Source organism: Lithobates pipiens, unplaced genomic scaffold, assembly GCF_037356315.1.
Source record: "Lithobates pipiens isolate NorthernLeopardFrog02 unplaced genomic scaffold, aLitPip1_a1.2 Scaffold_18, whole genome shotgun sequence".
Classification (NCBI taxonomy): domain Eukaryota; kingdom Metazoa; phylum Chordata; class Amphibia; order Anura; family Ranidae; genus Lithobates; species Lithobates pipiens.
Window position 1 is genome coordinate 22,945,434 of NW_027507758.1, and position 68,674 is coordinate 23,014,107.

At 46.4% G+C, this 68,674-nt stretch overlaps 1 protein-coding gene across 5 annotated transcripts; it reads left to right on the top strand.

Moving 5' to 3' along the window:
• The first annotated feature begins 2,650 nt into the window (after positions 1 to 2,650).
• Positions 2,651 to 50,185, top strand: SRF (serum response factor). Of its 5 annotated transcripts, none has more exons than XM_077485471.1 (9): positions 2,654 to 2,856; positions 5,549 to 5,997; positions 18,006 to 18,272; positions 20,163 to 20,252; positions 37,936 to 38,164; positions 40,007 to 40,126; positions 40,611 to 40,790; positions 40,955 to 41,031; positions 48,146 to 50,185. In XM_077485471.1, exons 2-9 carry the CDS (start codon positions 5,563 to 5,565, stop codon positions 48,239 to 48,241), a joined length of 1,494 nt encoding a protein of 497 aa, XP_077341597.1. In that variant the 5' UTR covers positions 2,654 to 2,856; positions 5,549 to 5,562; the 3' UTR covers positions 48,242 to 50,185. The 5 variants fall into 5 exon arrangements, with proteins under 5 accessions (XP_077341600.1, XP_077341599.1, XP_077341597.1 ...); XM_077485470.1 differs by having other exon boundaries at positions 2,654 to 2,813; XM_077485473.1 differs by lacking the exon at positions 40,611 to 40,790 and having other exon boundaries at positions 2,652 to 2,813.
• Positions 50,186 to 68,674: the final 18,489 nt, after the last annotated feature.

Sequence of the window (68,674 nt, forward strand, 5' to 3'; positions counted from 1 at the left end):
CAATCAGTGGAGAAAGTAGATGGCTCAGTCAGTGGCAGTGGAGGAAGTAGATGGGCTTGGTTGGTTATGGAGGTAGATGGGCTCAGTCGGTAAAAGTGGAGGAGATAGATGGGCTTGGTTGGTTATGGAGGTAGATGGGCTCATTCGGTAGAAGTGGAGTAGATAGATGGGCTTGGTTGGTTATGGAAGTAGATGGGCTCAGTCGGTAGAAGTGGAGTAGATAGATGGGCTCAGTCGGTAGAAGTGGAGAAGGTAGATGGGCTTGGTTGGTTATGGAAGCAGATGGGCTCAGTTGGTGGAAGTGGAGGTAGATGGGCTCAGTTGGTTATGTAGGTAGATGAGAACAGTCAGTGGCAGTAGAGGAGGTAGGTGGGCTTGGTTAGTTATGGAGTTAGATAAGCCCAGTCAATGGAAGTGGGGGAGGTGGATAGACTTGGTTGGTTATGTAGGTTGGTGGCAGTGCAAGAGGTGGGTGGCTTTGGTTAGTTATGTAGGTACATGGGCTGAGTCGGTGGAAGTTATGGAAGTAGATGGGCTCAGTCAGTGGCAGTGGAGGAGGTAGATGGGCTTGGTTGGTTGTGGCGGTAGATGGGCACAGTTGGTAGAAGTGGAGGAGGTAGATGGGCTTGGTTGGTTATGGAAGTAGATGGGCACAATCAGTAGAAGTGGAGGAGGTAGATTACTGGGTTGGTTATGGAGGTAGATGGTCAGTCGTGGCAGTGGAGGAGGTAGATGGGCTCAGTAGGTGGAAATGGAGGCGGTAGATGGGCTTGTTTGGTTATGAAGGTAGAGGGGCTCTGTAGGTAGATGGGCACAGTTGGTGGAAGTGGAGGAGGTAGATGGTTGGGTGTGTTATGAAGGTAGATGGGCACAGTCGGTGGCAGTGGAGGAGGTTAATGGGTTTGGTTGGTTATGGAGGTAGATGGGCACAGTTGGTGGCAATGGAGGAGGTAGATTGGCTTGATTGGTTATTGAGGTAGATGGGCTCAGTTGGTGGCAGTGGAGGAGGTAGATGAGCTCAATTGGTGGTAGTGGAGGAGGTAAATGGGATCAGTTGGTGGCAGTGGAGGAGGTAAATGGGCTCAGTTGGTGGCAGTGGAGGAGGTAAATGGGCTCAGTTGGTGGCAGTGGATGAGGTAGATGGGCTCAGTTGGTGGCAATGGAGGAGATAGATGGGCTCAGTTGGTTATGTAGGTAGACGGCACAGTCGGTGGCAGTAGATGAGGTAGATAGGTTCAGTTAGTTATGGAGGTAGATGGGCACAGTCGGTGGCAGTGGAAGAGGTAAATTGGCTTGGTTAGGTATGAAAGTAGATGGGCTCAGTTGGGGACAGTGGAGGAGGTAGATTGGCTTGGTTGGTTATGGAAGTACTGTAGATAGGCTCAGTAGGTGGCAGTGGAAAAGGGTAGATTGGCTTGGTTGGTTATGGAGGTAGATAGGCTTGGTTGGTTATGGAGGTAGATGGGCAGGCGGCTGGGCCTGTGATTGGTTGCTGGGAAGCTGGGAGAGCCAGAGGCGCAGGGCGGTAAAGAGACACCACAGAGGAGGTGGAAATGGAGGAGATAGATGGGCTTGGTTGGTTATGGGGGTAGATGGGCTCAGTCGTGGCAGTGGAGGAGGTAGATGGGCTCAGTCGGTGGCAGTGGAGGAGGTAGATTGGCTCAGTCGGTTTATGTAGGTAGATGGGCCCAGTCGGTGGCAGACCATTAGAGAACTGACATTACAGCACCTTTACAAATGTTGTTGCAGTGCACTGTGTATGGGAAGTGCAGTGTTAGTATATCGGGTGCAGATTGCACTGTGTATGGGAAGTGCAGTGTTAGTATATCGGGTGCAGATTGTACTGTGTATGGGAAGTGCAGTGTTAGTATATCGGGTGCAGATTGCACTGTGTATGGGAAGAGCGGTGTTAGTATATCGGGTGCAGATTGCATTGTGTATGGGAAGCGCAGTGTGTGTATAATGGGTGCAGACTGCACTGTGTATGGGAAGTGCAGTGTGAGTATATCGGGTGCAGATTGCACTGTGTATGGGAAGTGCAGTGTTAGTATATCCGGTGCAGACTGCACTGTGTATGGGAAGTGCAGTGTGTGTATATCGGGTGCAGATTGCACTGTGTATGGGAAGTGCAGTGTTAGTATATTGGATGCAGATTGTACTGTGTATGGGAAGTGCGATGTTAGTATATTGGATGCAGATTGTACTGTGTATGGTAAGTGCAGTGTGTGTATAATGGGTGCAGCTATCACTATGACTGGTTCAGGCAGCACTGTCTGTGAATGGTAGGTGCAGGTATCAGTATAAGCAGCGCTGATCGCACTGTTTACAGCCGGTGCCAGTTGCACTATCTAGGGGGACTATTTACTTCTCGCTCGGTTCTGGGTTCAGTGTCAAGTCTCGTTGACGTCATACATGACATCCCCGGCCCGGCCCGGCCCCTCTTCTAGCCCTCCCCAATGGGCGCCTTGCTGTCTTCCAGGCCGCAGCCAATGAGCGCCCCGTGCGGTGACTCACCATATATGGACAGTCTTTTCCATATAAGGAAAGATCTCCTCGCTTTATATGGCTGAAAATAGTTCCAGCCGCCCTCTACAGTATTCCTCCGCGCCGCTCCGCTTGCACGGAGGGGGGAAGTAGTGCCGGGAGGCCGCGGAGGGGTTCTCTGTCATCGGCTGTACGCTGAGTGGGAGTGAGGCGGCTCGGTCTGTGATTGGTTGCTGGGAGGTGTGCGCGGGGAAGCCGGGAGAGCCAGAGGCGCAGGGCGGCCGAGAGACGCAACAGAGGAGGCCGCTACGGAGAACCGAGCGAGGAGGGTGAGGGCACCGGGGGACCGCGGAGGAGAACCGGGGAAGAAGGGTGAGGGGGCGTGCTGGGGTCTATGGAAGGGGCGGGCTGTAGGGGGTGAGGGGTACACCGGAAGGGGGAGAGAGAAGCCGGGTACGAGGGGGTGGTTTGGGGTATGTATATAGAGGGTGTATGGGGTGAGGGGCTATTTAGGGGGGGTTGCATAGGGTGAAGGGTATGTATAGAGGGGGTGGTGTGAGGGGTATGTATAGTGGAGGGGGTATGGGGTGGGGGGTTGTATAGGGTGAGGGCTATGTATAGTGGGGGGGTATAGGGTATGTGTAGATGGGGGGGGGGGGTTGTACGGGGTGAGGGGTAAGTGTATAGGGGGGGGGGTGTATGGGGTGAGGGGTATGTGTATAGTGGGGGGGTGTGGGGGTATGTGTATAGTGGGGGGGGTGTACGGGGTGAGGGGTACGTGTATAGTGGGGGGGGGTGTACGGGGTGAGGGGTACGTGTATAGTGGGGGGGGTGTACGGGGTGAGGGGTACGTGTATAGTGGGGGGGGGGTGTACGGGGTGAGGGGTACGTGTATAGTGGGGGGGTGTACGGGGTGAGGGGTATGTGTATAGTGGGGGGGTGTACGGGGTGAGGGGTACGTGTATAGTGGGGGGGTGTGGGGTACGTGTATAGTGGGGGGGGGTGAGGGGTACGTGTATAGTGGGGGGGGTGTACGGGCTGAGGGGTACGTGTATAGTGGGGGGGGGTGTACGGGCTGAGGGGTACGTGTATAGTGGGGGGGTGTACGGGGTGAGGGGTACGTGTATAGTGGGGGGGTGTGGGGTACGTGTATAGTGGGGGGGGTGTACGGGGTGAGGGGTACGTGTATAGTGGGGGGGTGTGGGGTACGTGTATAGTGGGGGGGTGTGGGGTACGTGTATAGTGGGGGGGTGTGGGGTACGTGTATAGTGGGGGGGGGGTGTGGGGTACGTGTATAGTGGGGGGGGGTGTGGGGTACGTGTATAGTGGGGGGGGGGTGTGGGGTACGTGTATAGTGGGGGGGGGTGTGGGGTACGTGTATAGTGGGGGGGGGGTGTGGGGTACGTGTATAGTGGGGGGGGGTGTGGGGTACGTGTATAGTGGGGGGGGGTGTGGGGTACGTGTATAGTGGGGGGGGTGTGGGGTACGTGTATAGTGGGGGGGGTGAGGGGTACGTGTATAGTGGGGGGGGTGTACGGGGTGAGGGGTACGTGTATAGTGGGGGGGGTGTACGGGGTGAGGGGTACGTGTATAGTGGGGGGGGGTGTACGGGGTGAGGGGTACGTGTATAGTGGGGGGGTGTGGGGTACGTGTATAGTGGGGGGGGGTGAGGGGTACGTGTATAGTGGGGGGGGGGTGAGGGGTACGTGTATAGTGGGGGGGGTGTACGGGCTGAGGGGTACGTGTATAGTGGGGGGGGTGTACGGGCTGCGGGGTACGTGTATAGTGGGGGGGGGTGTACGGGCTGAGGGGTACGTGTATAGTGGGGGGGTGTACGGGCTGAGGGGTACGTGTATAGTGGGGGGGTGTGGGGTACGTGTATAGTGGGGGGGTGTGGGGTACGTGTATAGTGGGGGGGTGTGGGGTACGTGTATAGTGGGGGGGTGTGGGGTACGTGTATAGTGGGGGGTGTGGGGTACGTGTATAGTGGGGGGGGGGTGTGGGGTACGTGTATAGTGGGGGGGGTGTGGGGTACGTGTATAGTGGGGGGGTGTGGGGTACGTGTATAGTGGGGGGGGGTGTGGGGTACGTGTATAGTGGGGGGGGGGTGTGGGGTACGTGTATAGTGGGGGGGGGGTGTGGGGTACGTGTATAGTGGGGGGGGTGTACGGGGTACGTGTATAGTGGGGGGGGGGTGTACGGGGTACCGGTGTATGGGGGGTATTTGAGATGTAGTAGTGTATATTAAGTATTGAGGGGGGTGTAGTAAAGTATTGTGGGTATACAGAGGTATGAGGTATATGTGGTGGGGGTGTAGTGTAAAGGATTAGGGGAGAGGGGTGTATATAAAGTAATGAGGGGGGTGTAGTGTAGAGGATTGGGGGAGAGGGGTGTATACAGAGGATTGGGGGAGAGGGTTGTATATAAAGTAATGAGGGGGCGGTGTAGAGGATTGGGGGAGAGGGGTATATATAAAGTAATGAGGGGGCGGTGTAGAGGATTGGGGGAGAGGGGGTGTATACAGAGGATTGGGGGGGGGGGGGTGTAGAGGATTGGGGGAGAGGGGTATATATATATAAAGTAATGAGGGGGGTGTAGTGTAGAGGATTGGGGGAGAGGGGGTGTATACAGAGGATTGGGGGGGGGAGGGTGTATATAAAGTAATGAGGGGGCGGTGTAGAGGATTGGGGGAGAGGGGTATATATAAAGTAATGAGGGGGCGGTGTAGAGGATTGGGGGAGAGGGGGTGTATACAGAGGATTGGGGGGGGGGGGTGTAGAGGATTGGGGGAGAGGGGTATATATATATATATAAAGTAATGAGGGGGGTGTAGTGTAGAGGATTGGGGGAGAGGGGGTGTATACAGAGGATTGGGGGGGGAGGGTGTATATAAAGTAATGAGGGGGCGGTGTAGAGGATTGGGGGAGAGGGGTGTATACAGAGCATTGGGTGGGTGGGTGTATACAGAGCATTGGGTGGGTGTCTACAGAGCTCTGGGTGGGGTGAGGATATAGGTGTGGTTCAGTAGTTGTATTAACATTGTCCGTTCTTTCTATACCCTTAGGGTGCCGGGTGGAGATGTTGCCCACCCAGGCCGGTTCCTCTCCCGGTAACGGTGTAGGACGCAACCCCGGATTATCGTTGTCCCGTAACCGGCCAGGGAACGGAAGCTCTCCAGGGAGGGGCAGTCGGCCTCGGTACGAGGTTTCTCCAGGAGTGGGATCAGCCATGTATAGCGGTAGCGAAGCCACCTCTGACTCCGCAGATGAGGACGAGACCCCAGCCCGCGGCATGAAGAGGGGACTAGCTGAGCTGGAGCTGCCTGATCCAGTGGGACCCGGAGGAGCGGGGGTAGCAACATCTGGAGGATACCCTGGGGTCAGCGGAGTGGTGTCGGGGGCCAAGCCTGGCAAGAAGACGCGGGGCAGAGTGAAGATCAAGATGGAGTTCATTGACAACAAGCTGAGGAGGTACACCACCTTCAGCAAGAGGAAGACCGGCATCATGAAGAAGGTGAGGGGTTTGGGGCTCTTGATTATGGAGCGTGAGAATTCTGTAGCTCTTGTATGTTGTACTTGGTGGTTCTCTGGGTGAAGATATAAGATGTTCGGTCAACTGAGGTCCTGGTTGTGAGTTTTGGAGCTTCTGCCTCCTCATGTCATATGACTTCCTATTGGAGGTGGGTTGTATATGGTGCTTATTTTGAGGTTTAGCACACTAGTCAGCCCAGCATGGAGGGCTGGTGCTGTTTACCCAGTGATGGGGGTGGGGGGTAAGTTGGGCATCAGACTTGTTGGAGGACAAAGAGTGATAAAGATGTGACCGCATTTGTCAGACATGCAGCGTGCCCTGGTTTGCTATGGTAACCCCAGGACAGAAGGCCGAGATCCATGAACTCTATCTTTCTGCTGTAGGCTAGCTTTATGCTCTGTAAGCCTTTTTATAGCTTGCCCCCATCCCTGGTGGGTCTGTGCCCTGGGCCCTGGTCTCCTATGACCTCCCCAGGACAGAAGGGTGAGATCCATGAAGGTGACCTTTTTTTGTTTGGTCTGCTGTAGGGTAGCTTTATGCTCTGTAAGCCTGTTCATAGCTTGACCCATCCCTGGTGGGTCTGTGGTCTGCTATGGTCACCCCAGGACAGAAGGCCGAGATCCGTAAAGGTGATCTTTGCTGGATCTTCTGTAGGCTAGCTTTATGCTCTGTAAGCCATACCTCCCCCCCATCCCTGGTGGGTCTGTTCCCTGGTCTCCTATGACCTCCCCAGGACAGAAGGCCGAGATCCATGAAGGTGACTTTTTTGCTTGGTCTGCTTTATGCTCTCTGTAATCCTGCGTGGAGTTTGCCCCAAATCTGGTGGATCTGTAGCCTTGTCTCCTATGAACCACCCCCTTCAGGACAGAAGACCAAACTCCATGAAGGTGACTTTTGCTTGGTCTGCTTTATAATCCTGTGTGGAGCTCGCCCCAAATCTGGCGGATCTGTACCCGGGTCTATCACTCCTCGGGCAGAGCACTGAGATCCGTGACTTCTACTCCGTCTTCTTCTAAAGCTCCTTTTCTGTTGGGGGGAAAAAGTCCTCCTGGTTCCTGTGAGGACAGTCGGTTGGCTTTGTCGGGTTGTTTGCTGTTTTTTGGCTTGTTTTGTCTGTGATCTGCTAGCGGCAACCCCTGCCGCCGCCTGCTGTACACTTTCTGCACCTGGTATGTTTCTGTAGAGGGATTATTCAGCTGTTTATTTCTCCTGCTTGGACTGGGGGGGGGGGGTTGGGAGCTGTAGCCAAAGGCGGCGGCCCTTTCCTTTTCTCTGGGGGGGTTGCAGAGACCCCCTTCAGTGGGCAGACAAGAAACAGATGTGTTTTAGGGCATGAAGGTGATAACAGCTGTGGGGGGGGTGGGGGGGTGGGGAGGGGGATGGGCCCTGCTAGCGCAGAGAACCTAAAACTCCAATTTGTGAAGTGCCATGTCTACATACAATTGTCACACTGCAGGACTCCCCTTTATAAATGGGGTACACAGAACTCTCCTATGAGTGCCATTCTGGGTACACAAGTTGATGGAGTTGCTAAAACATAGAAAAAAATGTTTAGTTGAAATCTGTTGGGCCAAAAGTGCTAAAAAAAAAAAAACCTTTTATTATTGCTCTCCACTCATGGCAGCGCTCAGATGTGCTTGTTTAACCACTTCCAGACCGCTGTATGCCGGTACACGTCCTAACTTTGAAGAGGAATACCGTTAAGGCAACAGCTAGCTGCCATAACCCCCGGTATCCTCTGCAGCCGGAGGTCCGCTTTTCCAATAAGAGTGGTCTCTAGGGGGTGCAAACGGAACGTCACCGATCCGTGATCCCAGCGGGTCAACCTGTTCGAATCGGCACACCACGCGGAGCGCTCCGCTGCCTTGGCCTAGCTCTGGAGTGGCGGCCATCTTGGTACACCCGGTGGTGGCCGCTGTCTCGTCGGCAAGTGATGTTTTGCTCCCGCCATCTTGCTACACCCCACGCTCCTGCACAGTAACGATAGTGAGAAGGGGGAAAGCGGATGTCTTGTTACACCCACCGGAGTTTTAGATTTCAGTTATTTTCAATACAAAATCGGAGCTTATATGCTTCAATGCAGTATTTGTGAATCTGACGGACTGTTTTTAGATGTTCAATTTTAAAAGCGGCAGCGAACCTGCTGACCTTACATGGCTGCTAATGTGACGGAACACCTCTGATTTTCACATTTAACTATTAGCAGCCATGTAAGGTCAGCAGGTTCGCTGCCGCTTTTAAAATGTAACATCTAAACAGTCCGTCAGATTTACAAATAATGTATTTAAAGTGGAAGTAAACTCCTCCTATTTTTAGCCAAGGAAGCTGCCATCTTGGCCTCTGCCTAATCTTTAACTGTCATGAAGCTGCACATGTGATCAGTTATGACCCCAGCCATTGGATGGTTTCTCAGTTTGGTTGAGAGCTCAACTAATGTGACAGTTAGCATTTCCGGCATGCCGGGAATTTAACTTTTTTTTTTTTTTTAAACTATTAAATCAATGGGTTTTCTTCCGTTTTAAGCATATAAGCTCAGTTTTTCAGTTGAAAATAATTTAAATGTAAAACTCTGGTGGGTGTAATAAGGTGTGTGTGTGTCTGTGTGTGTCTGTGTGTGTCTGTGTGTGTCTGTGTGTGTCTGTGTGTGTCTGTGTGTGTCTGTGTGTGTCTTTTTTTTTTTTTCTCTGATCCGAGGAATGATCCCATGCGTGATTTTTTTTTTTTTATTTTTTTTTTATCCGTTGCACCCCTAGTGGTCTCTGCGGTGGATTCGCTGCGAGATCAATTTTATGGGTGGCGGGAGAGGAGCCCCCTCCCAATGCCCTCTGCAGCTTACCGGATCTGTTGGCGGAGGCGATCGGACGTTGCTCCTTGTGCTGGGTATGGAGCTGAGTGAGGGGAAGATGGCCCCCACCCGTCTCCATAACATTGCAGGGCGGAAGCAAAAATGTCACTTCTGCCCATAGCTCTTAAATGGCCATTTAAAAAAAAAAAGCTTTTTTTTTTTTTTTTTTTTTATTGCATTTTAGTATAAATGAGATGTGAGGTCTTTTTGACCCCAGCTCTTGTATTTAAGAGGTCCTGTCATGTGTCCCCCCCCCCCCCCCCAATTACAAGGGATGTTTACGTTCCTTGTAATAGGAATAAAAGTGACACACGTTTATTTATTTATTTTCTTTCTTTTAGATTTACACTGGGTTTAAAAAAAAAAAATTATATATATATATATATATATATATATATATATATATATATATATATATATATATATATATATATATATATATATATATTTTTTAAACCCAGTGTAAATCTAAAAGAAGGAAAATAAAAATGGTGTCACTTTTATTCCTATTACAAGGAACGTAAACATCCCTTGTAATTGGGGGGGGGGGGAACACATGACAGGACCACACACACCACACACACACTTTTTGTGATGCTGCATAAAACAGAGTACACTTAGGAACAACACAAACTTGTACAAAGACCCAATACTAAAAAATATGCTCTTGGCCGCCATACCCATCAACCACCTATAGATGGGTTTTACCTGCGAACTGAAGCCAGTTGGGGGGAAAAAAGACACTAAAGCATTAAATCGCTCAGGTGCCCCACTGGTTACCACCTCCAAAATGCTAAGGTGTCTGGCTGTGTCAGAACACAAGTGAAGTTCCTGCTCTGTTTGTTTCAGGTGACTGATAAAGCCAGTAAATTAGTGATGGACGACCTACACTTTATTTTTTTGCGGATTCGATTTATATCACTAGTAAAAAGGCTTGATTTAACCACTTCAGCCTCGGACCATTTTCCTGGCCAAAGACCAGAGCAAAATTTACTTTATTTTTTATTTTTTTTGACTGCGACATTATGATGGACACTTTGGACATTTTTGACACATTTTTGGGACCATTGTCATTTATACAGCAATCAGTGCTATACAAATGCACTGATTCCTGTGTAAATGACACTGGCAGTGAAGGGTTAAGTGTTTCCTGGGGAGTCATTCTAACTGTGGGGGGCGTGGCTACGTGTGACACATCACTGATCACCGCTCCCGATCAGATCAGTGACACTGTCACCAGGCAGAACGGGGAGATACTTGTATACATTAGCATCTCCCCGTTCTTCCTCCCCGTGAGACGATCATGGGTTATTCGCTCAGCGATAGAAACCCACGACCCAATTCGCTGAGGTCCTGGCCGGCACGCATTACGATGTCACGGCGGCAAATTTAAAGGAACATACAGGTACGCCCGTTTGCCCAGCCGTGCCATTCTGCCGATGTACATCGGTGTGAGACGGTCGGGAACCGGTTAAATAGAGCAACCGTCATCTCTGTCCCGCAGCGGCTCCTCCTCTGACCCGCTGTTGACTCGCCAACAATCCCATTCACTTTAATGGGACGGCTGGTGATGGGACATTGACACAAGGTGAGGGACGTGGTGGCAGCAGGTGAGTGGATGCCCGCTAACGGGCACTGCCATGATGTATCTGAGATGACAGGTCCTCTTGTGAGGACTTATTCTTGGCGTTAGTATGTTTATTATTTGCGTACAAAAGGAAGGTTTCCCATTTAGACACCTTTCACACTGGGGAGCTAAAAATAGTGCCTGAAAAGCGCCTCTTATGGCTCCGCAGTGTGAAAGGCCAAGTACTTTCACACTGGGGCTGTGTGCTTGCAGGACGGGGAAAAAGTCCTGCAAGCAGCATCTTTTTGCCATTGAAATCAGTTGGCAGCTGCACTCATCAGGCACTTTTAACCCTTTCCGCAGCCAAAAAGCACTGCTAAAACTAGCAGCGCTTTACCGCTAACGCCCCCCCCCAGTGTGGAAGTAGCCTTAGAGTCATAAGGTTAGTAAAACGGCAATGGCCAAACCAATTCAATCATACAATTTGTAGTGTACATAGATTTGCAGAACAGTGGGGTAAAGGAATATTCCTGAACTTTACCTCATGGTTAGTGTGAATGCATCAATGCGGTGCATGTTATCTCAGCTTGCAGAGCTTGGATTCAGTGAATGAGTTTACCAAAAATTTTAATCTTGCGGAATATTCAGCCTCGTGCTACATAACTAACCTCCATTTCATGTTGAATAAACTAATGTATTAATGCATCTTAAATGGGAAAACTAGATAGATCATTTTTTTTATTTTTTTCTGATTTATATCCACCCTGAGCATATTTCAGTGGTGGGTTTCTCCCAGTATGGACTTCCTGTAACCTTGCTGGCTCTTGGATTGAACATATTGGCTCCTGAATCCTGTATTTTTACCATTCCTACTTTAACCATTTGCCTGCCAGGCACTTTCACTCCCTTCCTACCCAGGCCAATTTTCAGAGTTCATTTAGAATGACAATTGTGCAGTCATGCAACGCTGTACCCCATTAAAAAATTTTTTTTCACACAAATAGAGCTTTCTTTTGGTGTAACGACATATTCGGCCACCCATTGCAGTTTGCTACAGAATTGACATTCCGTCGCTGCCATGTTGCTACACCCCACACTCATCCATAGTAAGGATATGCGGATGAGGTTGCGCTGGTGGTGGTGGGGGCGGCGGATGAGGTGGTGGGGGGGGGGGGCGGCGGATGAGGTTGCGCTGGTGGTGGGGGCGGCGGATGAGGTTGCGCTGGTGGTGGTGTTTGGGGGCGGATGAGGTTGCGCTGGTGGTGGGGGGGCGGAGGATGAGGTTGCGGTGGGGGTGGTGGCGGATGAGGTTGCACTGGTGGGGGGGGGGGGGGGGGGTGACGGCGGATGAGGTTGTGCTGGTGGTGGTGGGGGGGTGGCAGATGAGGTTGTGCTGGTGGTGGGGGGGGGGGGCACGGATGAGGTTGTGCTGGGGGGGGGGGCGCGGATGAGGTTGCGGTGATGGGGCGGACATATGAGGTTGCGCTGGTAATCAGGATGCTGATAATCGGTGCCCTGATTATGAGATGCACCGAAATTTTGGCGGCCAAATTTATTGGCGTTCTGAGAGAAGATTACTCACAGCTGAGGACTTAGTAATATTACTTTTATAGCGCCGTCAATTTACACAGCGCTTTACATAAATACTGTACATTCACATTTGGTCCCTACCCTCAAGGAGCTTACAATCCAATGTCCTGGGGGAGGGCACATTCATATACTGGGGCCAATTTAGACAGAAGCCAATTAACCTACCAGCATGTCTTTGGAGCATCTCCTTAGATGGGGGTGGGGGAGGTGTTCTGAAGTCCTCCCCTAGGCTGGGAATGCTGTACCTTCAGTAGTGAGTTTTGTCACTCTAGGACAATAAGGGCTCATCCACGTTTGGTTTTTGGCTTTGGTCTCTGAAGAGCAATGCATGTTTGGATTGCTCTTCAGAGAATTTGACAGGGAAGTGTATCGCTTCCTCACTGACTGCTTTAAAGTGTTGGTAAACCCACAACAGTCAAATCTGTCTGTATGTGGAGTAAAGCATGCTTGTTATATGCACTGTTGAACCTCTGCATTGAGTAAAAAGGCTGTTTGGTCCTGTGTTCTCTGATCCTCCCTTTTACTGTCCCCAATCTGCTGATAGCAGAGAGCCATGGGGGCGCTCTATATATGCTCAGTGGTTATTGCTAGAGGGGGTTGTTTTTTTTTTATTTTTTTTTATTTTTTTTTATTTTATTTTTTGGGGGATGGTGCATGTGATCAGCACAGAACCAATAGGCACTGTCCAGACAATGTCAGGGGTCCTGCAGCCTCATAGGGCAGTCGGAGAAAAAAAAAATATGAAACCTTTATACAAGCTTTAACCAGACACTGATAGAAGTCACAAGACTGCCACATACTGCTGATGAGAAAAAGGTATTTAGCAGTTTACATTTACTAAAATAACTGCATTTACATGTTCTGTGGGAGACCAGATATTAAACCCAGGACTCTGCAGTCACTATATCTGGTCTCCCACAGTACACAGAACATGGAAATGCAATTATTTTAGTAAACAAACTGCTAAATATCTTAACAGTATGCAGCAGTCTTGTGACTTCTATCAGTGTCTGCTTAAAGCTTGTAGGAGTTAGTTTTCCTGACTGCCCTATGAGGCTGCAGGACCCCTGACCTTCTGTGTGGACAGTGCTGATTGGCCCTGTGCTGATCACATGAACACTCCCAAGAAAAACAAAACTCTAGGAATACTGTACACACCAAACTGAACATGTGCAGCTTGTGCCCCTAGACCAGTGATGGCGAACCTTGGCACCCCAGATGTTTTGGAACTACATTTCCCATGATGCTCAGCTACACTGCAGAGTGCATGAGGATCATGGGAAATGTAGTTCCAAAACATCTGGGGTGCCAAGGTTCGCCATCACTGCCCTAGACTCTGTTCTATCAGATGGGGGACAGTGGAAGGAGGGGAGGATCAGAGAAGACAGGTTCAAACAGCCTTTTTACTCAATGCGGAGGCTTAACCCCCCTTAGATTCCCCAGTGAGTATAATAAGCATGCTTTACTGCCTATACAGACTGATTTTACTGTTGTGGGTTTAGTAACACTTTAATCTACCCAAGGAAGTGACTGGCCTCTGATACTCGGTGTTGAAAACAAATCCTCCTATAGAAGTTGTACCTGTTTATCTACAGTCTTTAAATCTGTCAAGTCCAGAGTTGATAAAGATTTTCTGAGCGGTCAGAAAAATGGGGCGGAGAGCTGAAGTTTACTCTGTAAAGCTCTGAGAGCGGATTGGAGGGAAGGGGCACATACCTGTTCACACAGGAACAGAGCTGACACTGTCAATCACAGGTTGTATACTGGAGATCCTTCCCCCGTCAGTTTTTTTTTTTTTTTTGTTGGCAATAACACTTGGCGCTCTTAATTGAGAAAGCGATGGGGTATGTGTATAACACCCAGCTAATGCCTCTGCAGCTAAGAGGGGGGGGGGGGGCATAGAAATGTGGCTCTACTGTGTGTTTTTAACTGCCCCTCAACTGCTGGTGTGTTGCTGGCAGGATCACTGGGCACATACATGGGTAATGAAACCTGAAATTGACACTTCTAAAGATCTATAAGCTTGGAGATGAGAATGTGAAAACTGCAGTCTTGCTCAATGGGAGGTGGGATCAGCTGTGTTGGTGCAGGAGGTACAAAAGATCCAATATACACATGAAGGCCTATATAGCATCTCTCACAAAATTTAAGTACACCCCACACATTTTTGTAAATAATTTAGTACATCTTTTCATGTGACAACACTGAAGAAATGACACTTGTCTACAATGTAAAGTAGTGAGTGTACAGCTTGTATAACAGTGTAAATTTGCTGTCCCCTCAAAATAACTCAACACACAGCCATTAATGTCTAAACCGCTGGCAACAAAAGTGAGTACACCCCTAAGTGAAAATATCCAAATTGGGCCCAAAGTGCAATATTTTGTGTGGCCTCCATTATTTTCCAGCACTGCCTTAACCCTCTTGGGCACAGAGGTCACCAGAGCTTCACAGGTTGCCAATGGAGTCCTCTTCCCCTCCTCCATGCAGTGTTAATTTTAGTCTTAGGACTAAAATGGCATTTTAGTTTTTAGTCCCATTTTAGTCATATTTAGTCGACTAAATCTCCAGTACATTTCAGTAATTGCAGTTTAGTTGTAGTCTTTTGACTAAAAATGGCTTTTAGTTTGTCAACTAAAATAGTATTCATTGAGATAGATAGATAGATAGATATATATATATATAACACACACCACACACACACACCACACACACCACACACACACACACACACTCTTTTAGTCGACAAATTAACACTGCCTCTGTGATGACCTCACGGAGCTGGTGGATATTAGAGACCTTGCGCTCCTCCACCTTCCGTTTTGAGGATGTCCCACAGATGATCAAAAGGGTTTAGGTCTGGAGACATGCTTGGCCAGTCCATCACCTTTACCCTCAGCTTCTTTAGCAAGGCAGTGGTGGTGTTGGAGGTGTGTTTGGGGTCGTTATCATGATGGAATACTGCCCTGCGGCCCAGTCTCTGAAGGCAGGGGATCATGCTCTGCTTCAGCATGTCACAGTACATGTTGGCATTCATGGTTCCCTCAGTTAATTGTAGCTCCCCAGTGCCTGTGTTTCATCAGCTTAGGTGACACTTCAAAATTTGTAACAGAAGTGACTTTTCATCGCTGCCATCTTGCTACACCCCGCACTCCTCCACAGTGAGAAGGCGGCAAGCGGACATCTTGTTACACCCACTGGCATCATGCAGTTCTCACTTATTTTTAACAGTAAACCGAGCTTATATGGTGAATTAGTGTTTAGAAATCCGACGGGCTATTTCGATGTTGCATTTTAAAAGCGACAAGCCTGCTGATCTCGCAGGTTTGCTAATCTGACAGAACACTGCTACTTTTAATATAATTCAACATGTAAACAGTCTGGATTTCTAAATGCTGTATTTCACTATATAAGCTCCGTTTTACGGTTTAAAATAAGTGTGAAATGCAAGACTCTGGTGGGTGTAACAAGATGTCCGCTTGCCGCCTTCTCACTGTATACCTACTTTGGAGGAGTGCAGGGTGTGACAAGATGACTGCGACTTCAGTTTGATTAGGTGACCCATCAAACGCTGGCAGCACTCATGCAGCCCCAGACCATGACACTCCCACCACCATGCTTGACTGTAGGCAAGATGCATTTGTCTTGTACTCCTCACCTGGTTGCCGCCACACGCTTGTTACCATCTGAACCAAATAAGTTTATCTTGGTCTCATCAGACCACAGGACATGGTTCCAGTAATCCATGTCCTTAGTCTTCTTGTCTGCAGCAAACTGTGGGCTTTCTCGTGCATCATTTTTAGAAGAGGCTTTCTTCTGAGACGACAACCATGCAGACCAATTTGATGCAGTGTGCGGCGTATGGTCTGAGCAGCAAAGACAACCTCTGGATATGACGCTGAGCATGTGCAGTCTTTGGTCGACCATGGCGAGGCCTGTTCTGAGTGGAACCTGTCCTGTTATACTGCTGTATGGTCTTGGCCACCATGCTGCAGCTCAGTTTCAGGGTCTTGACAATCTTCTTATAGCCTAGGCCAGTGATGGCGAACCTTGGCACCCCAGATGTTTTGGAACTACATTTCCCATGATGCTCATGCACTCTGCAGTGTAGTGGAGCATCATGGGAAATGTAGTTCCAAAACATCTGGGGTGCCAAGGTTCGCCATCACTGGCCTAGGCCATCTTTATGTAGAGCAACAATTCTTTTTTTTTTTTTTCAGATCCTCAGAGTTCTTTGCCATGAGGTGCCATGTTGAACTTCCATTGCCCAGTATGAGAGAGAGAGAGCGATAACACCAAATTTAACACACCTGCTCCCCATTCACACCTGAGACCTTGTAACTCTAAGGAGTCACATGACACCGGGGAGGGAAAATGGCTAATTGGGCCCAATTTGGACCTTTTCACTTAGGGGTGTACTCACTTTTGTTGCCCGCAGTTTAGCTATTAATGGCTGTGTTATTTTGAGGGGACAGTAAATTTACACTCATACAAGCTGTACACTCACTAATTTTTACTTTTTTTATAATAAAAAAAATGCTTTTGGAGTAAAAATCTATCTAAAGTGTGTGTTTTAATTTTTTTTTTTTATTTTTTTTTTTATATATGTAGCATGAGGCTGTATATTCTGCAATATTTTCATTTTTGGTAAACTCATTCAATGAATACAAGCTGAGATGACATGCACTGCTTTGATGCATTCACACAATTTCACAGTAACCATGAGATAAAACAAAGTTCAGGAATATTCCTTTAGCCCATTGTTTTTCAAATCTTTTTTCGGTTCTGGTATCTGTTTTACTAACCTGGCAGCTTATTGTAAATGGCAAACCTTAATTTTGTTTGCAAGTGTTTAAATATTTCAACTACCAGCAAGAAGACGCCCTTGCGTTTTTTGTTAAAGGGCACCTGTCATTTGAGCTCCATCATGGCATCGCCTGTTAGAGGGCATCTACTCAAATGCTGCTGCCATGTCCCTCACCTTGTTGATCCTGGAGACAGCCAGTAGCGGAAGGCTGTCTCCCAGGGGTCTATGTAATACTGGTCTATGCACAGGATCCCTTACGTGTGCTGGCCATAAGGGCAGTCGTGTGGTTTTATTTTTTTTTTTTTTTTGCCTATGATGTGGCTACCAGTCGTGACTCAATCTGTTTGGCAGTGCTCTTCCCCTGCTTACGAACCATTTGGTTACTGTTTTTTTTTTTTAATCAAAGTTTGATCAGATTTGGCCATTTCCAACCGCCCGTATATTTACACCAGGAAATTACCCCTTCTGTTTGGTAGTATATTCCATCCATACTAATTGGACATCCTCTGAGGGTTTCTCCTGCAAAACAGTGAGATTCGTTCTCCTCTTTGTTACCTTGAATTGTGTCCTGAAGAAGCCTGATGGTGAAATGTGTTGATACACAAGGGCTCGTTGTATACTCTGTATTATACATGATTTTTAACCTCTGATTGCTCTATGCATATACTGTACGTTCATAATATTAATTTTTCTGTATCATCTGGCTAATTGTTTCGTAAGTCCGACCAAAGGATACCTACCAAGTATCCTCTTTCTCTGTTCCCCCTTAAACTTTTGGATGTGCCTTCCTCCCTATCTTTGTGACTGTCGGTGAGTCAACAACAGGACAGGTGACAGTTGCTCTTTAAAAAAAATTATAATTTTAATCGCGTTGATTTAAATCAAATCCTCCCTGGTGTTAACCTAATACACCTGATCATGTTTCTGTTTTGCTAAAGCTTTACTGATAATGCGTTTTATTTGTATTTACTCTTTGCTGTATCTGATAACCTGGTTAGGTTTGCATTGAACCAGATCTCCATAGCAGTCCTTATACCTCATTTGGCTTTTGTGTTCTGCATTGGGATGAATCGTCTTCTATGATTGTTGGCCCCATTGAGCAATAGGGCCCACAAATTGAGTCTTGTTGTCCCCCCCTCCTGTATGTAGGCTGATGGCTTTTTTTTTTTTTTTTCTTGCAGGCCTATGAGCTGTCCACACTGACTGGGACGCAGGTCCTGTTGCTGGTCGCCAGTGAGACCGGTCACGTGTATACCTTCGCCACCAGGAAACTTCAGCCAATGATAACAAGTGAGACCGGAAAGGCGCTAATACAGACTTGTTTAAACTCTCCGGACTCCCCTCCGCGCTCCGACCCCTCCACCGACCAGCGAATGAGTGCTACAGGCTTCGAGGAGACCGACCTCACCTATCAGGTGTCTGAGTCTGACAGCAGCGGGGAGACCAAGGTGAGCTGTGCTCAGTATTTCTGCCATTGGGGGTTCGCTCTCTCTCCATACCTTGGGTTGTCATGTAGGGAGGGGCCCTTTAGGTCAGTGTCTTCTGTGTTTTGTTTCCTAAAAAAAAAAAAAAAAAAAAAAAAAAAAAATTTAGATAATTGCAGGGGCAACCATCCCTTATCTGTTTCTGAAAATACTAATTGGCTGGCTATGAATTTAAATATTGACCTGAAAGAAGGGTAGTTGCTCAGGCAATGATCAAAGTATTGATAGTCTATTAGTAGTAGTAGTAGTATTACTACTGCCGGACATATAGCAGATTGTAATCAGCTGTGTCCAATCACAGCGTAAAACAGGAAGGGCTGTACTAATATGCAGCACTGACCGATGGGCACGAATTTTACCGATTACCGATGGGCACGAATTGGCAAACCTGGTGGTCGTAACTGGTAGTTCTAGGTGGGTATCCCTGGTGGGCATTCTGGAGGGAGTGGGGGGTGCGCTGATGATTAGCTCAGACCCCTTCTGTCAGGAGAGCAGCCGATCAGCTCTACTTTACTACCCTGTTTCCCTGAAAATAAGACCTAGCGTGATTGTCAGTGATGGGTGCACTATAAGCCCTACCCTGAAAATAAGACCTAAAAGGACTTTAACTATGGTTTATTTGGGGGGAGGGGGGTAGGGCTTATATTGCAGCCATCACCAACAATCACGCTAGGTCTTATTTTTGAGGGAAACGGGGGGGGGGGGGGGGGGGGGGTTGTAGAGTTGAGCTGATCGCTGCTCCCCTGACAGAAGGGGTCTGAGCTTATTAGTGCACCCCCCACTCCCTCCAGAATGCCGACCAGGGATACCCACCTAGAACCACCAGTTATGACCACCAGGTTTGCTAATTAGTGCCCATCGGTAATGCCTGCCAGTGCCTCGTCAGTGCCGTCCTATCTGTGCGTCAGCGCCCATCAAGAGGAGAAAGCTTGCTTATTTGAAAATTTTGAAGGAAAAAAATTAGTATTTTTTTTTTTTTTTGCAAAAACCCTGTATTGAAGTGGTTAAATACAATACTAGAATACAAATGTATTGTATTAAATTTGTAGTATTAGTATTTTTTATATTTTATTAAAATAAAATATTTTTGTTCTGTATATTTTATTAAATAGTAATATGTATTAAAAAAAAAAAAAAAAAAAAATCTGACCTGTTCTGTGCAGTGGTATTGCACAGAGCGGCCCCCCAGCCTCCCCTTCTGGGGTCCTCTGCCACGCTCTAGGCTCATTCTTTTTGCTGTGCCCACCATAGGAAGCCGCTTCCTATGGTAGTGCACCTGCAGGCTTGCTCCCGGGCCTGTCTGTGTGCATCCATAGACACAGTGCAGCTAGGCCCCGCTCCCTTTTCAAAGGATTTGATTGACAGCCGCAGGAGCTTCCTCGGCAAGGCCTGTGAGATGAGGGAGAGCTGCTACAGACTGCAGCGCTGGATCGAGTGAACTCTGGTATGTATTTAGTGGGTGATATTACTGGGCCTTTTTTTTTTTACCTTATTGCAAGGAGTGCATTAAAGTGTTACTAAACCCAGGAGCCTGCATTCACTATATCTGGTCTCCCACAGAACATGGAAATGCAATTTAATTTTAGTAAATGTAAACTGCTAAATGCCTTTTCTCATCTGCAGTATATAGCAGTCTTGTGACTTTTATCCGTGTCTGGTTAAAGCTTGTAGGAGTTTTCATTGTCCCATAGTTGTCCAATAAGGGTGCAGGACCCCTGACCCTCAGTATGGACAGTGCTGATTGGCCCTGTGCTGGTCACTTGCATCCTCCCAAGAGGGGAAAAAAAAAATCTCTAGCAATAAACACTAAATTGAGCATGTGCAGAGTTGACTCCAAAGGCTGTGTCTTATCAGGAGATGGATTGGGGACAGTGGAAGATCAGAGAAGACGGGATCAAGCAGCCTTTTTACACCATGCACAGGATTGATCCCATAGGGTCCACAGTGAGTACAAGCATGCTTTACTGCATATGCAGACTGATTTTTACTGTTGTGGGTTTAGTAACACTTTTAAGGTAAAAAATGTTTTCCTTTTGAGACACTTTGGGGGGGAGGAGGAAGGAATCTCTTGCACCTGCCTTGTGATATGTAGTTGCTGTGCTGTGCTCAGGGAAAATAAAGAGCCTCTCGGATGAAGCTTTGTTCTGTTAAAACGTGAAGTGCTGATTTGTGTCAACTCTTCTTTTTGCTAGTGGTGGAGCATTGAGTCTGTGTTCTAGGAAGCAACTATTGAGGGTCTACTACAGGGATATGCAATTAGCGGCCCCTCCAGCTGTTGCAGAACTACAAGTCCCATGAGGCATAGCAAGACTCCGACGGACACAAGCATGACACCCAGAGGCAGAGGCATGATGGGACTTGTAGTTTTGCAACAGCTGGAGGTCCGCTAATTGCACATCCCAGGTCTACTAATATTATATTATATTTTTTTTTATTTTTTTTTTATTTCTATATCTTTATCTCTACAATGCAATTTTGTGTTTGAACTGGTGGACTAGAAGCCCAGATTGGCCATTGTTATCATATGTGGTCTTGTGCATCCAATTACACTGGGCAGAGTTGTGACGTTTGCTGTGGGGATGTTCTGGGAGACATTGGATTAGACCTGGTAATGCACCATCCAATGTCAGTTAATCTGTTTTCTCAATGCTATGGAGTCACTAAGCCCTCTTAAAAAAGCCGATCGCACCAAATACATTGGACAGCCTCGCCCACACAATCCTAATGTGAAACAAGGGAAGAAGCCTTTTTTACTTGGCACATAAAGCGGGGTCGGCAACCTTTTCCACTAAAGGGCTGAATTCAATGTATGTGAATGCATGGAGGGCCGCGTTCACCTGATAATAAAACGTGATCGTGACTGCGCCCCCCCCCCCCCCCGCACCTCTGGCTGTCTTTACGTTGCACGGTCCCCCTCCAGCCCTCTTTACATTGCTCAGCCCCCCCCCCCCCCCCCCCCTCTGCCCTTTCCTACCTTCTCTCATGCAGAGAGGGAGGTGCTCAGCCCCCCCCCCCCCCCTCTGCCCTTTCCTACCTTCTCTCATGCAGAGAGGGAGGCAGCGCAGGAAGCTGAATGACAACACAGGAGAGAGACAGCAGTGCTGATAAGACAGCAGAAGCGTCAGGAATTAACTTTTCATATTAAGCCGATTGGTTGCTAGGACCACCCAGCAACCGATCACCTAGAAAGTTAACTCCGGAAGCTCCCACTGTCTTATCAGCCTTGCTGTCTCTCTCTCGTGTTCTCATTCAGCTTGCAAGCCTTTGTTTTTTTTTGTTTTTTTTTTTTGTTTTGTTTTTTTTTGTTTTTTCCTCAAGTGGAGTCGGTCAGGTCCCACATTGAGCTGTCAGCAGCGGCTTCTCTGGAGGTCGGTGCAGAGGAGGTAGCCGACAATGAGAGCCCCATAGTAATTCTAGTCACTTCCCATTCATTTCACAGCCGTTGTCAGCTGTGTCCTCTGCAGAGCTTCCGCCACTGGAGACCCGACTGGATTGGCTTTAAATGGTGTTTATAGCGATTTCTTCTTTACAGGGCTAGATGGCTACATCTACGGGCACCCAGGGTCTAACCTATTTTAGTGTTGGGGTTGACTACTCCTTTTTAAATGTAGCTTGTGATATTTCAATAAAGTTTAAATCATGTCATACCTTACACAATTTTTTATTTTCTTCCACCATGGGTTGAAAACTGCTCAATTCCCTCCACCAACAGTCGGTGTTTGGGGTGGGGTGGCGGCGGAGATCACCTGCTACACTATATTGTGTTCTGCCGGCTCGAATCGTTCGGGGGAAAAACCCCACTGGCTGCACATAAGTTGATCGCTGGATTAATTTGTGTAAAACCAGGGTGCCCATTAGGGCTGCAACTAATGATGATTTTCATAATCGATTTGTTGGCCGATTATTGTTTCGATCGGTTAATATCCATAAAGTGTGGTGTATAATTTAGTTAATATGTAAAGTTAAAAAAAGGCAATTTATTCTTAAATATCTATATGCAGTAGTAAATATAAATAACCAACTATATGGTTAGGGAGCAAAATATCTAATCCACTCTGAGAATAACAGACAGAAGAGAGATACTGTGTGTATGTATGATTATTAGAGGGTCAATCTAGTAAATATCAGACTCATTAACTTTAACCCCATTTTGTTACTGGCCGATTAATCGATTATAAAAATAGTAATTGATTAATTTCATAATCGATTAGTTGTTTCAGCCCTAGTGCCCATACATGGATCGAAATTCGTCCAGTCCCTGATGAACAGACTGAATTTCAATGTATGTATGGCTGGTTTAATGAAAACAATTGCGAGCAGTGTGATGTGCCAGGATTGTCACTGTCTGCTCCCTGGTGAATACCAGCTGCTGTTCTATCAGAGCGGCTTGCTGGTGTGACTGAGGCCATAACCACCTACTTCCTGATGTGGGTTCAGCAACCTGATTTCCTGGGGTGACTTGTGAGACGACTTGTGACAATTCACTCCATTCAGAGCAATGCAACCATTCTAATAGAAGCCACTTGGTAAAAGGTTCCTGCACTACTTGGGGGCAACTTCAGAGCGGCTTGCTTTGACTTCTATTAAAGAAGTCGTATGCAAGCTGCGCTAAAGTTGCGTGGGACGGCTTCGAAGTCAGCTGACTTTGAAGCCGCTGCAGTGTGAATTGAGCTTTGGGAATTACAGTAGTGCGTGCTTGTGTGGTGTGTGTGTTTTACTTTTTTGTGCTGGAAAGAAACCCAACTGCCCTTTTTTGTTAGCTTTTCTTTTGGTATTTATGTAGCAGTTACCTTGAGAGCCAGTTCACACGGGGGCAACACGACTTGCAGGCCGACTGTGAGGCGACCTTCACATGACTTCAGCAGCGACTTGCAAAATGACTTCTATATAGGTCAATGCAAGTCGCCCCCAAAGTAGTACAGGGACCTTTTTCTAAGTCGGAACGACTTGAGTCGCTCCTTTTAGAACTGTTTCGTAGTACAGAACGGAGTGTGACTTGTCGGGCAGCAAAGTTGCCTGACAAGTCGCCCCTATGTGAACCGGCTCTTATCAGCCTTTCTTCACTTTGGCTTCAGAGGGCTATATCTAGGTACTGCTGTTATGGGTCTGGCCCAGAGGTGACCTTTGGGTACTGGGTTCTGTGTTTGGCTTGGTTTGCACACTATGTGGGAAACCTGCGAATCCACTGCAGTTTCCCAGCGGTAGTTCACACTGCCCTATGCGAACTGCTGTGAGTGTCAATAGAAAACTGATACCCCTAAATTCGCATTTCGTAGTGCGAACTGCAAATTCAGACAGGAATCGGGAGCACATGGGTGTGAACACCCATACAATCCGATTCTGCTGGGGACCAAAAAAGGTCCTATGCGAGTTTGGTTCGAATGCGAATTCAGCCATACTATCTGCCTGAAATTGCTTTGCACAGAGATCGCATGTGATTTGCGTTGCGAATCACATCCGCCATTGGACATCGCACCAGTGGGAACCGGCCCTTATGCTTTCCAGGCCCTATTCTGGTAGCAAATTAGCTGCAGAGTGCTTTCCAGGTCCAGAGCCATTGGCATCACCTCTTTGGTCTTGTCCCTGTAGACTTGTTCTGTGAGTAGGCTGACCACCTAAATTGCTTAATGCCCAGTTTTAGCTGGTGGACTCTGCTTTTTTGCCCTGTACGGGTTATTTCTTTAATATTTCAATTTGTGACCGATAGGGATGCACCGAATGGGTTTTTTTGGTGCTGAAACCGATATCGAAAATGAAAAATACACTAGGCCGAAAACCGAAACAGCACCGATACCAAAAATGACTGTTTAAAAAAAATATTTTTATACAGGAGGTGGTCAGACTGGCGACATGGTACAGGAGGTGGTCAGAGACTGGCGACATGGTACAGGAGGTGGTCAGACTGGCGACGTGGTCAGAGACTGGCGACATGGTACAGGAGGTGGTCAGAGACTGGCGACATGGTACAGGAGGTGGTCAGAGACTGGCGACATGGTACAGGAGGTGGTCAGAGACTGGCGACATGGTACAGGAGGTGGTCAGAGACTGGCGACATGGTACAGGAGGTGGTCAGAGACTGGCGACATGGTACAGGAGGTGGTCAGAGACTGGCGACATGGTACAGGAGGTGGTCAGAGACTGGCGACATGGTACAGGAGGTGGTCAGAGACTGGCGACATGGTACAGGAGGTGGTCAGAGACTGGCGACATGGTACAGGAGGTGGTCAGAGACTGGCGACATGGTACAGGAGGTGGTCAGAGACTGGCGACATGGTACAGGAGGTGGTCAGAGACTGGCGACATGGTACAGGAGGTGGTCAGAGACTGGCGACATGGTACAGGAGGTGGTCAGAGACTGGCGACATGGTACAGGAGGTGGTCAGAGACTGGCGACATGATAAAAGAGATAAGTGCAGCAGCCAGCGTTGCCCCCCCCCCCCCACTGATGCCACCAGCTATGCCCCTCTGCAGTGAAGAGAGCCGTCTGGTTGAATAGAGCGCCGGGAACATCACAGCTTTAATTTCAATAGCTGTGTGTTCCCCGTCGCGTACCGTCACACACAGCCCCTCCCCCTTGTCCGGGGAACTTTGATAGACAGATCACTTGTCTAGATTGGACGGGTGATCTGTCTATCAGACAGATCACCCGTCCAATCTAGACAAGTGATCTGTCTATCAAAGTTCCCCGGACAAGGGGGAGGGGCTGTGTGTGACGGCGCGCGACGGGGAACACACAGCTATTGAAATTAAAGCTGTGATGTTCCCGGCGCTCTGTTCAACCAGACGGCTCTCTTCACTGCAGAGGGGCATCGCTGGCTGCATCAGTCCTGCGCTATTCACCCCCATCATGGGCGGCACCAGGGGTGGGGGGGAGTTCCGCCCCCAGGCCCCGCCTCATTTTCGGCTCAATTATCGACCGTTTTTTCCTTTCTGCAAATTGCCGAAAAGGGTATTTTCGGCCGATATGTTTCGGCGACCGAAATTTCGGTGCATCCCTAGTGACCGAATGGGATATCATTCTAAAGCCTTGGTGCTCAACCTGTGGCCCTCCAGCTGTTGTGCCACTAACAAGTCCCATCATACCCCTGCATTTGGAGGTCATGCTTGTAACTGAGTCTTACAATGCCTCGTGGAACTTGTAGTGCTGCACTTAAGCTGGAGGGCCCATGCTCTAAAGCAGGGATCTCCAAACTACGGCCCTCCCAGTTGTTGTAGAACTATATGTCCCCTGGAGGTCAGAGCGTTTACCTGTTTTAGCCCAAGAGGTCTGAGTAAAGGTCAACTGAGTGCCATCCTCTTTTTACCCATTCCTGGAGTAGGCGGCTCACGCTGAGCCTTGTAGAAAGATCCCACTTTTCTAAGGGCTTAAAAGGTTTCATCTTCATGCTGAAGACTTCTAAGTGTTGGGAAGGTTGCTAAACTTTACAGGGTTCTTGGGTAGTTTGCCCCCCCCCCTTTTTTTTTTTTTTTTTTTTTGGCATCCAGATAGTGTGCCCCTCTAAGTTTACTGGCTGATTCAGGGGTCTCCAAATTCTTTAAACCAGGGGCGTTTTACTGCCCTTCAGACTTTAGGGTTGGTGGGACTGTGGCCATCGGAAGTACAAATTGTCCTGTCGTCAGTTTGCGTTAACGTTGCTCCATTGTTGGTGTCATTGGTAGGAAGTAGTGTCCCAAGGGCTGGATAAAATCAAGGAAAGGGCAGCATCCGGCCCCTGGGCCACAGTTGGGAGAATGCTGGGCTAAAGCCTTGCCTCTGGCGCTCTGTTCCAGCTGTTCATATACCCCCCTGTTTCTCTAGACAGAGTGCCCCTTTAGGGGAGGGCGGGGGTCTCCTCAACCCAGGGGTTATTGCTCTAACTCCTGTGTCGGCTTTGTTTCGGTAACTATGTTCCACTTTGGCCACCACCCTCTCCCTAAAGAATAAGTCTCTTCCCTTTCGACATGTTGGCCCATTAGTGGTACTCATGGGTTTCGTCAACCAAGTGGACCAGAGAGTCCTTTTTGAAGAATAAGTGGGATCAGCACTGGTGGTTCTCAGACCTAATGGGGCTCTGAATCCTCATTGTCACCACTCCTCACTTAGTACTCCCCAGGGTGTTGATTCTAGTCTGTCCTAGTATTTTCACCATTGCTGGACACTCGGACTTCATGAAGAGCCGTTGGCCAATCATCCTCCCCTGATAGGCCAGTTACCTGCAAGATCCAGCTAGGCCTTATTTTGTTAGGTATTGGGGCTTGAAACTGTCATGTAGGTTAACCCGCTTGGTTCTTTAAGGTGGTCACAACAGGATTTGCAGCTATGCTCTCCTTCAGTTGAGTATTTACCCATCTCTCGACCCTTTGTGAGAACATCCGATGTTGAGGAACAATTCTTAGAGGCTCTTTCCAATCTCCCATTTACTGTTCGGTTTACTTCAGCCTCTTACTCTGCTGGCTTGAGTTTTGTACCTTGGTACACTTGTCCTTTTCGAATGGGTCAGGTAGGTCATGGCCACTCAGCTTTTAATATACATCTGATGAGGACTTCTCACTCAATCTACAGTGGGTTCCCTCCTCCCAGTCACCAGAACTAGTGACCCCATTGAAAAGGAGGATTTACTTTTTTACTTCCACTTCTGATGGTAACCATACACTGAATAAATGGGTTGAATATCCCTTACAGGTGTTTTAACTCCTCTCCACTCAAAACCAAAAGAAGAAAATTGCCTTTAGTTATGCTTTATTACTGAGAACACCAAAATCCTATTCTAAGGTTGTATTGACACTCCACCCTACACCCTCCTGTGTGTTGGAAAGTTCCATCTAGTGGGCAGTTGAAAAAAAATAAAAATTGGAACTCTTCGTTTTAAGTGCATATCTGGTCAAATGCACAATCTGCGTAGTGTCCTGGTCCTGCCGATGCTAGCAAATCGCAGCCGCTGGTTTCAGAACCCCTGTGGGTAGAAGGTGGAAGTGATGTCAGCTTGGGGTTGGACCACCTCTACATCTCCCTGTAAGCACCTCCCACAGCCATGATTTGTTAATGGTGGAACCCGGGACGCTACACAGATTGTGCATTATTTGACCAGATATGTACTTAAATGTAACGTTCAAATTTTATATATATATATATATATATATATATACATACATACATACATACATACATACATACATACATACATACATACATACATACATACATACATACATACATACATACAGCCCACTAGATAGCACTTTCCTTTTCTACACACACGTGCTTGTTGGGGGAAATCCCATGCAATTAAAGAGGAAGTAAACCCTAATGAGTTTACTTCCTCTTTTTTTCCCTGCAAAGGTAAAGCATAATGGACTACTATGCATCCCATAGTAGCCCATTATGTGTCACTTACCTGACACAGGAGCCAGCGAAGTCGCCGCTGTCCCCTGTAGTCCGCCGCATCCATCTTGCTGGTGGCGTCTCGCAGCTCCGCTGCTGTCATTCGGCGAAGCCGCGATGACGTCACTCCTGCGCGTGCGCACGGGAGTCAACAAATGCGGCAGCTCCATTCTTGGAACTGCCGCGCTCAGTGCGCCTGCGCGCCGCTGTCTACGGCGCATGCGCCGTAGACAGCGGTGCCCGTTTTCGGCCAAATATCTCCTAAACCATATAGGTTTAGGAGATATTGCTTGGACCTACAGGTAAGCCTTAATCTAGGCTTACCTGTAGGTCAAAGTGGTTTGTAAGGGTTTACAACCACTTTAAGACAGGAGTGTAGCTGTTGGTGTAAGGTGATGGTCAGTACATGGGCTGTGGTGTAGGGCGATGGTGTTATCGGTACATGGGTTGGGGTGGTGGTTGATGGTGGTATCAGGACATGGGTTGTTCGTAGGGTGATGACTATCAGGACATGGACTTTGATACTGTATAGTGATGGTGATATCGGGTCATAGGCTTTGATACTGTATGGTGATGTCGGTACATGGGTTGTGGTGGTATCCGAACAGGGTTGTTGTGTGTAGGGTGATGACTATCAGGACATAGACTTTGATACTGTATAGTGATGGTGATATCTGTATACAGGCTGTGGTGTAGGGTGATGGTGATATCGGGTCATAGGCTTTGATACTGTATGGTGATGTCGGTACATGGGTTGTAGTGTTGCATGGTGGAGGGTGATATTGGTATTTCCGTGCTGTTACTGTATGGTGTAGGGTGCTCTGTAATGCTAGTTTTATGCAGTAATGAAAGGAGATCAGATGGGTAATGGCTCTGTAAGAGCGGCGTACACGGAAGGTTTTCTGTCGGCTCCTCAGACATTGTCCTACCATGTGACAGATCAGTGATGGATGGGACAGAAGAGGGACAGGTGTTGTGCCCTCCCCTCCCCCTACCCCTCCCCTCCTCCTCCTGTCATGACACAGCTGTGCTGGATCTCTCTCACTTCTCATTGATAAAATTGTGATTTGGCCTCCGTGGCCATATAAGGAGACGTTTCCCTTCAGTCCTGTGCTGGCAGGGCCTCCTGCATTCCTTATAAGCTGCAGCTGTCTCTGTCTATGGGAGGAGGGGGGGAGTGTCTGCGCTCCTAAATGGAAAGCTCCTTCCCAGCCAGGTCACATTGCAGCAACATTACTCTGATCCCGTGTGTGTGTGCGCCCTGTGCCCACCTGGCAGTGATCTCTATACAGTGCCGACACGATTAGTGGTGTTTATATTATGACTACACATGTCTGCTGCTCCTCTACTACGCTCCCTTCCATTCGCCGTTATACCTTTGTGGTGTGTAGCCCTTGGAGAAGACATGGCATGTTTTCAAGTGTGAAGGAGGCTTGGTGTAAGCGAGTGTTCATTGCTGGATCTGCCATTGTTCCCTTTTTTTGGTTACACTTCATAGCCTGATTCCAGTATTTTTTAATACAATTTTTGATATTGGGCCAGGTTAAACTGGTTGTAAATGCATTTTTCCCCCTATTAAATTTAATAAAAATGTATTAAATTGCATAAACTGGTCCCTTGCCTCTTCTGAAATCCCCCCCCCCCAGCACTGTCTGCTGCCCCCTCCTTACTTGCGTGTGCCCCCATAGTAAGCTGTGTACTATTGGGGGGGGGGGGGGGGGTACACATTACATCTGTCTGGGCTGTGTGCATCCATAGACACATATGGCTTGGCCACGTCCCTGCTCCCTCCTCAGAGCAATGGACTTGCAGGAGCCAATGGCTCCCACTGCTGCTTCTGTGAGACTTGGCAGAGGGTAGAGAAACTGCAGCTGTGCGCAGTGCTGGATCGAGAGGACTCGCTTAGGTAAATCTACACGCTTTGGGGTGCTACATAGCTAATAAATCGAAGGGGAGAGGAAACATGAGCGTTTAGAAGTGTTTGGGGGGAAGGTGGGGGTCCACAGCAAGTGCTAAAACTATTTTTACCTTAATGCAGGGAATAGATTTTAGAGTACATTAAAAAAAATAACTTAACTGCTGCACCATAGCCGAATGATGGCTACAGCGTGGCTCCAACTCTGGGACAGCATACTATGACGACCTCCCAGAAACGCCCCCCCCCCCCAGGGGTGCGCACACGGGAGTATCTGGGACCACCAGGTCCAGAGGGCCCAGCGCATCGCTGATGGCAGCCGTTTACCATGTGATTGCTCTGTCAAATGATGGAGCGATCACTTGTAAACCGCTGTCCTGTCCGGTTCCTCTCCCCTCTCTGTACCAATCGGTACAATGAGAGGGGAGAGATCGGGTGTAGCAGCGCTGTGGGCTGGATCTGTAGTGCCCACAGTGCTGATCTGGGGCAATTCAGGGACTTGTCCATCTATCCATGCTCAGCCATCCCATTTATAATCAGCAATGCTCTGCAATACTCATCCATCACCAGCCGTCCCATCCATGCTGATCCATACCACATCGGTTATCATCCATGCCACTACAGTGCCTCACAGGTGTTCCAGGGTCTTCAAAAGTGTAAGAGGTAGTCAAATTATGTGTAATTTTTTTTTTTTTTTTTTCGCCCAAAGGTGCTCCCTGCATGTGGGGCCTCTGTTTGTGGCCAGGCTGTGTGTAAGTCTCACACATGTGGTATCGTCATACTCTGTAGTAGAATGTATTTTGGGGTGTAATGTTTGTGCTATGCATGTGTGGTGTGTGGGTGGGGGGGATGCAATTTTCAGAGATTGCCACCATAGCTTGATAGCTTTCACAAAGACCAAATGGTATGCTCCGATTTTGTTTGTTTTTTACCAGAGATATGTAGCAGTAGAAATTTTGCCCAAAATTTCTGAAAAAAAAAAAAAAACGAATTTGCATAATGTTATAACAAAGGGGAAAAAAAAGCAGCATTTTTTTTTTCTTCCCCAGAGTTCTAAAAAAGACAAATTTCATTTAGGTACAGTGTTGTATGCATGACTGAGTAATTGTCATTCAAAATGTGGAGTAGATCTAAAGGCAAAACTTTATTTTTTTTTTCTTTGGAGCAAGGAAAGGTTATAACCCCTGTCAGATTTTTTTTTATTTTTTTCCCCGACTATCTGTGTCCTATTGTGGAGGGTTCTCTTTACTTCCTGTCCCATCGCCAAACAGGAAGTGAGGAAATCCCTGCAAATTTAAGGGAATTCCTTGGACCCCCAGATCACCAGAACCAGTGTCGTTGCCTGCTACCCCCAACCCCCCCCCCCCCTGCAAATTGGAAGATTTATTCTTACTTTTCTGGAGGCAACACGAAATTACTTTGTTTACATGGTTGCTCATTTCTTTAGTTAAAGCGGCGTTCCACCCAAAAGTGGAACTTCTGCTTTACGCACTCCTCACCCCCTTACATGTGACATTTGGCATGTGGTTTGTGTGTGGGGGTTTATTTTTTTTGGGGGGGGGGGACTTCAATGGGACTTCCTGTCCTACTTCTGACTAGGGGCCGCCTGGGAGACTCCTCCTCTCCCCTTAGACGGCCCCTCCCTCTCGGCAATCTTCTTATTCACGTCACAGGTCCCATAAGATTGCCTGTCCACTTGGAGAGCACAGCATGGCGTTGTGCAGTGCGTGGCCGGCAGTGAAGCCGCAAGTTGTCACGGTCTGGTGCCCAGTTTCAGTAGAGGTGGAGAGCAGCTAGGCCACATTGCTGGACCATGGGACAATAGTGTCTATTAAAAGTCAGGAATTACACTTTTTTTTTATTTATTTTTGTATCTGCTGACTATTAATAGACAAAACCTGAAACTCTGCATTATTTAGTGGTGTTTAACCTCTTTAGCTTAAAGGGAAACCTTATTAATTTTTTTTTTTTTCTTTTTTTTTTATTAACCACTTCAGCCTCAGAAGAATTGGCAGCTCTATGACCAGGCCATTTTTTTGCGATTCGGGACTGCGTCACTTTAACAATTGCACGGTCATGCAACGTTGTACCTAAACATTGGGGGTGCCCCCCCCCCCCCATAAATAGAGCTTTCTTTTGGTGTTTGATCATTTATGCGTCTTTTTTATTTTTTTGCGCTATAAACAAAGCAACAATTTTGAAAACTCACTATTTTGTGCTTTGCTATATATATATATATATATATATATATATATATATATATATATATATATATATATATATATATATATATATATATATATATATATATATATATATATATATATATATATTTTCCTCCTCCATTTTAGGCTGTTTTTATTCTTTTTGGTAATAAAAATTGCAAAAAGCGTGTATATATTTTTTTTTTATTCTCTAGTAATGGGGGCAATCTGCTATTTTTATTGAGACTGCAACGTTATGGTGGACACTTTTGGGTCGATTGACTATTAGCGATCAGTGCTATAAAAATGCACTGATGACTGTATAAATGTCACTGGTGGGGAAGGTTAACTGTGTTCCCTGTGTGTGTTCTAACTGTGGGGGATGGGACTGACTATGTGAGATGAGATCGTGGTTTCCCAGCTCGTAGGATCTTGCTCGCTCAGAACTGGGATACATATGCACACACATCCCTGTTCTGCCTCTTGTGCCCGCGAATGCTCATGGCCGGTGGTCTTCACTGGCCATGAGCCTCGTCTGCTATCCCGCTTAAAGGGGGTCAACTTGTAGCTACGATGGTTCGTGTGCTCTTCTTGATTGGGGTTTTTTTTTTTTTTTTCTACCCAATATAAACCAGGCAGAGGCTAGCAAAATAAAAAGTTGGGCGTTAGTGTTAATAAACCCACAACCATAAAATCAGTCTGTATATGCAGTAAAGCATGCTTGTTATACTCTCCTCAATCCTCTGCATTGTGTAAAAAGGCTGTTTGATGCGGTCTTCTCTGATCCTCTCCTCCCAGTGTCCCCCAATCCATCTACTCATAGTACATAGCTAGGGGACAGGCTGCACATGCTCAGTTTGTGTATTGCTAGAGTTGTTTTTTTTCTTCACCTGCTTCTGGGATAAGCTTCCAGAATATAGGGCAAGAAGAGTCAAATTGCCAATGTGAATAATTACATCCCAGCCAATCCCTGGAAGGAGGCCCCAGGTGGGTGTATGGGGGGTGATGTGTGCAGGGTAGGGACTCGTAGGCTGTTTGTTTCTAGTACTGATTAACCTTGTCAGTCAGTGGGTCCGGCAGTCCGCCATGATACGCTTATCGTTCTCAGGAGAGGTAGAACTGCTATCTGTGTGGAAGATGGAGAAGATAGATCTGTCTTTCCTCAGCCAGTCCCCCCCCCCCCATAATTTGACTTAACTCCCTAGCACGATTGCCCCTGATACTTCCTTCCCTGCCAATGTTGGTACAGTGACAGTGCATTTATTTTAGGGCTGTGGAAATTGAAGATTAATTCCTTGACTATTCGTTCATTTTTTTTTTTTTTTTTTTTTTTTTTGATCGGTACTCACCTCTCCACTGGCTTCCGGGTCTTCAGGGAGTTCTGTCTGAGATCTGGTGACGTCACTGGACTCGACCCCCTCCCCCCCTTCCCCAAGTGCCTCCGTCTGCTAACGAAGGGAAGGGGGGAGGAGTCCGGTGACGTCGAAGTTCTGATTGAATGTAGCGCCTATGGGGGGAGGAGCTATGCATGAGGTCACCCGCTGCTGCTCTACGGAACTAACACGATTGTCGGCTTTACATGTTGTGTTTTTATCATCTTTATGTGAGTAGTTTGTGTTTGAACACAAATTTTAATCTTAAGCGGTGAGCATTGAGATCTTTTCTTTCTATCCATGATCTGGCGTCCTTGCTGAGATCTAAGGAGACGTGAGAGAAGTTTATGGTCCGTGTTAACCCTTTTGATACCAGCTTTCATGACCACCTATTTGCACAGGGGTCCATGCCATAAGGTGAGAGTGATTAGTTAGACCGGAGGTGGAGGGATCGTCATGTTACTGTGGCTACAGTTTCAATTTAAAACTTATTTGTGTGAACGTGGAAACTAACTAGTGTCGGGTGATTGTATATAGTGTATACCACATTTACCACTGACTAATGCAGAGTTGCAATATAAGGAGATCAGCCAAAAGTAGTTGGATCTGTGTGTGCGTTATAAATAATCGAGATTAATCGATAAAAAAAAAAAAATTGATCAAACGCATTTTAATCAGTAATGGCCCTAATTTTATGTATCACTTGGTTTCACTGGTCCCCAAAAAAGTGTTACTTTGTGTCTTTGTCCACCACAATGTCACAGTCCTGCTAAAAAAAAAAGCTGACCTCTGCCATTACTAGTGTTAAAAAATAAAAAATAAAAATTCAAATTTCATCCATAGTTTAGAAGATGTAATAACATTTGCGCAATCCAATCAGTATACACGTATTGATTTTATTTTATTTTTTCTTCCAAAAAATGTTGCAGAATACATATCGACCTAAATCGATGAAGAAATTTGTTTTTACACATAATAGAGGTGATCAAATGCCACCAAAAGGAAATTTTGTTTGGGTACAGCGTTGCACGACTGCGCAATTTTTAGTTAAAGTAACGCGTTTCCATATCGCAAAAAAGTGGCCTGGTCATGAAGGGGTAAATCTTCCAGGGCTGAAGTGGTTAAATTGAATACTGTGATGTTTAAAAGAACTAAAGGCAAAACTTTCTTCACTTTGGAGTAAGGGAGGGTTATAACCCTATCGGTTTTATTTATTTTTTCCGCCATGTGTGTCCACTTTGAAATATTTCCCTTCACTTCCTGTCCCATAACCAAAATGGACAGCGAGAGGAATTTCCTCCCAAAGTGAGGGAATCTCTGGTTGTCATCTGAACTACTGTCCCAATTGGAACCTTTCCCCCTCAATTCCCGTCATCCCAAAGTGTTTTTTGTGTGTTTTTTGTTTTTTGTGTGTGTTTTTTGTTTTTTGTGTTTTCAGTTAACAGGATCAATAGAGGGGGGTGAATGTCCGAACAGGTGTGCCAATAATTTATTGTTTTGTAATTGCACTTGAAATTGCAAAACGTGTAATAAATGGCGCCTTTAGGAGTCAAGCTTGTTAATAGCCCTCTGATCCTGAATTCAGGGTGCTGATTTGGCCTCTTTGTGTCTAAAATAGTGGTGCTGTAGACATACTACCCCCCCCCCCCCCCGATGTGGCCACCCAAAAACAATGCTGACCCAATTTTTTTTTCCTTCATTTATTTACTCGAGTTGTTTACAAAAAATAAAGAATTCCTTTTATTTTCCTTACATGACAAACATTCGTTCCCTGCCCTTCTGTTTTATTTTTTATTATTTTTTTTTCCCTTTTCTTTTTATTACATCAGTGTATGTAAATTCTAGGCAAACTGATAAATCTTGGGGGGAAGGAAGGAATGCATGTATCATTTTACATTTTTAGAGTATTTGTAGCTGTGTTGGGTATGGGAACCCCAGCACTGGACCTGTTTGCAATCGCCCCTTTCAGATCTAGGATCCAGCTCAGCTCTGCCGGAGAATGGATAATAGACACCTATATAGGTCATCTTTGTGTTTTAGAAATCCTGTGTAAGCTTGTTCAGTGTTCAACTGATAGCAATATGCCAAGCAGTAGAACTCCTGCTGGCTCAGGGTGCCCACCATTCCCTGAATTGCAAATCACCATGTGCCGTGTGCCAAACAGATTCAGGAATTTGTGCAAGTTCCATGTAAAAAAAAAAATAAAAAGTAAAAAAATTGGATGCAATTCTCACTTTGGCTGGTGTTAAAGCGGAAGGAAACCCATCCATAAAACGGTTTCATTTTCAGCACCTGACAGAAATGTAACGCTCCCATTGGCTGTGCTCTCAACCAAACTGTGAAACCATCCAATGGCTGGTGTCATAACATGATCACATGTGCAGCATCATGGCAGTTTTAGATTAAACAGAGGCAAAGCTAAAAACAATAGGAGGGGGGGGGGTTTACTTACACTTTAACCCCCCTTCCAGCCCTTTAACCATTTCTAAATGCCCTTAGGCAAAGGTGGGCATTCTGGTCATGTGACCTGAGTGGCAGTCACATGATTGGTAAGCTCACAAACGCAAGTATGTATTGGGGTCTTTCCAGTACCCCATGGTTACTGTGCTGGGAGTGCGCACTCAGCACCGTAAAGTAATTAAATGCAGCTGCTCTGCGTTAAAGACGACCCGCCAGGATGCTGCATTGGTGAAAAGCGTTTAAGATTAGCTGCTGAGGGTGATTTATTATAATAATAAAGTTATTTTTTTTTCCATCTATGTAAAGAAATTGCATGCAGAGCACTAACCACAAAGAACGGTGTGGCGTGTGCTGCACAGCGCCGTGTAACAGGGCCCTCTTGTGTCCCCTCATGCAGACTGGCCAGGCATGTTTGTGTGTGTTTTGATCTCTTCCCTGGGTTTGTAGGGGGGAGTCGTGACTTCCAGCGTGACGAGATAATGATGGATTGGGTGGCATGCAGCATGTGTAGGCTGAGCTAAGGACAGAGTGTCCCCATCATCACATGCTGCTTCTAAATCCATTCGGATAGCAGTTATCTTTGTGTCCTCACTCTGCACCGTGTCGGCTGTGTTCCTGAAAGGCCAGCACTGCCCTAACACAGGAGGTCGCTATGCTGGAACATGAGCTGCTTTATGTAGATATCATGATGTACAGATTACTTCAAGATGACCCAAAACACAGGATCTGCTCGCTGTGGCTGAGTAGAGGGGGGTGTCTGCATGCATGAAGGTAAAAAAGCTTCTGTGTAGCTCGTCCCCCAGCCCCTTCAACACTTGCCTGAGCCCTATCTCGATCCAGCAATGTGCACGAGTGCCTCAGCTCTCCAGGAAACTCTGCTGCCTCCTCATTGGCTGAGACAGCCATTGGCAGCCACTGAGCCAATCAGGGGGTGTGCTGAGCTGTGGCTCTGTGTGGACACAGAACCGCAGCTTGGAATCGAGCCTGCTCTGGTTCCTCCCTTGCAAGCTTTTGTTGGGGCACTTGGCACATGGGAGGTGACAGGAGCACCAGTGGGGGACATGAGAAGAGGAGGATCCGGGCTGCACTGTGCAAAATCATTACACAGAGCAGGTAAGTATAGCAGGTTTAATTTTGAAAAGGGGGGGGGCTTTAATTGATCCTGCAGTCTGCTTGTGCTCAGAACTTCACACTTGCCATCTTGGGCAGCAACACTTGTGTTTTTCCTATAGGTGACAGGATGAGGGTCATTGTTACTAAAGAGGATCTTCACCTACCCATTCCAAACCCTCTTCTGTGAACGAAAGGCTACAGTGAATTTAGACCACTGGAATAAGGCTGTAACATAAAATGTGGAAAAAGTGGAGCGCTGTGAATACTTTCTGGATGCACAGTATTCCTCCTGGGATATGTGGCCTACATATCCCAGGAGGGATAGAGAGTACTGTGTACTTCATTTGCCTAGGCCAGTGATCTCCAACTGCAGCTCTTTGCCTTTATCCAGCCCTTAGGGCACTTTTCCTTGCACTGATGCATGACACCATTCGTCCCACTGACGCAAACAATGGGGCATAATTCCTGTTATACCAATGATGGGGCACAATCCTCCCCCCCCCCCCCCCCCACCTCACACCACCAATGATGGGGCACAAGCCTCCTCCCCACCTCACACCACCAATGATGGGGCACAATCCCCCTCCCCACCTCACACCACCAATGATGGGGCACAAGCCTCCTCCCCACCTCACACCTCCAATGATGGGGCACAATCCCCCTCCCCACCTCACACCACCAATGATGGGGCACAATCCCCCCTCCCCACCTCACACCACCAATGATGGGCCACAATCCCCCACCTCACACCACCAATGATGGGCCACAATCCCCCCCCTCCCCACCTCACACCACCAATGATGGGGCACAATCCCCCCTCCCCACCTCACACCACCAATGATGGGGCACGACAGACTCGCACACACACTCTCACACCACCAATGATGGGGCACTTTCTTCCACTGATGCCCGAACAATTTCCACTGGTCACATTCTGGCCCCCCTAAGTCTGAAGCACAGTAAACTAACAATTTGTTTACAACGTTTGGAGACCCCCTGGCCTAGCTGAATGATGTGCTGAGGGGGTGGGAAGGTTATCTACAGCAAAAAAAGTAGTGCTAATATAGAGGGATGGAGCGAAGGAGTATTTACGGACGGTGAAGATCTGCTTTAAGTTTACCACCATGCATGTTCTTGTTTTGGGGTTTCTATATGTGGTATTAGACTTGAAAATTCCTTTTTATTTTTATTTTTTTTCTAGGACTCCCTGAAGCCAGCCTTCACAATCTCCAATCTCCCGGGCACTTCCACTATCCAGACTGCACCCACCACATCCACCTCTATGCAGGTTACCAGTGGGCACTCCTTCCCTATTACAAACTACCTGGCACCTGTCACCAGTGCCAATGGAACTGTTCTCAAGACAGAAGGCAGTGCCATAAGTTCTGGAGGCCTGATGCAGCTGCCCAGTGGCTTCACACTGATGTCTGGTAAGCCACATCCCTGGTATCTAGACTGTTATGATCACACTGGACTATACAAGTCTTCCTATTGGATTAAGCACTAGTTCTGTAAAATATTGCATATTATGTTTTAGAATTGTTTAAAGTAGAACTATAGGCAAAACTTGTGGGGGGGGGGGGGGGGGGGCTGTAACCCTTGTTTTTATTTTTTGCCATCTGTGCCCCAGAGATTTCCCTTTCTGTCTCATAGCCAAAACAGGAAGTGAAAGTAAATCGCTGCTAATTTTAGCCCCCCCCCCCCCCCCCCAGGTCATCCAGAACTAATGTCCCCATTGGAAGAGTTCTCCTCTTATTGCTTTTCTGGGGACAACTGAAATTTTTTGAGATTTTCCTTTACTTTCACTGCTAATGGTAAACTGGACAAATGGGGTAAATCTCTGTAATGGGGACACAGACAGCAATAAAAACTGACAGGTGTCCTAATCTCACTCCATCATCAAAACTCAAGTTTTGCATTTAGTTATACTTTAATTGTGCTCCACCATTACTCTGAAAATCGACCTTTTCTCTGGAAAATTAGCACTCCTGTTCTGTAGCCTCAATTGTTTATAGGGTCATCCATATGCTGCTCTGGCCACATTTTGTAACATGATTTTATGATGTGACTAATGTGCCGCTCACTGTTCTCCTTGCCGGAGGCTGACATGAAGAAGCAAAGCCCTGCCTCTTCCAAGATGGCCGCCTCTACACAAGGACACCGTACAGAACAAGGCATAAGTGAATGGGAAAGATCAAAAAGATCAAATGCAGGGCGAACATGGGCAATGCAGGGCGAACATGGGCAATTCTGGTGGCTAGTCATCTGTCCTCTGCCTTTTTTTTTTTTTTTTTTTTTTGGGCACAGGTTAGCTTTTGTTCTTTAAGCCTTAAAGGGACTCTTTCCTCTAGGACAGTGGTCTCCAAACTGCTGCCCCGGGGGTTGGATGTGCCTTGGGGCACTATTTCATTCACTAACCCCCCCCCCCAACGGATGGGGCCTAGTTCCCTGACAAGGAACCCAAAACGGATGGGGCCCGGTTCCCTGCTGCCAAGGAACCCCCCCCAACGGATGGGGCCTAGTTCCCTGACAAGGAACCCAAAACGTATGGGGCCCGGTTCCCTGCTGCCAAGGAACCCCCCCCAAAACGGATGGGGCCCGGTTCCCTGCTGCAATGGACCCCCCCCCAAAACGGATGGGGCCCGGTTCCCTGCTGCCAAGGAACCCCCCCCCCCAAACGGATGGGGCCCGGTTCCCTGCTGCCAAGGAACCCCCCCCAAAACGGATGGGGCCCGGTTCCCTGCTGCCAAGGAACCCCCCCCCCAAAACGGATGGGGCCCGGTTCCCTGCTGCCAAGGAACCCCCCCCCAAAACGGATGGGGCCCGGTTCCCTGCTGCCAAGGAACCCCACCAAAACGATGTGCCTTTGCTTACTCCAACTGATGCTGGTACATTTCATACTCTTGATGGGCCACAGTCCAGCCCCCCCTCAAGTCTGAAGGACAGTAAACTGACTGTTTAGAAAGTTTGGAGACCCCTGCTCTAGGAGGTTGGACACAGCGATCTCCCTTAATGGGGCACTACCCTACTACCAGTTCTCTGACCCCCTGCTCTAGGACTCGAAACTGCTTGAAAATCCCAGTCCCTTCCTGCTCCTCGACAGTAAATATATGGATTAGCATTCATATGACTGCCCAGACTCTGTAGGGCTCATTTTCGTTGACCATCCCATTCTCCAAATGTTTCTCTTGTATTGTGGTGTCAGGCGCTGATCGGTCTTGTAGACTGCCCCATTCCTGCTTCTCTGTGAAGGGATTGCTTTGTTTTTCCAGCAGGGGGAGCTGTAGCTCAGCAGGTTCCTGTACAAGCCATCCAAGTTCACTCGGCCACGCAGGCTTCTCCGTCCAGCGACAGCAGCTCAGATTTGGTCCAGACGTCAGCTAGTGGGACAGGTTTGTGCGACTATTGGCTGAAACCTTTCTGCGTGTGTGCTGATTGTTGCTGCTGGATGTCTGTGCACTTTTAATAACCGCAGATTGGTCCGCCGTCTTGTATGGTATGTGTGCACATATGCAGTATATTGAAGATGGCGATGTTATATGCTCTGATTTTTGGGGGGCTGAACGCTGTGTGCACCTAGGCTGGTGAGGTGAGAGTGAAATAAAAGTTCTCTCATGTACGCTCCGATGTGATCACCCACTGCAACGTGTCATTGAGAATCAGACCGGCATATGTAGGTAATCCCTTCGTGTGTGACAGATGCTCTTCCAGCATTGGCTGGTGTGTGTGGACAGCTGACATTGTGTGAGAGACGGATATGTCTGAGGGGTGTTATTGGTCGCTGTTGCCATGGTCGGGAGTGGGGTTAGGATATGATGACAATGAAGTGCTATGACAGACAGAGCTCTTTAATGTACTGTCTGTCTCTTCCACTAGTGACCTTGCCCGCTGCTATCATGACTTCCTCTGTGCCCACCACAGTGAGCGGTCACATGATGTACCCCAGTCCGCACGCTGTCATGTATGCTCCCACTCAGGGTTTGACAGATGGGAGCCTGGCGGTGCTCAATGCCTTCTCCTCTCCACAGATGCAGGTGTCCCACTCGCAGGAGCAGGGTAAGGCCTGAGTGAAAACTGCATGCTGTATACTGGCACTCTTCCTTGTCTAGCCACAAATGTTTTTAGTTTGGGGGGGGGGGGCGCTTTTTACACTTCAGCATGGTGTGCATGATCTTCTATAAGATGATCTCTCTTCATAGACTGCTTTGTGTCTCTTGCAGGTGGAGTACAGCAAGTTTTCCTCACAGCGCCGCCTGGCACCGTCCAGATACCAGTGTCTGCAGTGCAGCTTCACCAGGTACTTAACGAACGCGTTCCTTTTCTGTAGTAGACCGTTCAGTCATTAAAGGGGTTGTAAAGGTAAAAAAAATTTTTTCACCCTAATGCATTCTATGCATTAAGGTGAAAAAACATCTGACAGTGCCGGCCCCCCATTTTACTTACCTGACCCTTCGAAAGACCCGCACTCTCCTCATACATCCTTTTCGCCGCTGACTGGCTAGAGTGCATGGATTGAAAGCAGTGCAGCCATTGGCTCGCGTTGCTGTCAATCACATCCAATGACGCGGCACGCTGGAGGCGGGGTCGAGTGATACAGCCAGCGGCTATAGGCACTCACTGTATCACGGGAGTGCGTCTGCAAGTGCTTCTCACCATGCGAGGGAGCCCTCATGAACGTGAGAAGTACTTGCGGGGGGGAGGGAAGCCGAGACAGCCGCCGAGGGACCCCAGAAGAGCAGATTTGGGGCCACTCGTGGCAAAACGAGCTGCACAGTGGAGGCAAGTATAACATGATTTAAAAATAAAAAATTAACTTTACAACCCCTTTGAGACTGGTGTGTGTGTGTGTGTGTTGTTTTTTTTTTTTTTTTTTTTAAAGTTTCTTTTATATATAATTTGATAGAAGTTTTACGTTTCCAAAACACAGTGCAGAGAGTATATAAAACTCCCAGTAGATGGAAGGCACAGTATAGGGATAAATATTACTTTAGTAATGTGATTGTAAAGGCTCAAGGTTTTTTGCGTGAAGAAAAAAACATGTACAACAGCTCCCCTAGAACCTATTGAATACTTAGTGGTTGTAAACCCTTACAAACCACTTTGACCTACAGGTAAGCCTAGATTAAGGCTTACCTGTAGGTCCAAGCAATATCTCCTAAACCTATATGGTTTAGGAGATATTTGCCCAAAAACGGGCACCGCTGTCTACGGCGCATGTGCCGTAGACAGCGGCACGCAGGTGCACTGAGCGCGGCATTTCCAAGAATGGAGCTGCCGCGCGTGTCGACTCCCATTCGCGGGAGTGACGTCATCGCGGCTTCGCCGAATGACAGCGGCGGAGCTGCGAGACGCCACCAGCAAGATGGATGCGGCGGACTACAGGGGACAGCGGCGACTTTGTTTGCTCCTGTGTCAGGTAAGTGTCACATAATGGGCTACTATGCGATGCATAGTAGTCCATTATGCTTTGCCTTTGCAGGGAATGAAAGAGGAAGTAAACCCATTAGGGTTTACTTCCTCTTTAAGCCCCACCTGGGGACTCTCCCTCCTCATTGGCTGAGACAGGAACAGGAGCCATTGGCTCCTGCTGTCACAGCCAGTGAGCCAATGAGAGGTGGTGATAGAGAGAAATTATATGTACTGCGCTGGGGAAGAACTATTAGTGCAACTTGGCAGCCAACACTGCTATAGACAAGCGGCAACAAAATAGATGTGAAGAAGAAAGTGTGGCGCTTAAGTTGAATAATCAATATAAACACGTGTAAACATAATTAGAAATATCATGAATATATATCTTAAGTGAAAAAACAAATCCACTCAAAGTGTATACATTATTGAAAAATAAAATCCACCCAAAAACCAAGTGGGCAAAAACAAAAAAGACAAACAAAAGTATTGTTTCTTTGGTGATTATGCAGAACACGCTCCAAAGTGACGCAGGTGATCTTATAAGCAAATTATGAAAATCCAACCACTGGTGTCCATTTAGGTACTAGGAAATTGACACCACCACCTTTCATAAGGGAGGGTGCTTACCAGATAGTTTTGACCTAGTGAGGCTTACGCCACCCAAGTCAAAAAAAAAGCTTGTTGTTTATGGTCAACCCAATGGAGATGACTGGTCCTATATTTCCTCCTCAGAATGACATCGAACCATAAAATCGATTGTAACCACCATAGGTATCCATACATCCAGCGGGAGGTACAAGCTTGATATCATAGATCATAAACCATGCAAATGGAAAACCAGCATAGCGTGATACGATTTCAAGAGTTTTTATTAAAGGAATACAAAAATGAACACTCACATTTCATTTGATTGTATTAGGCCCCTTTCACACGGGATAGATCAGTAATGATCCGCCCCGTGATGATCTGCTTGCTCAGCGGGGATCGCTCCATTGTCCCTGCTGAGCCGGCGGCGGACAGGGCGGTCTCTGCACGCTGTGCAGGGACCGCCCTGTCGGCTCTCCACTCTCCTCTATGGGGAATCTGATGAGCACGGACCGTCTGTCCGTGTTCATCCGATCCGCTCTGCAGACGGATAGAAAAATAGGATTTTCCTCCGTCTGCAGAATCGGACAATTGCGGAGGCGGACAATAGCGGGTGTCTGCAGATTGTCATCCGCAGACACCCGCTATCCCATAGGAATGCATGTATGTCCGTATTTCATCCGCAAACTGATAGATGAAATACGGACATAATGTCCGCATGTGTGAAAGGGGCCTAAGGCAAAAAAGTATAAAGCGATGTCCAAACGGCATCGCTTATAAAGAACGAATGACCCCAGAGCGTGTTACACCGGAAGGGCTGCCATCAAATGTCACTTCCAGTCTCTCATCCCAGAAGTGGAAATGTCTTGTATTAAAAGCACCGCCAAATCGCAAATTGTGACCTCCAGAAAGCCCACACCTGAGAGATCCACATCGCCATGCCATAGATGTAAATCCTTTACCCAGAAAGTGAGCTGCTTATCGCCAGGAGATGTGATTAGACTATATCTCGTAAACCTGACTCGTTCTGAGAGCGAGGCAAAGATTATCAGCGTCTACTTCCGCACAAGAGAACCAAGCCTCCGTGTGGGAATGGCACTGGTGTGATAACCATGCCCCACTTCCGCCACGAGCTCGCAACCAAGCCTCGTCCTGAGAGCGAGGCAAAGATTACCAGCTTACACTTCTGCACAAACTAACCAAGCCTCAGTGTGGGAACGGCACCTGTTGCGATAGCCACGCCCCACTATCGCCACGAGGCCAGCTCGGCTGTTAACGTCCACAAGTGGAACCAAGCCTCACTGTGGAAACTGGAAGGAGGATCCCAGCCGCCTCTCACAGCAGCCGCCTCTCACAGCAGCCGCCTCTCACAGCAGCCGCCTCTCACAGCAGCCGCCTCTCACAGCAGCCGCCTCTCACAGCAGCCGCCTCTCACAGCAGCCGCCTCTCACAGCAGCCGCCTCTCACAGCAGCCGCCTCTCACAGCAGCCGCCTCTCACAGCAGCCGCCTCTCACAGCAGCCGCCTCTCACAGCAGCCGCCTCTCACAGCAGCCGCCTCTCACAGCAGCCGCCTCTCACAGCAGCCGCCTCTCACAGCAGCCGCCTCTCACAGCAGCCGCCTCTCACAGCAGCCGCCTCTCACAGCAGCCGCCTCTCCCGCTATAAAAGCTGGCCCAAAGGTGAACAGCCCATATATATTTTTATAAATGGGCTGTTCACACTGTTATATAGTCAGTCTCTCAAAATAGACTATGGCCAAATTTATAGATGTTTACACTTACGGCTACACCACGATCTAGGGTTATCGCGTGTAGCTTAATATAAACACAAAACATTTATGATAAAATTTAAAAAATAACCTATTAAATACATAATTAACCCAATAGATATTATCGCCATAAAGAGGTGTATACCAGTCCAGTACAGCGTAACATATTTAGCGGCTATAATTCCACAAATAACTAAATGACCTAAAAAAAAAAGTAAATTATTTTACACACATAAAAACTAAATGTAACACCACGCATTAAATCTTAAAACGTGTTCCTTGACCTAATTTGGTAAATGAATACAATAAAGGAACACAAACTCCCTTATGCTCGATTGATAAAAGAATTTGTCCCACTCCACATTCATCCCAAGAGGGTGGTGCGTTTAACTCTTAAATCCAAAAAGTTTCTAGCCGAGGTTCCCACTCTAGTGTTGGCTCCACCCCCCATGGTGCAACATATTTATCTAGGATAAGAAATTGAGTTCCCATTGGGTTCCGAGTATGATGTTGCTAGTAGTGTCGTGGAACGGTATGTTTCACACTTCCCAGTTTGATTAATGTGTTCTGATACTCTAGTGGTAAAGGATCTTCTCGTTTTACCTACATACTGCTTGCCACACGGGCAGGTCAGCAAGTAGACCACATTAATTGTGGCGCAAATGCAAAATTGTTTGATGGTATAGGTACGACCAGTTGATCTAAACTCGGTGGTTCCACGTCCACTAATGTTATGACATACGGAACATTTTTTGCAGGGATAATATCCTGTCCAATTATGAAAAATAACGTTGGTCTTGTGGGGGGGTTAATGATAGAGGGGAGCAATTTTACTTTTGAGCATAAGTAATCCTCGATATACAACTTTGGGCCTATCTGGTATAAGGGGTCCAAGAACCTTATTCTGTAGGATGCTCCAATGCCTCCCAATTTTTTTTTTTTATCTGTTTGTGTTGCGTTGAGAACTTCGTAAAGAAGGACCATTTGAAATCACTGTCAACCTCCCTAAAGGGTCTATCAACCCGCAACAGAACGATCAGTGTTTAAAACCTTCTGAAAGTCTCTATCAACCTCAATTTGATTGTATCCCTTCTCGGGAAACCTTGTCCTCAGGATGTTGGCCTGTATCTCAAAAGTATTAGTATCCGTACAATGAGAGGTGGTGGGTCGAGCCACAGATCTATCTGGACATGCAGAGCCAAGGCTTGGGAGCGCACCTGCTCGGGTGCCCCCATTGCAAGCTGCTTGCTTTGGGGCACTTGACGGGAAAGGGGAATCGAGAAGGGGATTGGGGCTGCTCTGTGCAACACTGCTGCACAGAGCTGGTGAGAATGACCTGTTTAAAAAAAAAAAAAAAAAAGAAAAAGGGGTGTGTGTAAATGTATACTATAAAGTCAGGATCTCTCCAGAGCCTGGACCAGCTAAGTGACATCGCCCATCAGCCAGCTTTAACCCGCTGTCTGCTAAAAATGGGTCACAGGACTGAGCCATAGGAGAAATGGAGCCAAAATAGCTTTGGCTATATTTCTCCTTTTAATACAAACAGAAGATGGACTGAGATAATAAAAATAGGGGGAAACATTAAAAACAAAATTTTATAATGGGCTCTTTTGCCGGCATAAAAAGTATTCCCTGTAAAACATAAGCTACATGTAGGAGTCATAGATGACGAGCAAAAGCAAAGGGATAAGTAAAGTGGGCTATAGACACTGAAAATGAGGGGAGACGAGGTACATTGATACAAACTTAACTAGCCCAGTAGAGTAAACCAGAAACTGATTAGAATTGAGCGGCAGTCCATGTTGCCCAATCAAAGATTTGGTAATGAAGCATGTCAGATGTTGAGACTCCCCAAAGTATTCCTGAGGGTGGCTTTGGTGTAAAAAGCAATGTATTGGCAGGTGATCATCATTGCACTTTTTTTTTCTGAGTCCGACAGTCATTTTCTTAAAGGCTTGCCAACTGGCAAAAAAGCATTTGATTGGAGCGCAAAGTCATATCTCCACATCTAGTTTGGCTTTATGCATTAGGAGTTTGAGGCCGTTTTTTACAGCTGCGTTGCTTAGGACAGTAGGGCAGATCCACTTTTTGATATTTTTTTTCATTACTAGAATTCCTGTTTTTCCCAAAGATGTCGTCTAAACTCCTCCTGCGCCATAGTTTTTTGTTTTTTAGTTTTTTGCAAGTAAATTCTGCCTCGGGCAGGGTCGTTTCATGCCCCACAGCACATTTAAACAAAGGGGGCGGTATGCTGGTGAAGACATATATATTTAATGAATGTGATTGGCTAAATATAGGCATGTATCCATATGAGGGCACTGATGCCACCAGCATCCTGCCCCTTTGTGTGCTGCAGGGGGGGGAATGACCCAGCCCAGTTACTTGGGCTGGGTTCACATATTTGCGTCTGTGGTTAGCAGACCGGTGTCCTGTGCGGTGTGGCTTTTTATTTATTTTAAATTTTTTTTTTTGTGTTCACTGTTCCAGGTGCAATTCTTTTTTTTTTTTTTTATTTTTTTTTTTTTTCACTCCAACTTGACCCAAAAACACACGGGACTCTTTTCAAAACCGCACTGCGGCTGCCCTGGACATGTGTGAACCGGCTCATTGAAAGCCACACAAATAAAACCGCATCAAATTTGCATATGTGAGCCCAGCCTCCAAAAAAGAACTAGAAGTTCATAGAGGAGTTGGAGCCGGTTCACATGGGGCGACCTGGGATCCGGCTTCAAGTCGCGCGGCTGAGAAAAATCAATGGAAGTGAATGGAGCCGTCTTAATGTACACTACTGAAGTCGCTCTGACTTCAGAAAAGGTTCCTGTAGATGACTTCTAGATGACTTCTAGATGACTTCTAGATGACTTCTAGATGACTTCTAGATGACTTCTAGATGACTTCTAGATGACTTCTAGATGACTTCTAGATGACTTCTACCCATTGATTTTAATGGAAGTTGCCTCCAAGTCAGATCCCCTGTCTTAACTGAAGCAACTTTCTAGTGAAAAGTTTTCTAGGCAAACCCCCCCCCACAGAGCTGATTATTATGTGATTGGCCTCTGGCAAAGTCCCCTGTCCTGGAGGCAACTTCAAATTGCCTTGTAAGTTGCCTCAAGTCACGCTGTGATTCATACTCAAGTCATGTCCAAGTTGCCTCCCAAAGTCTCGCTGGAAGTCGTGTTGCCCCTGTGTGAACCGACTCTAAAGATACCCACGGTCGTCCTGATAAATGACAGAAATGTAAACAAAGTAACTAGATGGACTTGTCTTTTTTTTTTTTCTTTTCAACCTCTTTAAACAGCATGTGGATAATTCAGTATGTGGAGGAAAAGATTTTTAGCCCTGATGCTTTTGGCTGTTGGCAAAATAAAATCATTCAAATGTCTGCATAAGCTAGTGTGGCCCTCCCATCCTTTCAAAACTTTGTTCTGATGCTATATTGCTATGTCCATTTTGCAAATGGTGTTCCCAACGAAGGCTTCTGTAATCAACTTTTTTTTATTTTTTTGGTAGATGAGCTGGGAGTCCCACCATAAGGACCTGGTCTCCCCCCCCCCGCCCCCCAAAATCTTTCAGTCTTGCGTGTGCGATATTGGTTCTATCCTGCAGATGGCAGTATAAGTCATGTGTAATATCTGTTCTATCTTGCAGATGGCAGTCATCGGACAGCAGACGGGCAGCAGCAGTAATCTGACGGAACTGCAAGTGGTGAATTTGGACACTGCACATAACAGCAAGAATGACTGACTGCTGTACATGGGGAGTCAACACCGGGCCCCCCAGGCGGTGACACAAAACATGGGGAGCGAACACCAGGGCCCCAGACGGTGACACAATAGAGACTGCAACACCTATTTATTGATGCCTTTTCACATTTTTTTATTTCCCTGTTAAGACTTTTTTGCTTGTGTGCAAGATAAGAGGCTCACAGCGGGGGAGGGGGTTTACAATGTGGCTTTGTTTATCCCACCCAGATATCAGCTGTCACTCAGTGGCATCTAGGTATTCTGGGAGCTGGTGATTTGCACTGAATGCGATGGGGACATGCACTCCTGTAGTCAGTGGGGACTGAGCATTGTCCTTGGCGGAGCCCCAGCAAGGCCCACGCCTAGCAGAGAAATAGTTTTATTAAGGGAATGCAGAGGAAGGACTAAAAATCCTTTTATTTTTCTAAATGTGGAATCTCAGTATTTATGTAAAGCGGCAGGTTCTCTTTAGGTTCCTGCGTATAAACGGGGAAGGGGTGATATTTTTATCTGCTTCTTTTATAGCAAATGGTTTTGTGATCATGGATTGTTTAACCTTTCTCTGCCAGTTCTCTGGTCTGTCATTGAAGAGTTAAATGTAATTTGTTCTCTCAGATGGCACTACAGGAGTTGCGCTATCGCAGCTGTCAGTATTTCAAGGCCTTTTTGATCACATGTACTGTATTTCTGGAGATGATTGGATCATTCAGGAACTCTGTTAGCATGGATGCCACGCCTCTCTGCATATCACCGGCAGCTGACTGCCTGGTGTACTGGGTACTGCAGAGCCCCATGTGAGTCGCGTCAGTTTCAGACATGCAGAGAATGTGGTTTGATGGTGCTCCTGCATGACAAACTGTAAATTCAGCTGTCCTCCTCGCCAACTCCCAACATGATCCCCTATATCTGCCTCCCCTCTGGGCATTCTCTCATCCAATGTACCCAAATCCTGGGTATGAATTCCTAATGTGGTACATTAGAAATGTACTGCTGCCATTTATCACCCACATGTGTGGAAACAAAGGCAGTCCTACATGTTGCCATCTGTTATCGGTATGGCAGTCTGAGTTTGGTGAAGATGCCCCTGGATGTTAGATGGGTCTCCTCATCTGGAAATGTCTATAGGGCACCAGAAGACACTGTGGCCAGCTTTTCAATTGCCCACAACCCCTGCACGCTAAGCTGGTGCCCGAGGTGTCTACATTGCTGCTTATTAGTCCACCTCCATGGACATAGTATTGGTGCAGGCGTTTATGGTCGTGTGACCATTGCAGCGTCTCCATCCAGGGCTGCTAATAAGGCAGTACAGCCAGCCATTCTGTACCAGGCCCAGTTCCCATCAGTTCAAAAGGGGGAGGGCCTGGGGACCTGCTATCAGGATTTTTATGCTTCTATCTAGCAAGGTTACTTTGTGTCTTAAGTGCGGAAGCTCAGACCTGTGCAGTGTATAAATGTGCTTTTTACTATACAAAAATGCTGTACATACAAAACTATTACAATATTAGGAATACAAATCAAGACTGACAGATGTATCAAGCAAGATGCCTAGCAAATAAGCAGAAGCTATGGTCTAACAGTAGAAATACGCAAAAGTTACTTAACATGGTTCGTGATCTCCATTGACAACGAGGACTCTGTACCAGTCAAGTAGTTTTTTAGCCTGATCTCCAGAAGAAGCCAGACGTTCCTTCCTTTTCAGTCTTAAGGCTTGATGAGAATTGTCCTGGCTGGTTAGACTTTATCTGGTTCTAATGCATGATCAAGTCCTTGTCTCAGTGCATTAAAGAGCCCTTTTTATGTCCAGCTTGTTTACCATAACAACATAACTGACTAACAGAAAAAAAAGCTCACTGTAGCTTTCAATTAGTACCTGTTTACTGTAGCTATAGACTGATGAAACTGTCAACTGAATAAAAGGATCAATCTACGTTCCCATTGTATCAAACGGCATTTGTTTTGAGAAATATCCATTCAAACCAAACCTGATTATTGGGGTCTGTGAAAACTAGGCCGATGGAGAAAATAATTAATTTTAAAATATCTATAATGTATCTCTCAAAGGCAACACATTCCGCCCTTGATTTTCCTGACTACACACAGAAAATCTCTTCACTAACTCCTTCTAAACATGAATTTTCCTTGCTTGCAACCCCTCCCATATTTTTTTTTCACTGAGGTTTCAGTCTTGTTTCTAAAGAACTTTAGAATTAATCTTCTAATAAACTTTTTGTCAAAGTCCATTTCGCATGACCTCTGACCACAGCCTTCACCGCCCTAACCAAATACGCTTAATCAGGATACATGAATGTATCGCACTCAGTCTGAATAGATTGACCTTGAAGTACATCCATCCCAAGAATATTTTCAGGTAACTTTGATACCAAAACATTTGTCCAAAATGCTGGTTCCTTGGCAATTTCACTTCTGTCCTAACTGCTGGTGTGGCATCAACTAAAGCCATCACATGTGTAGAATAGGACTTCCCCCCCCAGCATACAGTGAAAGGTGCATCTATGGGTGTCAGTCTTCTGCTGTAACTGCTATTACAGGAGACCCACTTTCCCTATCAGAAAGCATAAGGAACCTCCCAATACCCTTTTCTGAGTATCTTGAACTCCTCCCCAGGATAAAAGGGTTTGGGTTCATGTGTTGTTTTGGGAATTGGTTTGGGGCTAACAGGAGGAGGGATCTGTTAGATTTTCTCTAAATCTAGGCTGATTTTATCTTCACTAGGGGTAGAGTCCCTGACAGTTTTCCCCACTAAATGTTTCCACCTCTTCAGCAATTCTACAGTGGGAATCCCATCTCCTCTTTATATACTCCTGTCTTTTAGATCCACCCACATTTGTTTCCTAGAAATAACAAGGCTGGCTTTCTCCACTATTTATTTTTCTACCCCATTCTTTTTTTTTTTCTGTTTTCTTCCTGTCTGACCTTATCTATTGCCCTGAGAGATTTTGTTTTAGTCTCCCCTAGTTCCCCTAACTGGCTTAAAAGGGTAATGGCTTCATTAATCTTCCTCCCAGCAAAGACAATAAAGGAGCCCTGAGACTAAATGGCACAGACTTCATCCGCTAAGAGCGGAGAGCAGATGTAAAGGGTTCCATATCTGTACTCATCCATTCTGGAAACCTATTTATTCCAGTTATACAACCCATCTTGCGTAACCTGGAAATATCCTCTCCTATTTTCCAGGTCTACTCAGACTATTCCATCTCACAAGGTCTAAAAGTGAGAAATTCACAGTAAACTCTGACTTTTTGCATGGCCTAACGCTATTGCGGGTCATGGTTTAACTCTCCCATAGCCACTGCTTTCCCAACAAACGTAGGCGCCAACTCAATAGGGGGCTCTCTAGACCTCTGTATTTTGCCTGCTCATGGAGTTCAGTTTGTGTAACTCCTGTATAGGGATGATCTCCGGCGTGTTCGCATGCTCCACGTGCAGAGCCCACCAGGCAGTCGGCGCAGCGATGCGCTAATCACAGGCAGTGAGACATTGCCCAATCTCTGCAGCAGCGCATCGGGGCAATGTCTCACTGCCTGTGATTAGTGCAGCGCTGTGCTGACTTCCTGGTGGGCTCTGCACGTGGAGCATGTGAACACGCCTGAGCTCATACTTACTCCTGTACTTCAAATTCCACATCTCTGGGGCTTCGATAATGCACTTCCCCCATCTACGGTTTCCTCTGTTGCGTTGCTTTTTCCTATGCTTAGTAATGAGAGGTCTGGCACAGTTTTAGGCTTTGCCAATAGCAGAACATCATCTGAAATATCAAACTCTATCTGCACTTTCATTTGAGAAGAGCATATCCTCACAATCCCAGTTTTAGGATGTAACAATGGCACATACCCTGGCTTTACTAACAGGTTTACGGCCCTTTTTTCTTAAGGCATTCGTTGATTTGGTCATGAGGGCTGCACATTGCTCTTGCAAATCGGCCCCGCTAGCAGTTGAACACACACTCCAAAGCAACTGCTAGCTGGTCTTTTAACCACTTCCCTACCGCTGTATAGTCATGACGCCTGCAGGAACCCTTCATCCCTCTGGGTGGGCATCATGACGTCCTGAGATTCCCTGAATTGTGGAGAACGCGCGCCTGCCGCATCACTTGGGGTGCGATGCGTGTGCCTGGCAGCTGCGATGTCTGCCGGGCACCCGCTATTGCTTGTCAGAGCAGGAATGTGGATCTGTGTGTGTAAACACTGATCCACGTCCTGTCATGTGAGAGGAGACTGATCCGTTTGTTCCCATTAAAAGGAACACTTATTGGTCCCCTCCCCCTACAGTTAGAATCACTCCCTAGGACACAGTTAACCCTTTGATCACCCTCTAGTGTTGACCCCTTTATACAATAATCAAAGCATTTTATAGCACTGGTCCCAAAATAGTGTCAAGTGTCCGATATCGCTATGTCTGCCTCAATATTGCAATCATGATAAAAATTGCAGATCGCCGCCATTACTAGTAATAAGTTATAATTCTATCCCCTATTTTGTAGACGTTATAACTTTTGTGCAATCCAATCAATATACGCTCATTGCGAAAAAAAAATCCAAAAACATGTAGAATACATATCGGCCTAAACTGAGGAAAATCTTTTTGAAAAAAAAAAAAAAAAATTGTCGCTTTTTAGAACCCCATTCACACCTGAGCGTTTTGTAGCTTGAAGCCTGAAGCTACAAAACGCTAGAGGGGGAAAAAAATCTATTATTCTCAATGGAGATGGTTCACATCTCCACTCCATGTTGCCTGAAGCTCAAACAAGTTCCGGACCCTTTTTTGTCACTTGAATTGAGCAGATTTGGGCGTATTTTCTTCTTTTAACATTGGTGACCTTTTTGCCCTGCACAAAATCACGGCAAATTGCGGTAAAAAACGCAGCAAAAAACGCCGCACAATCGTGGTAAATTCGCACGTTTTTCTGCTTTAAAAATACTGCGCTCATGTGTAAATGCAGCTTTGTTTATAGTGCAAAAAATAAACCCCCGAGGGGATCAAATACCACCAAAACACTATAGTGTCACATGACCACACTCTTCTCGTTCAAAGTGACAGCGCTGAAAATTGGCCTGGGCTGGAAGGGGGAGAAAAAACACGGTATGGAAGTGGTTAATGCTTTCATTTCTGCATCTGCCTTCTCCCTTTTCTGATTCAGTATAGAGCAGTGATGGCGAACCTTGGCACCCCAGATGTTTTGGAACTACATTTCCCATCATGCTCATGCACTCTGCAGTGTGGTTGAGCATCATGGGAAATGTAGTTCCAAAACATCTGGGGTGCCAAGGTTCGCCATCACTGGTATAGAGCATTAAGAAAGTAACAACCTACTGTGGACCCTGTCCTCTCCTCTGCTTTACTTAAATCTAAAATCTACAAAATGTTCTGAGACTCGATCACCCCAAGTCTTATTCGAGAGAGAAGCATACTTTGCAAATTCTTTAGCAAGGGACTCCCGCTTGTCTCCTGGCCCAGATATTTAAGCTGCACACTCTCTCCTCTGGACACAAGAACCCTCTGCAGCCTTGGTTTTCCTCAAGGGCTTATGCAGCACTTTTACCTGGCACAAGCTACACAACACAAACGGGTCCGTTTCAGTTGAACTTTTAGCACAATTATCCTGGATGAGCCCCCAATTGTTTTTTGCTTGTGTCTATCTAGTAAAGTTACTTTGCGGTATAAGCAAGGAAGCTCAGACTTGTGCAGTGTATAAATGTTTTTTTATACAAAACTATTAAAATATTGAATACAGTACAAGGCTGACCGATATTGCGCAAGATGCCTAGAAAATAAGCAGAAACTATGGTTTATCAGAGTAGAAATATGCTTGGAGGTTACTCAACTCCGGTTACTATGCATTTGTGATCTCCATTGACAACGAGGACTTGGTTGGCAGTTGCTGGAGAATCGGGCAAAAGCATATTTTTCTTTAATGGCTGGTTAGACTTTTCCTCTTTTGGTCTTTAAGGCACGATGAGTCCTTTTTGGCTGGTTACAGACTTTTCATGGTTCTAATGCATGCTAAAGTCCTAGTGTCAATGCATTATGGTGCCCTTTTTATGCCAGGTTGTTTACTGTAACAGACTAACAAAAAACATCTTTGTAGTTTTCAATTTGAGAGGCCCTCTCAAATTCTACCTGTTTACTGTAGCAATAGACTGATGAATTTGTCAACTGAATACAACAATGGTATCTACGTTCCCATTGTATCCAACAGCATTTATGTATAGTAAAAGCACATTCGCACTGCGGGGGTCTCGGCTTCTTTGCTTATACCGCAAAGTAACCCTGCAAGATAAACAAAAGAATGACAAGGCGCGATGGCTGTACTGCATTATTGCCAACTCTTGTGGCTCCCCCTGCTGACTTCTGCCCCCCCCCCCCCTTTTTTTTTTTTTTTTTTAAATTCTCCCCCCGGCTGCACTGCAGAGGGATTAGTATCTGCGTCCCCGCCTGCTGTCTGGGACTTCCTGCCCCCCTCTCCCGTCAGCAGCTGCTGGCACACAGGGATGTTTCAGGATGGAGAGCTGGGGGGGGGATCCCCATTTACCAGCCCCCTCCCTTTCCAGAATGAACACAGCGAGGGACTGGCACCATTTACTTGCTGTGTCTATTCATCACTGAAACTTTGTAAATTGTTTACTATGCTTCAGTTTGTGAATTAACATGGAGCTTCAGAGCGCTTCCTGTGCATTCTGTCTAGTGCAGCTGAGGCTGCAGAGAAGGGGACTGGGGAATCTCAGTTACTTTGTCTCAAATGTGAGACATGAAGGGTCTGCTTAGACCCCCAATATTTCACCAAAGGTAGGCTGTACAGGACCTTGTGATTTTTTTTTGATTTTTTTTTTTTTTTTTGATTTTACAGCTCCCCCTGTCTCCAGCCATGAGGGTCGCAAAACCAGATTCATTCTGTCAGTGTGATAGGATACCTGTGGGGTCAGTGCGCATGCGCAGTAATCTACAAACTAGGTCACTTGTACATTTTCGGCCCAATACAAATTCTGCTGCAAACCAAGACTTGAATATGGGTCATAACTTATATTCCTCATCCAGCAGATCATGTCTAGGGCTGCTGCCTGGGGAATTTGGTGCCACCTCTAAATTATCTCCAGGTCACTTGACATGCTGAGACTGTTTACATATGGCTTTCACCCCTGTTGTGCCAAGTACTGCTCTGTTGCCAGTGATGTGTATTCTTGTACACAGTCGGGTAGAGGCATGTTCTGAGGAGGCATGGGGAAACAGTCTATAAGCAGACTTTTTTTTTTTTTTTTTTTTTTTTTTTTTTTTTTTTTTACCCCCCCAGGCAGAAGTTTCTTTACGTTTTTAAATTTACTGCTTTGCTGTGAAGAGCCATGTACGTGCCATATACATAGTATTGGCTGGGAGCTCTATTTGTGGCTGTCTTCTCTTCCCCACCAGGTTACTGTGCCAGCTTTGAGGGGCTGGGATACTCTTTAACTCTATATTCCTCAGAAAGCAGAGATTGTGGTGTTACAAGAGGTGGATCCCAGAGTAGACTAATGTGAATCATCCAAAAAAAATTAAGGTTGCATTGTTTTACAGGAGAGACAAAGGAATCCCCATAGATGGGATGCCTGGCAGGGATCAGGGCTCTACAGCAGGAAAAAGGGGTAGCCTGGCATCAAGGGTCTACAGCAGAAGGGGTTGCCTGGCTGAGATCAAGGGTCTATAGCAGGTCTAGGGTCCCTGTTGGGATTAGGGACTACAGCAGAAAAGGAGTGCCTGGCTGGGACTCGGGCATCTATGCAGGAAGGTGGGTGCCTGGGTCTATAGTGGGGGGGTTGAGTTGCTGGTTTTGGGGTCTACTGGAGGAGCAGTGTGCTTGGCTGTGATCGGAGTCTGACCACAAGGTGCCTGGCTGGGATTGGGGTCCACAATAAGGGGGTGCCTTGCTTGGATAAAGGTCTATGGTAGGGCAGGTGCTTGGCTTGGAATCGGAAGACAGGGGAATTACTTGGCTGAGATTGGGGTCTACTGTAGGAGGGAGATTACTGGGATCGGGGTCTATAGCAAGAAGGGGGGCCTTGCTAGGCAACAGGTTACTGTGCTAGCTTTGAGGGCTACATTGAACCCCGTACTCTCCAGATATCTCCAGGTTATTACAGGAGGGCAATCCCAGATTAGACTAATTGGGAATATCCAATTTGCCTGGTATGAAATTGGGGGTCAATGACAGCAGTAGGGTCCTGGCTCTGATTTGGGGGGTCTACTGCACGAAGGGAGCCCCTGGCTTTGATCAGGGGTCTACCAAGGGAAGGGGGTGCCTGGCTGGGATCAAAGTCCGACAGGAAGGGGAAGCCAGGTTGGGATTGGGTTCTACGGCAGGAAGGGTCTTTTTGTTGCTGCTGCAAGTTTTCTACAAAGCTCCTGAGCTCAGGGAGATGTGACGTTGTGAGGTGGCTTCACTTTATTCATTTTTATTTTCCTTTTCAGCTTTTGATTTAATCTGGTTTTCTTTTTTTTTTTTTCTTTTTTTTGTTGTGCTTGTGTGCATTTTTATTGAGAAATTTTCTGGGGATTTTCCCGGAGAAGTTGTGGAAGTAAGACACAGTACTGTGTACATAATCTTTTTGTATAAAATAATAAAAAAAACAAAAAAAAAAACTTTCAATAAATGTATCATTTTGTGCACATTTCATTGGTCTGATTTTGGTTTTCTCTTCTCGCCACACACATTACTGCAGGCTGTTGACTAGTTTTAGGACTGGCTATCTGCTCTGATTTATGGCCAGTGCAAGTAGCTTGTAGGGCAGCTCCCAGTGCTCAGCAATTTGTGTAGTGTACAGAGATCAGTAGCAGGTAGGGCGGTGTACAGAGGCCAGTAGTGTGTAGGGTACTGGGAGATATGGAGGGCACGGTACGGGTGCATCAGGAGGGTTGGGGTCTCAAGGAGGCATGGCACTGGGGGGGACAGGAATGGTACTGTGGTGTCAGGAGGGTTGGCAGGTTAGGGCGGCACAAGTTGTGTTTTTTTTTTTTTTATTTTATTTAAATGCAGAGTAGTGCAGGGACTCTGATCCCTGCTGGCAATCCTCTCACCTTCCCACATGGTATCCTTGGATCGGGGAGGAGGTCCAGTGCCGATAAGCGCACAATATCCATAGGAAGCACTCGGACATGTAGAAGAGCTTGAACCTGTCTGAGCTATACTGGAGGCTTTTCCCCACCCTGCAGCCGCATTTATGCAAGCGCTGGGGACTGCCACTGCATTGGGATTGGGTGAGCATGTGCATGCACCGCTCTGGAGCTAGGACCGGGTTGACAACAGTGGGACATCTTTATGGTGTACCTGTTGGCGGTCAACAGGTAGCCTGCCATTGACGGGTTGCTGATTTTCATCGCTGTAGGCAGTCCATCTCCTTCCAACAATCTTGGAACTCAATGGTGGACCTCCCAGCATGCATTAACTGGCCAGGATAGTCATACAATGCTGGGTGTGTTTGTGACACAGGGGGAACATGCTGAGGAGACACACTGACCTCACCAGGAGAGGTGGTGGGACTGGCAGATCGTGGTTGAGCAGTCAATCAGCTGATCGGGGGACCATGACCTGATGAGCTCACTAGAGCGAGGTGAGGCTGATCAGGAGAGACAGCAGAAGCTGGGGGTTTGACTGCAGGATGGCAATCCAGTAGGAGTGGGACCTGGAGGGACAGACTGACCAAGGGAGGCTGCAGAAGCTGACAAGCTCTACAGGGGCGGCCAAACAGGAGCAGAGCTGACGCTCAAAATCCCAGTAGGTGTACCTGGGAGGACCACGAGTGTTGTAGGGGTGCAGAGTGTCGCAGGGCGTAGTGTACCAATAGCAAGTCTTCCTTATTATCCCCACTAGAATAGTGGATAAAATGTCCCACAGGATTGGCGATGCCACTCAGTGCACATCCTGATCAATGTATGTGTTCCTTGATGAGCCATTCGAGGGCGAATACTGATGTGCTAGATGCGAGCGAGGTTTCTCTGTAAGCCTGGATTCTTGTCAGGCTGGCCTCTGAATGGTATGTTTACTGGGTGCTGTGGGGTACAGTACATGGGTCGGTTGGACAGATTATTGGTTCAGGCTGGCGAGAAACCAGCGGTCATGGTAGACTTAACAACATCAAAGGAAGGTGGAGAGTTCTAAAAATGATTTCAGGGACTTGGAATAGATTAAGAAGGACCTCCAAGGTAGTATTCTGTGAAATACTACCTATACCTTGAGCCATGCCAGAGAGGCAGCAGGAACTGGAAACTGAATAAGTGTCTGAGGAGCTGGTTTAGGAAAGAGGGGTTCGGGTCCCTGGAGAACTGGGCTGACTTCTCAGTTGGTTACTGACCCTTTAGTAACCGTTAATGTAGACTAGTGCAATTCTATTGGGTAGAAAGATGGCCATGATGTTGGAGGGGCTTTTAAACTAGGTATTGGGAGAGGGCGGGGTGTCAGAGGAACAAAGACAGACTTTGTGGGCATAACAGAAACTTGGTTTGACAGGTCACACGATTGGCTGGCAATTATTAAGTGGTATTCCTTGTATTGGAAGGTGCAGGGGTGTGCATGTCAAAAAGAATGCAATGGTGGTAGAGAGGAGAGATGTGAATGAAACGAGGGAGGGAGGTGGAATCTGTGGGAAATGGTGGGAGCATGTTATAGCCCCCCCCCACCCCAGAGGAGCTGGACCTACTATCACAGTTGGAAATCTCTTCATAATGGGGCTTCAATTATCCCTATATTGACTGGGCAGCTCGCTCATTAAAGGCCTGTCGTTTCATGAATGTTTTCCAGGACAATTTTGTGTACCAATTGGTGGATTCCCCAACTGGAAATAATGCCTTGTTAGCTCTATTAATTACAAATGATCTGTGTCTGCTCTCAGATGTGGCAATACGGGGACAACTTGGGATCTGGCGATAAGATAATCACATTTAGTGTAAATCATAGAAAAAGGAGGCAGGAAAAACACTAAAAAGCCAATTTTTCTGAACTGCGGTCATTACTACATGACCTCAATTGGAACCAAATCCTAGAAACATTAAACCCAAGAAAAATGGGAATACTTTAGGAGTATATTGACCCCTTGCCGCCGAGCGTATGCAGATGTGCGTACTTGGCTTCCTGGGGTTATACCGGGATGATGCCCGCACCAATTTTTACAGCGGGCGATCGCCTTTCCAGCCATAACAACCGATGCAGCAGCCCCCCCTCCCGCCGCTATTACCAGTGCTCCCGCTCAATTGGGAGCACCGATGCATGATCTGATGCCTCCGGCTGCTGGGCAGGGACTGGAAGCGGCTTCATTCCAGTCTCCTAAATAGTAAACACGGAAGCGACATCATGATGTCCCTTCCCGTTTACTCGGCAATGGTGCCGGATTTAAAAATGTATACAGTATTCAGAGTCGCCGAAAACAGTGATCTGAATACTTTGAAGTGTAAAGGAGGGATCGGGGGTCTTTAAGACCCCCCCCCCCCCATCCCTCCATAAAGAGTAGCTGTCACCACCTATTACTGTGACAAGGGCTGTTTGCATTCCTTGTGACAGCAATAAAAGTGATCAAAATTTTTTATCTAAACAAAAACAACAATTTATTCATTTTAAAATAAGTAAGATAAAAAAAAATAAAGAGCCAACCGTCCCCGCAAGCTCGCGAAGCAAAGAAAATGCATACGGAAGTCGCACCCGCATATGTAAACGGTGTTCAGATCACACATGTGAGGTATCGGCGCGATCGTCAGAGTGAGAGCAATAATTCTAGACCTCTAACTCTAAGCTGGTAACCGGAAAAATTTTTTTTTTAAACCTCTCCTATTGAGATTTTTAGGTACCGTAGTTTGTCGTCATTTCACGAGTGCGTGCAATTATAAAGTGTGACATGTTTGGTATCTACTTACTCGGCGTAACATTATCGTTCACATTATGCAAAAAAAATTGGGCTAATTTTACTGTTTCGTTTTTTTAATTCATGAAAGTGTCCCTTTTCCCAAAAAGTTTCGTTTAAAACACAGCTGCGCAAATACCGTGTGACATAAAATATTGCAACAATTGCCATTTTTATTCTCTAGAGCAGTGATGGCGAACCTTGGCACCCCTGATGTTTTGGAACTACATTTCCCATGATGCTCCACTACACGGCAGAGTGCATGAGCATCATGGGAAATGTAGTTCCAAAACATCTGGGGTGCCAAGGTTCACCATCACTGCTCTAGAGTCTCTGCTAAAACAAATATATATAATTGGTGGTTCCAAGTAATTTTTTTTTAGCAAAAAATATGGATTTTAACTTGTAAACACCAAATGCCAAAAATAGGCTCAGTCATGAAAGGGTTAAACAAAGGTCTCACACGGTGCATTACAATGGGCAATAAATATAGAATGAAGGTTAAAGAGGAAGTAAACCCTGATGAGTTTACTTCCTCTTTCATTCCCTGCAAAGCATAATATTATGTGTCACTTACCTGACACAGGAGCCAGCGAAGTCGCCGCTGTCCCCTGTAGTCCGCCGCATCCATCTTCTTGGTGGGTCTTGCAGCTCTGCCGCGATGACGTCACTCCTGCGCATGCGCACGGTAGCCGACACGTGCGGCAGCTCCGTCGTTGAGAATGCTGCGCTCAGTGCGCCTGCGCGCCGCTGTCAGCGGTGCCTGTTTTTGGGCAAATATCTCCTAAACCATGTAGGTTTAGGAGATATTTCTTGGACCTACAGGTAAGCCTTAATCTAGGCTTACCTGTAGGTCAAAGTGGTTTGTAAGGGTTTACAACCACTTTAAAAACCTGGGTGGCTAAACTATAATGTGAAAATCCTTCTTTAAAGAGAAAAATATGGTCTTAATATTTTTTATATATATATATATATATATACACACACTCATAGGTATCATTCCAACACTACAAGTAATTTAATATAAAGGTGGCTAAAGATGGATTATGAGAGATGCATTACGAAGTAGAGTAAGAAAATCCAAAGACATTATAGATTGGATAATATATCTCCATCAGAGCACATTACACACATAAGACAAAGATGGTTACAGATGGCAACTTTTATTAAATACCTTACTGCTTTTTACGCAGGAAAAGGAGGGGTTTACCGACTGCGACAATACTGTTGGCCACAAGGGTACGTCCTGTGATGTCACTAACAGAGGCTGGAGTCAAGGAAAGACTAGATAAACTTAATATAACTTCTCCAGGACCAGATTTATTACATCCGAGAGAACTCCGGTTAAAGCCAGACCATTGCTCCTAATCATTGCAGACAGCATACTGACAGGAATAGTACCAGCTGATTTGAGAAAAGCCAATGTGGTACAAATATGTCACAAAGGGCAGAGCCAAATCCCTGAAAACAGGTCAGTCAGCCTAACAGCAATAGTTGGTAAATGATATGAGGGACATGGTTTGATTTACCAAAGGCAAAATGATAGAGGACAACTACTCTTTGCAAAGTGCAGTTGCTCCAGAGCTTGGTAAATGAGGTAAAGCTTTACTTTGCAAAGAATACCCAATCGCATGCAAAGAAAATAAAAAAAACACATTTTTGCTTGCATGTGATTGGACAATGGAAGTCGGCAGAGCTTTTGCTCATTTACTAAGCTCTGGAGCAATTGCCTTTAGTAAATCAACCCCTATATCCAAAAATTTTACGAAGGGGGGGGGGGGGGGGGGGAGAGAGAAGTATCGTCGGTCGTAATCAGCATGGGTTTACAAATGGTCTGGCAGGAACGACCTATCTGCTAACATTCTACGAGGAAGTGAGCAACCATCTAGCCAGGGTAAGGCCTGTGAATGTGGTGTATCTGGATTTTTGCAAAAGTTCCCCATAAACTCTTATTTTACAAACAGGTCTGCAGCCATGGACCATAAGGTTTGTTCTTGGGTTAAAAATTAAAAAAAAATTGGTTACACGGGCGTGTCCAAATGGTGGTGATAAATTACGTGTACTCAGAATGGTCTGGAGTGGTAAGTGCCAAGGTTCTGTCTTGGGACCAATTCTATTCAATTTATTCATAAATGATAGAGTAGCGGTAGACAACCTGGGGCCCTCCAGCTGTTGTGGAATTACATTTCCGGTGAGGCATTGCAAGCCTGGCAGTTATAATTGCTTCCAGAGGCATGATGGGACTTGTAGTTCTGCAACAGCTGGCGGGCGCCAGGTTGCCCACCGCTGATATAGAGCAGTGATGGTGAAACTTGGCACCCCAGATGTTTGGGAACTACATTTCCCACTACGCTGCAGTGTAGGTGGGCATCATGGGAAATGTAGTTCTAAAAACATCTGGAGTGCCAAGGTTCACCATCACTGTCCTAGTATAATACCTAAGGGTAGTGAGCGGCCGGAAACGCCAAACTGGAAATGCGTGTACAATGAGCAGCTGGAACGCACGGGAATGCCACTGGAACGCACTTCAAGAGTAAACTCGCTTCCAGGAACGCCCTGCGTCAGAGGCCATCTCAAGCTTGCGACACAAGAAGTGTAAAAAAATAATCATATGACGGATTGTAGCTCAGCCACCTCCAACCAATATGACTGGATGTGTATAACTTTCAAGGATATATGCATCTTAAAAGTCCTGATATGTACAATTGTGTTCAAAATAATAGCAGCCCAACTTCAATGACTGGTTTTGGTAGAAATGATATTTCTACATGACAAATCATTTACTAGTAGGTGTAGTAGAGTAATAGAAAAACCAACAGTCATGACATGCATGCTTCTGATTCTGTGTAGTTGAATGGGACGTGTTTAAAATAATTGCGGTGTGGCGTTCAATTAGTGAGGTCATTCAGTCTGTGAAAGAACCGGTGTCAGGTGGTTTTTATATTTAGCCACTAATGGGCCACCCACCGCACATTTAATGAGGGTGGCCCGGCTGCGCGAAACAACGTACCTGTACGTTGTTTCCTCTTCGGGTCTTGGGCACGTGCACGCAGGGCCGGTGTCTTCCGGGACCTGCCAATCATTCGCAGGAGAGACAACAGTAGTCTGCCTATGTAAACAAGGCAGACCACAGTTCTGTCAGAGAGGAAGAGAGAGATATGTTCCTGCTAATCTGGAACACAGATCGCTCTCTCTCTTCCTCCAGTTAAACCATCCCCCACATAGTTAGAAAAAAGTGCTCCCTAGGAGCACACTTAAGCCTTTGATCGCCCCTGATGTTAACCCCTTCCCTGCCAGTACAGTAAGAGTGCTTTTTTTTTTTCTTTAGCACTGATCACTGTATTGGTGTCACTGGTCCCCAAAAAGTGTCAGTCAGTGTCCGATTTGTCCGCTGTAATCCCGCTAAAAATCACTGATTGCCGCCATTACTAGTAAAAGTAAAACTGCAATAAAAATATCCCGTAGTTTGTAAATGTGATAACTTTTGCGCAAACCAATCAATATACACCAATTGGGATTTTTTTTTTTTTTTACCAAACGCATGTAGCAGAATACATATTGGCTTAAATTGATTTTTTTGGGTATGTTTTATAGCAAAAAGTTAAAAATGTTTTTTTTTTTTTCCTTCAAAATTGTGGGTCTTTTTTGTTGATAGCGCAAAAAATAAAAACCACAGAGGTGATCAAATACCACCAAAAGAAAGCTCTATGTGTGTGAAAAAAAAAAAGACAAATGTTGTTTGGGACAACATCGCACGACCGTACAATTGTCAGTTAAAGCGACGCAGTGCCGTATCACAAAAAATGATCTGGTCATGAAGTGGTTAACCACTTCACCCGGGTTCACGTCATATAACGTCGGGGACTTGAAGTGGCGATATCTGAATGACAGCTGCAGGCATCATCTAGAGATCATTCTTTTCGGCTGGAGATTCCCTGCACAGTAAAAACAATCTCAGTGGCTGTTTTGCTGCTTGATTGTTTTTACAGGTGTCGGGAGGGGACGTCTTCCACCCGCCCTCCGGTCTCGCCTGTACGATCAGTGAGCCAGAGTAGGAATCTGCCAGGGGTAGAAGTTTACCATAGAACAGACCGAGGACCAGATGGGTCCTGGTCATCTCTATTAATCTCAGAGGCCGGGCGCAACTTTATGACGTCATGACCGGCGGTTGTAAACACTGCCGCGTATTTGGCTGAAAAGCCAAGATCATTTTTTTTTTTTTTTTTAATCTCAGCCTTTCCAGCCTAGAGGAGAGATGTGGGGATTTATAGACCCCAGATCTCTCCATAAAGATTACCTTGTCATGCCATACTGCTATTACAAGGGATGTTTACATTCCTCCCGTTTTTCTTCCCGTTTTGATTGGGAATAGAGTGTGCCTCTTGCATGTATGGAGAGAAAAGCTATTATAAGGATTTTGAGCTTTACTCACTTTTTGTTTTAAACACACTGCTATTATTTTTAAACACAACTGTATAGGCATTTCAAAAATCATTATGGCTCACTCAAAGTAACCTATTCTTTTCTTTCCTCACCTGTGTATAATACATCAGCAGCCATATTACTAGTTCTGTCCAGGTTCAATGAGTTGAAGCTTTCACATTAACTCTGGTGAAGGGCACAATAATGTATTCGGGTAGGCTTTAAAGGGGTTGTAAAGCTTTGTTTTTTTATTTTCTAAATAGGTTCCTTTAAGCTAGTTCATTGTTAGTTCACTTACCTTTTCCTTCGATTTCCCTTCTAAATTTTTTTTTTAATTTGTCTGAATTTCTCATTTCCTGTTTCTTTTCAGTAAACTTCACACCATCATCCTAGTGTTGTTTAGTCAGCCAGCACAGCTTACTGAGGAGGAACAGGAAGTGAGAAATTCGGACAAAGAAAAAAACATTTAGAAGGGAAATAATAAAGTGAACCAACAGTGCACTAGCTTAAAGGAACCTATTTAGAAAATAAAAAAAATGAACCTTTACAACCCCTGTAAAGAAGCAAAAGTTGCAGGAGAAGCTTCCACCAGTGGCGGCCCATAATGCAGAGTGCACGGGCGCCGTCCCCCCATGCATGCATCAGGTCCCTAATCTACATGCGGGCACCGGAACGCATGGATTACAATCAGGGTTTATTTTTTTGTTTCCATCCAATCGGCCAGACGGATAGGGAATATGCCCCCCATCCATCTGTTTTTGGTGGACAGGATCGAATCGGCTGACATCCGCCGGTCCTTAGAAAAGACTGCAGGGTCTGATCGGGTCTGCCCGGAAAACTGACAAGCGGACCTGATCGGATCGCATGCATGAAAGGGGGTCTAAGGTTTCTAGGCAGGGAACCAATGTTGGGAGAATTAAACAGATGGGAGACCTCCTCCAATCCCAGCAGAAAGTTAGTTGGACATAGGATGGCCTTATGGTAAATTACTTGTCCTCCTACACTGGACAAACCCACCTTTTCACATTGCATATACCATAAAAGTGTCAGGGAATCTCCAACTAGGGCTCAGGTATTACAATGAACTATTGTATACATTGGCTCCATCTGGAGATCTTATGCCACAGGTATTTGTCAGCTGCTAGGAGAATCTCTGGATCTGGTATGGCTTTGCTAGCAGCTGTTGATAGAGAATAATGCAAGATAGTAATGAAATACCAAACCTTAGCCAAGCTGGAGAGAGACATCCTAAAGAGACTAAGCAAAATTGGCCTTACTCCATGTGGCAGGGTTCTAGCTACTCACTGGAGCTGTGCTTTTTTTATTAATTACGCACATCCAAAGCTCTGAGATCTTCCAAGCTGACTTGAGGAGAACTTCTGGACACACCAAAAGTAGACACCTGGGAAAGGGTTGAGGCAGAGGACCATGAAGCTGAGAACCAGGTACTACTCTGCCTAGAGTAGGTACTGATGGGCAATCTGCAGAAAATCTAAAAATGAGGGCCCATTGCAACATGGCTGGGAGCCAGAGAAATGCACCAAGGCAAGTTCAGAAGGAATATAAACTCAGGCTGAAAGAAATAAAATAATTAGAGAAATCCAGAGGAAAAACCTAATCTCTCTTCTAAGCCAACTTCCTGCATAGGTGATCATGCCCATCCTAGAACACCAAACTAAAACAAAGCTCACTTCTTGTGAAGGGTGTACCAACCAATAAGAGGGGAGTATGCTGTCCATCCAAGGAATGAGCATGCCACCTGTACTCCTAGGACAAAAGGCTAAAATTGGTCTTGTTTTCTTTGCAGGGGTAGTGCCCCACCAAGCGAGGTGTGTGGATCTATCCTAGAACAGCAACCTTTCTAAACAAAGGGCCAATTTATTATCCTTCAGACTTTAGAGGGGCCATACTATGGCCAACAGAGGTAGAAGTCCTGGTGTCAGTAACAATGTCCCATCCCATAGTTGGCGTCAGTGGGAGGAATGGTGGCCCCATCGTTGGCGTCAGTGGGAGGAATGGTGGCCCCATCGTTGGCATCAGTGGGAGAAATGGTGGCCCCATCGTTGGCATCAGTGGGAGAAATGGTGGCCCCATCGTTGGTATCAGATGGGGAATAGTGCCCCGTCATTAATGGCAGCAATAGTGCCCCATCATTGACGTCAGTGGGAGGAATAGTGCCCCATAATGGGTGTCAGTGATAAGGCGGTATAGTGCCCCACTGTTAGTGGGAGGAATTATGCCCCATTGTTAAAGTCAGTAGGAACAATAGTGCCCCAAGGGCCACAGTTCGGTGACCACTGTTCCAGAACATCAAGCTATAACTGAATCCGCTTCCTTTGTAGTGGGTACTACCCACTAAGGAAAGCTGCCCACCTATTTGTATGTTATACAACTGAGCTTACTTTCTGAGGTTGGGGGATGCTACCCGAGGAAGAAGCTTGCGGTCCCATCCTCCTAGGACAGGTGTTTCCAAACTTACAAAATAAAGAACTAGTTTTCTTCCCTTAAAATATTAGAGGGGCTGGACCATAGTCAGTGGGATTAGAAAATGCCATAGGCTTGGGAGTAAAAAAAAAAAAAAAAAAAAAAAAAAAACATTATTGGTTTCAGTGGGAGGAATAGTACCCTATTGTTGGCATCAGTGGAAGTAATAGGGCAACATCCAACCCATGGACCACAGTTTGGAAATCCAGGGCCTAGGACATTGGTAAAACCAAGCCTACCCCCTATGCAGGGGGTGCAGCCCATCAATGGACGAGCATGCCATCCATCCTAGTACAGTTTCTTTGCATTCATGAGGTGTCAAACAAGGGAAATAGAAGGTTCAGACTCGCATTTTCCACATGATCAGCCTGACAAGTTGGACAATTCAGGCTTTAAAATGCTTCCCAAATTATCTTCTAGAATCGCTTCCTACACCTCTGCAGAGGGTTTTACGGCTAATAAATATTGTTAGCGTCTCTTGCTGAGAATGAGCTACACAACATTTTAATATAAAAAGCCAAGTGCTCACAGAGCTGTGTTCGGGGAAGCTCAGAGCCAATCACTGGGTACCAGCGATCTTTAATTGGTCGCCACCCAGTGATCGGCGTGAGCTATGACAAATCACAGCACAGCTGGGCACGCTCCCCACACCCGGGAAATGTTGATACATTTATATACAGTGGATATACATGATTCAGATGTTTTTGCGAAATTTAGCCAGGCTTGAATGTTTTCCTTCGTAAGAAAAGGCTTCAGTCTTGCCACTCTACCCCGCAGCCCAGACATGAAGAATACGGGAAATTGTTTTCACAGCCAGTATTTGCCAGATATTCCTGGAGCTCCTTTAAAGAGGAAGTAAACTCTCCCACTCTGATGCTTCTTTTCATTTAGTCCGTTTATAATAAGTAATTATCAAACTATAGCCCCTGTAATACAGCCCACATAACATATTACTTACTGTTTAAAGAAACTTCAAAAAAACAAAAAAAATAAAAATACTTGTTTCCAGGGGTTAGGGCAGCCTCTCTCAACCTTTTCAACACAGAGGAACCCTTGAAATAGTTCTCTGGTGTCAGGGAACCCCTGCTAAAATTTTGAAATCTACAACTCATGATACATTAGTGTGATGGTCAGTGGGAAGAATGGTCCTTACACTTGTGGTCATTGGGAAGAATTACCTCCTTACAGGTAGCTAAAAAGATCAATGGTGTGAGTGGGAACTTATCTGAGAGGCAGAAATTGTCCAAAGCTGAAGGAACCCCTACAACCTCTGGAGGAACCCTGGTTGAGAATCACTGGGTTAGGTAGTGTCATCTTAAGTATTGTTTTCTGAGTCCACAGTGGAGTATTTCCGCCTTTACATTGAGCACTTCCTGTACTGTTAACCAAGCCTCCTTCTCAATCCAATGTTTCTATGGCAACCCTGCTTCCCTGTTCATAGACTTGTTTTATTTCATAGTATTTACTTGTGCCAATTGTCACTCACATCACTTGTGCCTGTGTCAGTCTTATCAGCTGATAAGACTGCAGTAATGGCCAGGTTTACACTGCATGTGATGCCACATGGTGTGTAGGAGGAAGCTCTGAGTGATTATGCAGCCTCCTGGGATATCAGTGGTGTGCTGTAGGAAGTCCTAATAACAGACAAGCAC

What these genes read in the sequence shown, in the direction of transcription:
- SRF (XM_077485471.1), top strand. Translation starts at nt 5,563, where the DNA reads ATGTTGCCCACCCAGGCCGGTTCCTCTCCCGGTAACGGTGTAGGACGC. An exon ending in TGGCTTCACACTGATGTCTG is followed by an intron (nt 38,165 to 40,006) that starts GTAAGCCACATC and finishes TTGTTTTTCCAG; the next exon opens with CAGGGGGAGCTGTAGCTCAG. An exon ending in GACGTCAGCTAGTGGGACAG is followed by an intron (nt 40,127 to 40,610) that starts GTTTGTGCGACT and finishes CTCTTCCACTAG; the next exon opens with TGACCTTGCCCGCTGCTATC.